At 33.3% G+C, this 72089-nt stretch overlaps 9 protein-coding genes across 9 annotated transcripts; 5 read left to right on the top strand and 4 right to left on the bottom strand.

Moving 5' to 3' along the window:
* Window positions 1-957: 957 nt before the first annotated feature.
* TRIADDRAFT_53489 (uncharacterized protein) lies at window positions 958-3887 on the top strand (the record flags this gene model as incomplete). The annotated part of the gene is made up of 10 exons (XM_002109965.1): window positions 958-1049; window positions 1510-1546; window positions 1712-1766; window positions 2060-2178; window positions 2293-2346; window positions 2446-2449; window positions 2647-2810; window positions 2936-3072; window positions 3417-3534; window positions 3696-3887. The coding sequence occupies 10 exons, from the start codon at window positions 958-960 to the stop codon at window positions 3885-3887; spliced, it is 972 nt and encodes a 323-aa protein (XP_002110001.1).
* Window positions 3888-17030: 13143 nt separating this feature from the next.
* On the top strand, window positions 17031-18061 carry TRIADDRAFT_20966 (uncharacterized protein; the record flags this gene model as incomplete). Its single annotated transcript, XM_002109964.1, has 6 exons — window positions 17031-17075; window positions 17140-17234; window positions 17338-17416; window positions 17510-17611; window positions 17706-17803; window positions 17923-18061. Coding segments are annotated over 6 exons (558 nt in total), but the record flags the coding sequence as incomplete, so codon positions are not given.
* Window positions 18062-21400: 3339 nt separating this feature from the next.
* Window positions 21401-28920, top strand: TRIADDRAFT_20443 (uncharacterized protein; the record flags this gene model as incomplete). The annotated part of the gene is made up of 25 exons (XM_002109963.1): window positions 21401-21460; window positions 23323-23404; window positions 23915-23991; window positions 24934-25012; window positions 25213-25263; window positions 25502-25554; window positions 25657-25734; window positions 25876-25943; window positions 26085-26169; window positions 26340-26380; window positions 26454-26499; window positions 26618-26661; window positions 26736-26794; window positions 26871-26925; window positions 27051-27111; window positions 27182-27247; window positions 27339-27419; window positions 27513-27601; window positions 27665-27714; window positions 27809-27869; window positions 27946-27988; window positions 28077-28181; window positions 28292-28365; window positions 28588-28745; window positions 28853-28920. The coding sequence occupies 25 exons, from the start codon at window positions 21401-21403 to the stop codon at window positions 28918-28920; spliced, it is 1734 nt and encodes a 577-aa protein (XP_002109999.1).
* A 741-nt stretch (window positions 28921-29661) lies between these two features.
* On the bottom strand, window positions 29662-30844 carry TRIADDRAFT_53486 (uncharacterized protein; the record flags this gene model as incomplete). Its single annotated transcript, XM_002109411.1, has 4 exons — window positions 29662-29724; window positions 30030-30206; window positions 30346-30413; window positions 30718-30844. 4 exons carry the CDS (start codon window positions 30842-30844, stop codon window positions 29662-29664), a joined length of 435 nt encoding a protein of 144 aa, XP_002109447.1.
* A 1267-nt stretch (window positions 30845-32111) lies between these two features.
* On the top strand, window positions 32112-34900 carry TRIADDRAFT_53485 (uncharacterized protein; the record flags this gene model as incomplete). Its single annotated transcript, XM_002109962.1, has 13 exons — window positions 32112-32180; window positions 32261-32325; window positions 32584-32775; window positions 32924-33046; window positions 33171-33236; window positions 33364-33400; window positions 33505-33577; window positions 33697-33767; window positions 33859-33979; window positions 34104-34156; window positions 34292-34405; window positions 34568-34621; window positions 34718-34900. The coding sequence occupies 13 exons, from the start codon at window positions 32112-32114 to the stop codon at window positions 34898-34900; spliced, it is 1221 nt and encodes a 406-aa protein (XP_002109998.1).
* A 1068-nt stretch (window positions 34901-35968) lies between these two features.
* TRIADDRAFT_53484 (uncharacterized protein) lies at window positions 35969-41095 on the bottom strand (the record flags this gene model as incomplete). The annotated part of the gene is made up of 21 exons (XM_002109410.1): window positions 35969-36056; window positions 36126-36203; window positions 36352-36542; window positions 36781-36921; window positions 37003-37147; window positions 37226-37338; window positions 37470-37501; window positions 37613-37694; window positions 37861-37912; window positions 37995-38065; window positions 38137-38223; window positions 38311-38449; window positions 38534-38601; window positions 38726-38855; window positions 38958-39152; window positions 39238-39346; window positions 39428-39526; window positions 39636-39839; window positions 39925-40074; window positions 40286-40359; window positions 40932-41095. The coding sequence occupies 21 exons, from the start codon at window positions 41093-41095 to the stop codon at window positions 35969-35971; spliced, it is 2412 nt and encodes an 803-aa protein (XP_002109446.1).
* A 2433-nt stretch (window positions 41096-43528) lies between these two features.
* TRIADDRAFT_53483 (uncharacterized protein) lies at window positions 43529-51730 on the bottom strand (the record flags this gene model as incomplete). The annotated part of the gene is made up of 12 exons (XM_002109409.1): window positions 43529-43856; window positions 44346-44419; window positions 44502-44570; window positions 45208-45314; window positions 45610-45799; window positions 45911-45996; window positions 46141-46366; window positions 46515-46630; window positions 46748-50002; window positions 50101-50312; window positions 50773-50822; window positions 51629-51730. The coding sequence occupies 12 exons, from the start codon at window positions 51728-51730 to the stop codon at window positions 43529-43531; spliced, it is 4815 nt and encodes a 1604-aa protein (XP_002109445.1).
* Window positions 51731-55653: 3923 nt separating this feature from the next.
* TRIADDRAFT_21860 (uncharacterized protein) lies at window positions 55654-59356 on the top strand (the record flags this gene model as incomplete). Its single annotated transcript, XM_002109961.1, has 13 exons — window positions 55654-55863; window positions 56171-56289; window positions 56540-56593; window positions 56930-57095; window positions 57179-57347; window positions 57469-57686; window positions 57750-57847; window positions 58015-58140; window positions 58225-58347; window positions 58451-58586; window positions 58732-58794; window positions 58901-59038; window positions 59153-59356. 13 exons carry the CDS (start codon window positions 55654-55656, stop codon window positions 59354-59356), a joined length of 1824 nt encoding a protein of 607 aa, XP_002109997.1.
* Window positions 59357-61112: 1756 nt separating this feature from the next.
* On the bottom strand, window positions 61113-64733 carry TRIADDRAFT_21707 (uncharacterized protein; the record flags this gene model as incomplete). The annotated part of the gene is made up of 13 exons (XM_002109408.1): window positions 61113-61316; window positions 61402-61539; window positions 61624-61686; window positions 61790-61925; window positions 62042-62164; window positions 62250-62375; window positions 62556-62653; window positions 62732-62940; window positions 63075-63243; window positions 63352-63517; window positions 63801-63854; window positions 64118-64236; window positions 64524-64733. The coding sequence occupies 13 exons, from the start codon at window positions 64731-64733 to the stop codon at window positions 61113-61115; spliced, it is 1815 nt and encodes a 604-aa protein (XP_002109444.1).
* Window positions 64734-72089: the final 7356 nt, after the last annotated feature.

Below are 72089 nucleotides of genomic sequence, written 5' to 3'. Positions count from 1 at the left end.
TCATACAGAACTGTACAGTACAGTACAGTACAGTGTACCTCACCTCACCTAAGCACCTCAACCGACTGTTCTGGTCAGCGATAGAGGACACACGATCTTGTGTTGGTCGTTCATACAGAACTCTGCACTAGTAGTTTACTGTACACTGTACAGTACAGTGCAGTATGTTCATGCTGTCCCACTGCAAGGCTTTTTGCTTTATCGTATAGTCATGGTATTGGTGACAGTACGGTAGTCCAGTAACATCAGTGACGTGGAGAGACGACCAATCACGGTTACCGTCCGACTGTGCTTACGGTACTGTACACTGTACACTGTACACTGTACCCTGTATCGGGCAGGTGCATTCCAAAGTAGGCCCTCCTAGTTTATTGCAAACGCTACTGTACAGTGTACGGTTCCGGTCTTGCGATACAGTCAAATGACCTATCAAGTAGTCAGCCAGCACATTTTGGGCAAAGAGCAGTGGTTGGCAGTCTTGCTCTCTTTCTTTGAAGACATATATGTACGTCAAAATTGGAAAAAAAAAAAAAGAGGTCTCAGGGATCACTCAACACACTACAGTAGAAAGAGAGAGGCCGTTAATAACTGTTCATTAGCAAAAATGTGCAGGCTGACTGGCCGTTTGACCTATGCTATATCAAGTTGCGCACAGTACTGTGTTCATTACCAGTCTTTGGATACAGTCAAATGACCAACCATATGCACTCGGCTCTCTACTGTACTGCTAACTGTGGCCGGATGCAATTCATGGTACTGTACACAGTAACTGCAAAGCCAAATGTCCAGCGAGCACTGCATGGGGTTGGCAGTCCGGTCCGGTCCGTTCCGGTCCGGTCCCGTTGGTATGGTAATTGCTAGGCTTAGGCATTCATTTTCAGTAGTCTTTGCTCAATCATCTCCTGAACAGTCATAATATAGGACTACTGTAGATCTTGCTCAACATCCATGGAAAAAATGGCGTCCAATACCTCCCTGCTTGCAGCTACTGCTGCCTTACAATATGCCAAGAAACAGCTTACGGAATCACTTGGTGACTCGGAATCAGAGTATGGATAAATTGATGTAACAACAACAGTCATTGAAATGACATTCAATTGGTTCTGCTGATAATTCTAATATGTTTACCTACAGTTATATACAGTTATGGGGTCGGTTTCTTATGTCTGCGGATGCATCTTATTCTGCCCAAAATGTTCACTATTAGCACCTACTCTACGTCAATTGAGTGATCGAAAGCAGTCTAAAGCGATAGACTACTACAAAGCCTACGATAGAGCATGCACTGATCAAAATGAAGTCGTATCTCAGTAAATTTAGCTCGTTATTCAATTGAACTTAGCTGGCAATATAATTCACACAAATATCAATGCAATTGCTCTTCATTTCTTTCTTTAAAATGTCAACGTTGCTATTGATCATTGACAGTACTGTAGGTATCGTAGTTGGATGCTAACTTTAATCCGTTGTATTATATTGCCATCATTGTGATCTATTCTTAATTGGCAGGTATTGGAGTAACTTAAAACAGTGGTTTAAAGGAATGGTGAGTAAAATCAATACAATTACCAACAGTGGTCATGATGATATTAGGCATTAGCGTCCTGTTGAATACTGTATGCCTATTGCATAATCATCATCCAAGATTTTGCCTTTAATTACTTTTTGACAATATGATAATCACTTGTACCAATACGTTGTTTATAATTAGATCAAAAAGAGCGAATTTGATATGAAGGCTCGGGAATTACTTGGTGCTAGATGTGGTAAGATGAGAGAAAAATGTACATGATAGCCCCATGCTTTAAACGCATCGATCAAGATGCGTGTCCAGTTTCGCTGCTATTGGCGATAACAGAGAGAGTCAATGCTACCATTTGAAATTAATATTTTTTTTCTGCTAGTACACAAACACAATGAATTTATCCTTGCTATACTTTATAAAAGCCAAATGATTGGAACTGTAAAATGTAGGTTGATCGATAAACAACTTCTCCTATGACGAATTTCAGCAAACGAACAGCACAATTTATTAAGTGCAATCTTATTTTATCGTTAGATTCCAAAGTCTCCTTGCCTAGGCAACGCTCTAGTAGCCAAAATGAAGTCCGTACTGAATGTCCAAAAGAGGAAATCAGTGACACAGAGTCTTTTGATCAAGATACTTTCGTTTCTACGGTAATGATCGAGCAAGCATTGATCGATGAAATTTAACGCACTATATTAGTAAAAAAGTATTTCATAGTTTTCGTAAATGATATAGACCTAATGAGCAAAAAATTTTTTTGCTAGAATCATTTCCAACCTGTTTCTGCCTTACGGGATGCAACTTCCTTGGATCATACTGTAAGTCATTTATACTTATGTCTTCCTCAATACTAAATAACAGACAACTAACTCATATGAATTAACTTCCACTCCTCTTTATTCGGATTACCGATATAGCAAGGTAAAGAGTGAAAAAGTAGTATCTTATTTTGCTGAGGTTGTATCCCTTTTCGCTAATACATACATAAAGTTTGATACTATTATTGAATTAATACTATTGCTGTTATTTTAAATGTGTGTAATATGGTACAAACAAACCTTACCTTTGCAATGATACCAAGTCCATTACCTAATTCAAATAACGATGTATTTTACTAGCGGCAAAGAATAAAGTAAATGAAGGGGATCTCTGGCTATGTAGCAGAACTCATATGCTACCAAATTTAGCAGCTTTGCATTTTAGAATTTCTGTTACTTCATGGGAGAATGGCTTAGATTCGATATCAGATGATATTGCTGAGTGTGTGATGGTAGCACTTGAAGTGAGTTATGCTCTTGTAATGATGGATCAGAATCTAATGATGTTGATCCAGTTCTACGTAACTTATCAATATTATCAAAGTTCATGCATTAACTACGGTCATATTTATTACATACGAATATATAGAACCATTTAAAGAATATCATTTCTGCAAGTTTGTCTCGGCGAACATCTTATTCGCTGACTGATGGCCGCTTTCAATATAACATGGGCTCTAGTAGTGGTAATCCCTTACTACGAAATAATATTGGTAAAATTCCAAGGTTTGTATCAAAAAAATAATATCCGATAAAATTAAACTTAGTCTGAAAGGCGTGTATTGAAACTCTGTTGACGTGATAAAATCCCACTTTTTAGTTATCGCCTGCAGTATATTGGTCTTGTAATGTGTCATCAAATGTCCATTGTTTAGCTTTACTACATTCACTGGCACGTCAGCGATTGAAAAGAAGTTATTTTATTCCAAATTCGCGTCATCTATGCTCTTAATTATGTAGTCGCTATTATTATGAAACTTATTTTATACATTTAATAGTATTGTTATACCTGTATGGTTAGATTACATTTTTGAATTATGATAATGCTAATCTGCTATTTACTTTTTAAGATCGAGTTATAGTACCGTTGCAACCATGGAAGCAGATGTTGCACAATCTCTAGCTTGTAGCAAACCTACAGATATCTTGAAACCATTAACATTACCGGAATTACTAACGACCTTAATTGTAAGTACTATGCAATATACCCAATAGGTAGATTATCTGCTAATGCACATGGCGTGTTTTATATATGTAAATATTTCTGTACAGTTCGCCCGAATTGTATGTAGATAATATCGTGATTACTATTGAAGAAAATTGATGGTATACTTGACATCTCTTTACAGATATCTCCTTTTATAATACCTTCACAAACTGTTTACGCTACAGCCCTTGAAAGATTAATAGCTACTTATACCGAAAAGAGCCAAGAAGAGATTTTTAGTCATGAGGCTTTAATGAGGCAGGAAGATATGCAAGCTCGTAAGAAAAGAAAATTAGAAGCAAAAAATCTTTATGATGATTTCGGCGGCTCCTAGCCTTAACTTTGATCAAGTAAAATATCGAGATGTTAATATTTCTGTAGACTTAAGTAGTGGATGTTAATAATTAAATTATTAATGACAGATACAGTTTGACTGCATAATGGTAAAGGAATTCTTACTGTTAACCTTATATTACAAGAAGTACAATTTAAATGCGAATATAACAAAATTTGCAAATCGATGTACATCATTCAGAATAGATGATTGAAAGTAATTTCTTGATTATTTTCTTATTTTTACATCATGACGAAGTATGACAAAGTTAATCACAACAAAATAAGCACGAAACGTTGTGCGTATTGTTAATTTATATTAGTGATTTGGACTGAGGATGATCTCCAATGTTCAATCCCCTTGGATTAGATATCCAACTGCGAAAAATCTTTATTGTTTTGCTCGTATTAAATAATAAGAGTGTAAATCAGTTAGAGATGGTTAGAAATGTAGATCCATATGTTTTTTTCTGCAGTAATTTCCATTATGCGGATGGTTGTGCTATTAAGTTATGGTATGAAAAGCATTGAAGATAACGGCATCATTCTATGATTTGACATAGTATAGCTTTAAAAATTTTGCAAAACTGTATAAATTTGGATCGTCACCGTTGTGACATTGTACATTAACTCTTGTTCGAATATTTATGTAATCTTATTCATATCGCTAAAACATAAATTGTTAGATAAGTGAGTACTAAAGCTATATTCAAACTACGGCGTGGATTTTTGGTCATGTACAGTTGTATGTTTATCGTTAACGATATAGCTCTTTTGCCAAGATTTTACAAATTCTTATCCTGGAAGTTATACAAATGAAAGCTTTATTGTTAATAAACGACTTTTTTAATAGAAATGCAGATATAGCTGATAGGATTTTATGCTCAAATTTCATAAATTTTATTTGCTAGTACAACCGCATTAATTAATTGTTAGCTTTCTATAGTCTGACAAAAATCTGTATGGCGCTTGCAACAACTGCCTAGTACTAGAGCAATGATTAGCGATAATTCGTAGAATTAGAATCACGACTATGTAAAAGTATTCACCAATAGCCATGAAATACAACCACAATTTTAAGTTAATACGATTCATAGATGATGTATGAAGCGTTAATAAATTAAAATCGTTCATCACGAAGAAACATTGGGTAAATCATTTTAAAATTATGAAATTACTATTATGAACTTAACTTAACATGATGGGATTGTTTTAATTACTAATCTAATATAAAGTACAGAAATGTTATCCGGATGAACCATTCATACATAAGGAATAGTAGCCTCAAATCGAATTATTGATGATTATGTAATACTGTATGATCTAGTTTGAATAATTTCTTCATAAAATAGATCCATTTTAATCATCGCACGAAATTATGAGTCTGTAAGATTTATTGTACTTTACTAAAATCGACAATCTTTACAATCAGGATCGGCATTTTTACTAGTTCATATACAAAGTGAGAATATCAAGTATTTTATACTTTTTTCTAATTACAGATTAACATTAGTTAATGTACAAATATTTAAGTTGTTACATTATGTTACGGCAATGCGTATCTCTTGTTCAGCAAATAAGAGATTTGGATCTATTTTGTTGTACTAATAAGATATTATACCGTGTAATTATTTATATTACTTCGTCTCATGCTATTGTAGCATCGGCTGTAATGATATGCATACGTCTTAAATTATTAATGTTACTTCGTATATGGAAAACAAACATAAATCGGTTAATCCAACCAAATGGGCTGTATGATTGGTATGTTGTTGTTCCGATAACTTACCTCATCATGAATTCATATCAAGTTATTCTAACAATAATAAATCATACGCTGTATAAGCCACGTTCAGGTAGTCTGCACTTAGTACCTTATCTTGATTCCAGTGGCGTATCATTTTTTAACATTCGTGTCTTAATAGTACGAACTGAAGGTAACTATTGGGAGATTAAATTGCAATAATAATTTTTTAAAGTGGTATCTTGAATTGTAGATTGCTACACTAGATTATCTTACATGAGATTTTCCTGTAGCCTTGTTGATGTAGTATTGGATAAAATGTAAAAAGATTGTACAGTAGTCTTACAGCATACCGTTCGACGTGTCAAAGTACAGTTATAAGAAGGTTGTTACAGTTTGGGTTAACATTAATAACAATATTTAGCATTTACAGAAAATAGTGATATCTTAGACCTCATATTTAGTAGCAGGCTACAATAAGTTAAAGGAAGAGAAAGTTAGGTCGCATAGGCATTATTATCAGAGTTTATTTCCTTACGTACGCTTACTTTTTTAAAAGATTGGATAAAAAAGCGCTAGAAAAGGTTATAACTGATCTGAAAGTAATGAACCATTCGGTAAGTTTAACTGTATTGCCGACATACTTGTATACCGTCTCAAATTTGATTTTATGCCTTGGTATTATTAAAAATTAGCTGTATTATTTTTAAAACCTTTACTTTATTTCTAAATAAAATTCACTGGTAATAACTTAGAATTGATGAATCCCGAAATTTTAAGATAGTTGTATGATGAGTAAAAATCCTACTTTAGTTACTTTATACAGTTCATTCAGAGTTAATCCATCATCATGTTAGGATGGTGATGAACAAGTTATCATTTTTTCAAATATTATTTCTGCTTTTTTCTATGACACTCTACCTGCTAGCAATATCTTGAGAAAGCTTAATCGCCCACAGTATTAAGATACAGATATAATTAAGCTAAGACTCTTAACGAGGAAAGAGGAATTAACAGTATACTGTTACAGTTGTAAATTGGGCAAATTCATTATTACAAGTTTGTTATCAAGAAATAAAGATCAATATTTTATTTCTAGCCTATTAATTAATACTTAGAATGGGATTATGGGAAATCCGATCGTATTGTATACTTTAACGAGCATAATATTTTATCTCTCCTGTTTTTGCTGCATTACGATACAATGGTGCAGTAAGAGGAACATAAAGTTAACTTTGCTCTAACCCTTCCAGACTATTTACCATACACATTATCGAACGTCTACTCTCTCAGTTAGTTCAAACTCTATTTCATGCTAGACTAAATAATTACGATATAATACTAATTATCACGTCATTTTTACGGTGAACTGAAAGCGGTAATTTCACAAGGATTTTCATGCGCTAATTTATTCCGGCATTGTTGGTTCCTTTTTCATGTTTCATTGTTACCGTTTATTAAAGCATACGTGAAAAATTGACATTTCATTGAAATCTACAATCACTGCATATTGATAAAAATACATCACCGTGTATAAGAACTTGCCATTCCTCTTTCTCCATTTTACTGACAACTTTTAATAGGCAACAATACAACTTATTACAAGAACTTGCCATTCCTCTTTCTCCATTTTACTGACAACTTTTAATAGGCAACAATACAACTTATTACAAGTCGTATGTTTGTGTGATTATATCGAATCTTTGATTCGTTTACTTGGATTGTATACGCGTACACAGGTATTAATGACCATGATTAGACACAAAGTGTTATAAGGAGATTATTCAAGTTGATACCTTTAGATCTAAAGTCTTCAACAGATGCAAATAATTTTGCAAAACAAGTATAAGGGGGTAGAGGTGTTCTAGGTACAAGTTAACATATAGCTTAAACTGAAGGTCTCCTTTTTCTATTCGGTAGTTCCGACTTTGGCTACTTTATCCATGTTTTTCGGTGAGTGAGTACTTTGTACAAGCAAAAGATGGAATTGAAATTTTAACTTGAGTGCTAGCCAATCCTCAACGAGTGTACGCATTTCATCACTTCTGAATTGTTCTGTGTGCTATCCGATATGGGTCTTAATATGAGGAATAAATTATACCCGTAATTTTGCTTCACTAATATACATATTGAGATTAACTGTAGTTCATGGTGCCATCATCAGGTGTTCAAGTAGTAGCAATGTGAAATAAAATTGACATTTTAGGCACCCTACGCTCGTATGTCGTTGCACATGATAGAAAAAGAGATTCTATACGTTGCACGAAGTGTCGGTCCAACTAGTTTTTACTCCTATATTTGCTAATATGGGCGTATTTTTGGTGGTTCCGTATACGGATAGACAGCTCATGTGTAAAGTAAAAAGTAAAAAGTACACGTATAGTGCGCAAAGAATACTCATTAAATGAATTCACTATTATGCAGTAGTTTTCTAGTTGTTACTCCTACATTTGCTTGTATGGGCGTTTTTTTTTTTGGCGGATTCTACAAAATAATTATGTTGGGTATCAATACTAATTACTGTAATTATACAATAGTTTTCAAGTTATTCTACTCTTCCATTTGCTTGTACTGTTCAGACATATTTTGTTGGAGATACCGTACGGATAGGGATTATACTTAGTACTCCGGTATCTTTAAATTATAATTTTGGGCATCAAGGTTAATCATAATTACTGTACAATTTCATCTGCCATAAATTCATTTTTCAAGCCAAGTAAAAGAGCATAGGAGCAGGAACTATCAGATAACTGTATTAAACAGCTGATAGGTAGTTTATTCACTGAAAGCAAAATAAACTTCTATTGAGCTGGTTGTTAAGGAACTGTCTGAATGGCGATATTGCGCATTCTTTCATAACATATAAATCTATGACTCATGCCTGCTATTGAAGACTGCTTTCTTTGCTAGTAAGAAGATGGTACAAGTGTAGTCATATAATAAATCCCCATCGCAATAGGACCTCAATTTCATAAGACCTTGCGTAATCACTAAAGATGCATAAAAAGTACCACAAAATAAACTGATAAAGCACCGCATGCACTATGGAATTGCATTGCGTCATTCTAATCATCCATCTATCGTTTATGACTTATAATATTGACTTTCTTTAGCTCCTGTATGGTAGGATCCTGTTAAACGCTCTTCATTACTTCAAATGTCGTTGCGAAATATCAATGTTAATATGCCATAGACATACAGCAGATAGAAAGTAGGGTATACGTATTGGTGTTCCTAGTCCTGATAGAGATGGATTCTAGTCAGGATTATTTACTTTCAGTCAGTGCTGCGATAGTGACTAAACTCTACTTTTCACAGCTTTTTAGTTTCAATCTGAAATGAAGAATTCCATGCACTACGAAATAGTAATACATTTAGCGGTTTAATAAATTACGATCAGCTACTTTCGACTTCAAAAGTTGCACAAGCATGTACCTACAAATAGCGCCAGTGCAGCCATCGCTCATAGCTAATAGGGAAAGACAGTCGAGCGAGCACTTAATTACGCTATACGACACACCGTTATGAGAGTATATATATATAGTTCAAGTGAAGTTGTTTTAATACTCGGGCAACTTTTAGTCGAGTAGTCCCTGAGTTTTGAATTGTAAAGGACTGAAATTGCGAGCTAGAAGAGAAATTTGAGTTGAGCAGTTCATTTCTGCAGTGGCAGTATGTACTCGTAGGATCGATCTAGGTGTGCAAACTCCATCGCAACACTTTCTAAAGCTTCGTCGCTAGTGTATTCCATAAACTCGTCCAATTTACATGCCAACTATAGTATATTATCCCATGTTTACGTCGTATACCACATTACCATGGGTCGTCATGTTGACATAATCTTTTCAGTACTTGCTCGACTCAATTTAGAATCGCTTTTAAATCCCTTTTATCATGACCACTATTGTTACGCTAATTCATAATTTCCATAATTGGTTTCCCCCAACTTTAATATTGTTATTATTAACTAAGGCTTGAATTGGAAATGAAGGCTTACCGTAGCTCATGGATTGTAGCTGATTTTGTAGTTGTGTCATCTTAATCATTCCCGACTGGAAAAAAAAGATGCAGAACATCCACACCATTGCATGATCTACCGTAATACGTCATACCCTACTTCAATCTGTTGATTAGAATTCATGATTATCGCGTTTTAAAAAATTTACTTTATGTAAAAAATGTTGTTATCTAAGCCGAATAGTGTATTGATTGATTAGCAAATTTTAATCTGCACTCTCGTTGTAATGTTTCTTACTGGTGAATTATATCATTAAATTAAAGGCGAATTCAGAAGATTTAACAAGGCAACCATTGCTGGAGTCGTCATCCAGGTAATTGCATAATCAATTGACTGTTCGTACGTTAAGGCAAAGAGAGCTGATGACGGAGGAGCGAGCGGCTTGTGCCATGCACGTTAAATGCCTTCCTTCACGTTATCTTTTCTTATAAGTAAGATAAGAAAATAAATTTCTGAGAAAAATGTTATCACTGCATGAATTTCCACCAAGCTGTTCAACTTGAATGTGAAGGATATTACTTGGATGTGTATAGTAAGAATATATCGTGCCGCTGTAATTTGTGCAACCGTTGTGTACAGTAGTGTACTACAATATTGCCATGGCGTAGTGAAAGGAAGTGTTTAGCTTGTCATCATCGTCTCCATCTCGCGATTATGACAGTACTAGTATACAGACCGGATAATACTTCTAATTTTGGAATGAAGAAAAGATGATGTTGCAAAATAATACTACAGCTTACGTCATTGTACCATGGACGTAAGTAGAGTAGAAAGGTAGTCAAGAATAACAACAACTAAACAGAAGTCAATAGAGCATCAAACAGTAGAGACGAGACGTTGATGACTTCTCGACAGCGATGATTGTTCATTAGTGATGTACTGTACAGATAGCCAGCCATTCATGCCTAATTAATTTGTTGATGTTGCAATCATTGGTGAAGTAATGCGACTAAAACGCCTCTGCTAGTTTACATTCTGTTATTCACACCTTGATTCTACTAGACATAGCTGTCAGGCCGTCATCAATGCGGAAAAACGTCGATAGTATTGATTTATTTCGGTCTTGTTCTAATCTTACAATCATATCATTATTAATTAATGTACGAGCAGGGAAGACTCCAAAATGATGCCGAGATTGAAGAGTTTTCTAAGGTCGCCCAATTCCCACAAGCAATTTAATATTAGTGCCAAGAATCAATCGGTTAACGCTACACCTAATGGCCGCAAAGCTAAAGTTTTATCAGAAGCCAAATCGCTCGATAGCTCCAAGCCTAGCGAGATCACGGTAGGTGTACATTGACAATGATACAGCCTTGTAGAAATACTTTTCAATGTTAACCACCTAGCATGAAGTAGATCGATATTCTGTCTTATGGAACGTGCATCCATTTTATCCCGCGTGAAATTGAATAGCCATTTCAATCATGATATCACGCTAATTTATGATTTATTCGATTGGGACCATGCTTCATAAACTCATTTTGAACTGTTAATTAATATACTGTATGTTAGCCATTGCTGTTAAATTAAGTTAACGATGGATAATATGATCAGCTAGTTTATCAATGTTTTATAAATATAGTCGATTTGGATAGCTTTAGGTAAAGCCAATGAAGCTATTGTACGCGTATACTGTACAATCCCTTAATTTATTCTGAAATCGATAATATCCTTGTTTATCTCCACTCCCTACCTACTGTTCCTGACATAGCAGTGACAGGGTTTCAAAAACTTGAATGCTTTAAAATGATGAAATTAATGTACGAAATGAACTTATTCTGCGTTCTCTACTGTGTTCGCATCTAGTTTTATAAGTAGGTAATGGAAAATTGCTTGCGAATTATATCAATAGAATATTAGATCCCTAGTTCTAGTTCTAGCAGCAAGTAGTCGTAAAAGTTGACCGGGAATCAGTTACTATCCATTATCATAATTTTTCTTGGCATAGAAGAAATTGGTATGATGATATACGCATAACATATTAAGTTATTCTCGCATAATACACCTACACTCCTACATTTCTAGCATACGAGTAAAAGCCTCGAAGGCTGTCTTTTACTCCATCTGCCGATTAGATCATCATACACGTACAATGCAGACATCAGTATACAGCCAACCGCTAATTGTATATCGTAATTAAAGTTAACTGAATTTAGAAATAAGACTTGTCGACATTCTTCAGCATCATTATTGTAAAATTGGCAATAATAAATGATGCCTAGGAAAAAATTTCAACACTACTGTTTTACCATATTCTGCTCGTCATAGCTGCGCCATGAAGTAAAATAGACTATTGAATAATTGAACTAATATCATCATTGATAATGAATAAGCAGCCGGTCGATTATAGATCTTAATGGCATTGTTGATTACTTTGGATAACAACTTCATAATACCCTTTTGGATTTGAATGGAATGATTAATGTAATTGCTATTGATCCTAGCTAAGTATAGTTACTTTTCTTACTCGAGTTAAAAATGACCATCACTATCATTTTAGAATAGCGATGTATCTAGACTACAACGTTAATTACAATACAATGAAATAGAATAGCGAATGTAGCCGATAGAATATTTCACCTTAACATCAATTATTCAAAAAAATTAAATTGCCTACGGGATCCTCTATAGTGCTAATGTAGTATTAATTAACCTATCATTTTTTAAGAACTGATCTTGAAGTAATGATAAATTCAATATTTTCGTAGTACGTACACTATTTTTCCCGTCGAAATGGCAATGACCTAGCAATTCATATATGGTCACTATAAATTATTAAAGACCGCCTCATGAAACTTTGGTCTTTTAAAGCAGTTTATTGTTGTGATCATTCATAATTACGGTCATTATTTTTGGCATAGAGAAATTTTTATGAATTGTTACTTTGGTATAAAATCTCTTTATTTCAGCATCTATATTCTGATATCAATGATATGACATATATAGCAAAGAGCTAAGAATAACAAAATTAAGTTAATGAGTAATTCCTAGTGTGCCATATTAGTCTAAAACAAACAGCAGAAATAGAACAAAGAGGTAAGAAAGAAATCACACATGTTATTGACTGTGTAGAGTTTCATCATTAGAATCTAACAGAAGCTGGACTATAATATATATATATATATCGGAGGGAATCGTAGAAAATTATATCGCAACTTGGATAGTAGTACTAGCCTGAATGCCTCTTAATAGTTGAAAGTAGACATTTTAAACAGTAGGAGATCGCTCCAGTGTTGATCCTCTGAAAGTAGGCTATCTTTATTAGCGTTCATTCTATTTATTTAGACTGATTTAAAATGGTAGGTTGTTTCGACATTTCTAAGAAATAGCATTAATAAAAAGCTAGCGGGCAAAAATTTGTTATACTTGATTATATAGTGCTAAATTGTTAATTATGATCGTGAAGGTGGTGTTCCAAAATTGTTCTACTCACTCTTGTAGAGTATCTTTAAATAAATTGACTTATCACTTCTTGACGCCCATTTTAATTCTGTTGGATATAAATATTTTCATTGTATTTTACTTTGAGCTATAGCCAATATTTCATAGATAATAGCCACGCCGTACAATTGAGGTTCTTAATAATTCAGTTCTGTTGAAAAAATCTTATTCATTCGCCTTGTCTTGACTCTCAATGGAATTACCTTTAAACTACTGTTTTGCTGCAATTTTTTTTACTTGTAGAACAACGTTACAATTTATTGTTAAAAAAATCTAAAAATTGATATTAAAAATTGTTATCGTAGGAAATTGTTCAAATACAGGATGCCGTTAAAGATGTGAAGGTAGCTTTGCGTTATATGGAAAGTAAGTTTATAAATCTTTTGGAATATTGTATTTTGTAGCCTCAAGACTGAGTTAATATTATCTTATCAATTAATACTTATAACGTTCCAAACTAGTTACCTATGTTATCAGCTTCTGAATTTACAGTAATTATAACCAAGAGTTGAAAATGACATCAAATACTAGGATCTAAAAACGTGTTTTAACTAGGCTAGTAACTAGTATTGCTTGAACGACAACAGCAACGTAAATTGTTGTATTTTTTCTCATATTGCAGCTGTCTTACAGAAGAAACATCCTGAATTCACTATCGGGACAACATCAACGGTTATCGAGACTATTAATTCTTTAAGTATTGTCATTGGATCTGTAATAGCTAAAGAGAGGTAAAGATGAATTTTATCATCAAATGACCGTAATCCCTGTTTGCTAACAGCTTCTTATTAAATTCATTAGCTTGCTTTCTTACTGATCATTAAAATATTTTTACTTACATGTGGATTGAGCAGCATTTTAACATCCAAGCAACGTGCGGCATATTTATCATTAGCGGCTTTAATGCGCCACGTTGATAAACTTCTTGTCGATGAAAGCAGGGACCAATTTGATGCTGTAAAAGCCAATGCATTAGCTAAAGAATTTTTATCACGAATTCAGGTACATTGATTCCTCACGGTGTATGTTCTCTACAGTAACTTTACATGTGTAACAAAAATTGCTAGTAAAAAAATAATTTACTGTAATGAAATTTTGCAATATTAGTAACTTGACAATTTAAAATTTATAGGAATTAGTGTCATACGCTGAAACAAAAGCGAGAAAAGATTCAGTGATGCAACTTTTTTCAACCGGGGCGAGCAAAATGTAAGCAAATAATATGTATATTGCACATCAAAGAGATAAATTTCTAATTGAAGGAATCTAGAGGAATGAAAATATATGAATGCTAGCAAATATTGTATTAACAATTACTATGTTATGATTAGGAACGGATTGCAGCTTTTAAAGAAGGATAAGGTATTGGATGCTACTGATAGTGATTTAATAATTAACTTTAAATAATTACTTTAATCATACTTACGGTATATTTTATTAAATATCTAAATATTCTGGCAATTTAGCGAAATGGTAAAGGTCCAAACAGTCATGCGGTAGAAAAGGACAATGGAGTCGATGACATCTTTTCTAGCAATTCTTTTAATAACTCAAAGACTGATAGCAATGAAAATTGTAATTCTTTGGAGAACGCTATCTTTAATTTAACAGAGAAATCTACGCCTAAAACTACCGATAATTCCAAAGAGTCTACTCCTTCAAAGTTTCGCTTCAAGTCTCGAAAAAATTGGTTTAAGAAGGCGTTAAGTTTGGATATTCCTGTAACTAGAGAAATTAGGGCAGAATCGTATGATTCGTATTTATCCGTTAATGACCCATTAAACAAGTCTTCATTGCGTATAGAATCAAATGAATCCGTCAATCATGCCAATTCAGATGGTTTGGTTAACAATAAAAAAATTCTAGACGATTCCAGTTCGCCATTTTCAGATAAATCTGATGCACCTTTATCAAGCCATTTGAGCGCAGTTAATACGGATTCTGTGCCAGCTAGATTTCGTAGTAAGAGTGATCATACAACTTATAATCAACGAAATCAGATATCATCAAATACTGAAGGCAGTCATGATAGTGAAAAAAATAAGGAAACTAATAATGATGACGAACTTGACGCTAAGCCAGGTAAGCACAAAAAAGACTTAACTTTATTGCAGGTTACTATATACTCCCATGACATTGAACGATTATAAGAATAGATGGAAATGTGTTGCGTAATGCTATGCTTATTTTGAAATTGTTTTAGTCACCGCTTACATTCAACTCATGGCCACCGAGTATGATGAAGCTGATGCAAAGGCACCGTTAAGTGGTGATGATGAAGATAGTTCCCTTGTAGCCATAGCACTGGAAAAGCATACAAAGTCTCCTTCTACACTACGTCGAAATAAGGTTTCTATCTATGCATTTTAATTTACAAAGTGTAGGGGATTGTAAAATTTATGTATTTGGTTAATAAAATATTGCTTTATTATTCTTATGTAAAGGTATATAGATCAAGGCCTGATCGTGCATCCTTACCTGCTAAGGTAAGTTCCCTTTTGTAATGCAATATGTTCTCTGTTACTTTCTTAATGCTAAGAATAGAAAACAAGGTAATTCCTCTTCTACTTACACAGCGACCTTCAGTGCTTGCTAAAGTATCTGCAGATGGCACAATTGCAGAGGAAGATGAAATTGAAAATACCGATCGAATATCGACAGTTTTTGATAATGTGTAAGATAGATAAAATCAATTAATTTTTTAGTAATTAACATTTATTATTATAGAATGTTATAGTGGGTAAAGATTATTTATAGGATACTATGAAATCGTTACAGCTTGAAAGATATAAGGAAAGCAAAGCCGGCTTCAGTTGTATCGGAAGACGATGTATTGATTTCATTCGATGTATCTTCATATCTTCATTTTGCAACCTTAGATAAGGTAGGTTATTATATATTCTCTTTACCTCTTGCGAATTCCTAAATTGTTACTTAAATTGATTGTCTTAAATATATCGATATCTAGACTTCTTGTCCCTGCAATATTAAAGGAGGATCAGTTAATGCACTTATTGTTTATGCTACCAACACATATAAGACCAGTAAGTTTAGTTGGCTATTGTGATACTAATATCATATATAGATATATAATTTAAATATTGACTCTAGCTTGTATATATTGCTAGACAAGTAATGTTATTAATTCTTTTAGATAAAGCCTTCCTAGAAGCTTTGATCATGACCTACAGGACTTTTATAACGCCGTCTGAAATCATTGAAAAGCTTCTTCTAAGATATCCTAGCGTGTTTGCTTTATCTTCAATCTTATTATAGAATATACGCTAGCTTGTCCTATTATACGAGTATTATGATTTTATTTTTCTTAATTTTGCGTACATTTAAAAAGTTTGATCAAATGAGAGTATACAGTGTCAGCCAGCAGACTCTTGCTTTAATTTTGCGAATTTTGCATACAGGCTGGTAAGGATTTTACACTTATGCTGTATATCATATATTATAAATGTTTCTTTCTACAATATTTGTTGCGTAATATTGTTTAGCTAACTAGTTGATTTGTTATATTGTATTAGTGGTGAATTAAATAGCGGTACAGTCTTTCGTCTCGCCGAGTTAGAATGTAATTTTTTGGAGACTGGTCTATTAAAGGAAACTGTTATGCTACGGGAAGCTTTAGTGCAAGAGGTAGTATATAGCTCTTGTAAAACTAGTACAAGTAAAATATAATTTTAGTTTAGCATGGAGTTTCAATTATTCTACAGTGGTTAAGTACATACCATTCAATATGTATAGTGTAATCGAATGAGAAAGAAGAGAAATAAGCCTTTACGTCCTCCACCGTGCGCAGAAAACGTTCAATCTAGGTAGCCTAATGAGCTGTCATTGTTACTACTCTTACGCTTTACAAATGATATGGATGCTAATGCTACTCTTTTATTAGGTCGTATAAAATATTTGATTTTACGGCTCAAGAACTGGCCGAGCAGATTACTTTAATGGATTTTCAACAATTCAAGAAGATTGAGGTTCGTACAGGTGTGAAATAAATTATGATCAATAACATTAAGTTATGGTGATAAAACTTTGTAGATTCCGGAAATACTTAGATGGGGTAAGAAGCAGTCTGAGAAATTAAATCCAAACTTAACAGCTTTCACTGAGCATTTTAATAATATTTCCTACTGGTAAGTCCATATATGGTCGGTTGTTTATGAAGAGTAATGAAAAGGTTTTATCGATCATTTGATACGGAATTCCTGTGTAAACTTTTATCTTGGATATTTGCAGGATTCGTACATGTATTTTGTTAGAAGAGAGACAGCAAGATCGTGAGAAAATAATGGGCACATGTATTAAAATATTGAAGGTTGGAAGGGTTTATAAATTTCCTTATTAACCAAGTTGTAGATTACTTTACGCAAACTCCAACATTTGGATTTGGTATGCTATCATTTTCTAGTGTTTGCGCCGCATGAATAACTTCAATTCGTACTTGGCAATTTTGTCAGCCCTTGATTGTGCTTCTGTACGGCGTCTCGATTGGCAGAAACAATTTACAACCGTACGAAATTAATGTTACCAAAAAATTGATAGCTATAGCTTAATTATTATGACGGATTTAGTTAAGAGCTTATGTTAAAATGTGTAATTTTTAGGCCATTGAAGAATTATCTAGTCTTATTGATAATACCATGTCTTTTAAAATTTACCGAACGGCATTGGCCGAGGCTAAGCCTCCTTGCATACCGTATCTGTAAGTTTCATTTTATATTTATTTTTAATAATCTTCACTATTCAATGGAGATTTTAGTCATTTACTTTTTGGTGCTGAAACATTTAATTATTTGCAATTATTTCCCATTATCAATATAGGGGTCTTATACTCCAGGATGTAACATTCACTATACTTGGAAATCCAGATAAATTGCCAGATGGTAGCATCAATTTTCAAGGAAGGTGGAAATTGTACACAATTGTCAAAGATATTGAAAATTTTCAAAATTGGTATTAATAACGTATTCTTACATATCTTAATATATTCATTTTATTGATGATGTTTTTATCATATTGTCCTAACGTTTTGACAATTATTTGAATTAATGTAGTCCATACGATATCAATGTCGATGTTACTATTGCCGATTTCTTACGTGGAAGTGTTAATCATTTAACTGATGAGGTAAAGTGTCTATAAAATTCCAACTTTGAGATACTACTTGTACGAAAGTATTGACACTATGTTTTGTAGCTTCATTTTTATGATGGATATTCTTTGATATCTTAAAAATCTATAGTCGTTATATCAATTATCATTGGATATAAAGCCAAAAGAAAGATAACAATTTAACATTGATTGAAAGTGGGGAGAAAAAATTGTCATAATATGTAATGTAATAGTCGTATGTTATTATTTTATAATATGCTTACATTTTATACTGTAACAGTGTATCTAAATGAACAGGCTTTTGCAATGTATGTAAAAAAACATGTCCTGCACTGTATTTGCCAAGCCTATTCATTCATGAAACAGCGTAATATTGTTAATGTCGACTACAAAGATTCATTCTTTCTAGTTTAAGTTGAAATCGCCTGGAATCAATAATACTCGTACAGTATAATAGAAAAACTGAACAGGATTCATGTTGGTGTGCGATGCTATGTGATTCTCCGTAGAATATACTGTATGTAAATTGCAATTTGACCGAAATTTAATGATGCTATTCTAGAATATCTGTTATCTACTTAACACGATTGTTTACGTCTACTGTATATTATGTTATGCTGTACACATAGGAAATGTAGGAGAAAATGATGGTGTGTTAGTTATTAATCACCCATTGATAGCGTTTCAATAATAAAAAAAGCTCTCTTAACTTTATAACGTAGTCCATTTTCTAACGACAATGCAATGAAAATATCAGTATCAATCTTTCTGTGCTAAATTGTGTTTAAATATGCTCTACCGTGATCTATACGGCTGATGGGAATCTTTTCTGAACAAGTCATTTCAGCTCATTTACGTATTGATGATTCTATAGTTGATCGATATCTATGATATGACGATAAGTTGGATAATTAAAATAATTGGCAGTATTCTTTTGACAATGCAGTTTTGACCTAGGCTGTTCCACTCCATTACCAAAGGTTAGGGCTAGCCCATACTGATGATATTATACATGTCGGCGATTTGCACAGTGTTGTCCAGTGTAGATGTATCAACTACTATCCTATTTTTGTGCATTATTATCATTACCATGAGAATATCAAGTCCAGTTGTGATACTACCATGATTCGATCAATCTACTCTCACGATACTATGGAGACAATACACACGGTACTACTTAGTACTACTCATTGCTGGCAGCAAAGTGTCTCCTGGTACCGCAAGTTTTATCCATTCTAGTTCAACGATTAAAATTATCCTATTTTTGTGCATTATTATTACCATGAGAATATCAAGTCCAGTTGTGATACTACCATGATTCGATCAATCTACTCTCACGATACTATGGAGACAATACACACGGTACTACTTAGTACTACTCATTGCTGGCAGCAAAGTGTCTCCTAGTACCGCAAGTTTTATCCATTCTAGTTCAACGATTAAAATTATCCTATTTTTGTGCATTATTATTACCATGAGAATATCAAGTCCAGTTGTGATACTACCATGATTCGATCAATCTACTCTCACGATACTATGGAGACAATACACACGGTACTACTTAGTACTACTCATTGCTGGCAGCAAAGTGTCTCCTAGTACCGCAAGTTTTATCCATTCTAGTTCAACGATTAAAATTATCCTATTTTTGTGCATTATTATTACCATGAGAATATCAAGTCCAGTTGTGATACTACCATGATTCGATCAATCTACTCTCACGATACTATGGAGACAATACACACGGTACTACTTAGTACTACTCATTGCTGGCAGCAAAGTGTCTCCTGGTGTCGTAAGTTCTGTCCATTCTAGTTCAACGATTAAACCTGTTTGATCATACAACTGTTCTTCTCATCGCGATGATAACAAGCAGGTGGATACTATTGGATGAATTTAGAAAGGCAAATTGGATTGTGTGATAGCGGATAAACGGACATGACGAAAGCGCAAATTGGAGTCGTATTCGTACCCGCCCTCCATCGTATTATACTGGACGTCAGTCGGAGTCGTGAGTGACGTTTCACTCCGATCGATCACTGGGTGACAATTTACAACCACGAACTGCTTGTAGTTGGTGCTGATGGTTCTCGCAGTTGTCCAGTGACGATCTGCTTAGACCAGAAGCTTCGCATCATGTTGGGCAAGTCTGTCCCCCCCAAAAAAAGACTACGTAATTTGATTTGATGATTTTACAGTACTTTAGTCATGCCTGCTACAGCGGAATTATCTACAGTACGTACAGTACAGTATAGTACTGTATACTGTACAGTCGGAGAAGGGAGTGACACTGGTCTTAACTGGACTCTACGCTTTTTCCCCATGGGAATGCAGTAATAAAGCACAGTATTGTCACGGACTGAGTACAGTACTGCGTACTGTAGCGTGCATAGTTTTAGTGTGCGCATTCGCAAATCAAGGAATTGCAAGAGTTGATGGTATCTGGACGTTGACACCAGTGTACAGTGACCCACTGGTAGGGTACGTACCCACTTGGATCGTCCGTCCAACTACAGTACTGTACTGGCAAGACCTGTACAGTACTCAGGACAGTACTGGACTGTAGGACTGTACAGTACCCTATAGTAAGTAGCGTAGGTACAGTACTGTAAAATCGTGTGACTTGAACCTTTGTCCAAATCAAGGAGAAAAAAAAAACAACTAGCACAATCCCCAATGAATTTTACCTTTCAAAGTAACTAACATCCATCGATGCTGTTGAAGACGAAAGAGTGTGATCGAAAAAGCTGAACAGCAATTGAGTGTATACTTGTTCAATACCAAAAGCGGATTGCAATTCATTCATTGGCGCTATTGGACTGTGATAAATACGCGTAGTCTCGACCCAGATTCACTTGCAGTGAAGGAAGAAAGAGCTAGAATCAGTCCCGACTTGCACTCTTGTTGACATCATTGACAGGAGTCGTTTCCCTTTGGTTGCTATTCTATTCAAAAATTGCCATACTGTGATTACAGGATGGGCTTGAAAGAAATCGTTTGGCAAAGTAAGTCTAACTCTATTACCAATGGACACAGATAAAAAATAAATGCAGCTGCTACGGGTACAAGTTAACTTGCAGCAGTGCACAACGACTTGAAATGATATCATTCGCCATTCACTGGCGACCGATAGGATTCGTCACTAAATTGTGAATATTTGTATTCTTGGCGGACACGCCCGTTATCCATGATTTTAGGAATTATTGAAGACGTTTTGCGTCCATTAAAGAAACCTCGAGAATGGAAGGTAAGAAAAACCTTAGCAATACAAATGATGCCATGATAAATTGGAAACGTAGAATGTAATCCCCCAAAATGGAACGTCGCCTACTAAGATAACTATCGTTGATCAAATACTGTATGTCTTCATACTGTACAGTACAGTCTATGGTGGCCGCATTAAACAGTATACTGTAAATAGTTTGTCGACGGTATGGACTGCAGCTTAGTCACCAATCAAACCCATAATCAACACTCTTTACTCATCATTTAAACCATCTTTTACGTAACGAAGATGAAAATAACCAACAACGTATAACCCCCTCTCTCTAGACAGTAGAATAAGCTGCTATGACCTTTTCCTTGATCGGCCATTTTGTATTGATAGATAGTCAAATGGAGAAGGGGTGACGATAACTTATGACTCGCCTTTTTGGGGGTAATGACTGTATGATGATGAGGGATCATATTAAATCCGTAGGGTTAAAGAGATCAAGAATGGATCTCATATTCCTTGCACTTGGATATGAGAATGGAAAAGTGAAATAATGAGTACACAAGATGTTGCAATTGCAAATGTTCCTATACTACTATAGTCTTACTTTCATGGACATTTTTGTACCATACACGTACTTTTTTACAAGTTGACATTAAGGTATCAATATTGATTTTCGAACTTGGATGCTATATATTGAATATCAAGATTTCATTCGCTGCCTTTCAACACTCGAACCATCGCTAGTAGTGTATATCGATTTTTCTTAATAATAGCTGTAATTAGTAATTCTTAATCTGTTATTTCTAGTTCTTTTTTTCTTCTAAACTACTATACTGTACTGTAAAAAGATATCGTAACGAATCTGTGACTGATTGCCAATTTCCACCTTTCGATCACACTCTCTGATCACCCAGTACAATTATATACTACAGTACTGTATAAGCACTATTGTCCAAGTGAGATATTACAGTCTTGTACTTCTACAACACTGTAAGTATAAAATGGAATCGTGAATGATCACATTGGTCAACTTCCTCGCACATATTGAAGAAAGTAGTAGAAATTGCAGACTTTATACCCAACTCAATCATAGTTTAACATATTGTAATATAGTATACTTCAATCATTATGTTGGATAGGCAACCTGCAAAATGTTAATTATCCATCGGATTAAACGATCCTCTTACATCTTATTTGGAAGACAGTCTATAAATGATAGAATAATTATAATTGATTTCTATTACGATGATTATACAGTAACCATCATAAAGACATCAAACTGCCAATGTTTATACGTTAAATTTGTACACTCATATCGTTGTTGGACTAATATCCAATTCATAAAATGGTACAGTAGACTAAAATAATAATAGATTAAGAAGATCCACAATAATTTAGATAAAGAACGCGTATGTAGTACAGTTCTTCTGACACACCGTTCCGATAGCACCATTTCAAAAATGAAAGTTAAAAAGTCTCCGTAATTAACAGTAAAAGTACAGTATATCATTTTTATTATTATCATCACTTCCTCCATGAGTAGGACTATTACTATGTACATATTCACTGTTTTGCACGTCACACTGTATACATAGATATGACCTCTATTTTCTTATTTATTGAGATGAATGATGATAGAAAGCTATTTCATATCTTCGATACGTGGATAACATTACAAAATACAACAGTGCCAAATGCCATTTTATATCATTGTCTTTCTTCACAAATTTTTTGTAATAGCCTGATAATTTTGAAATAGTTGATATTACTATTGTCAACGACATTGTCTTTTTCGATCAAAAAATGAGGATTGTCTTATTAATACAGTGCCACTATAAAAATGATAACATTGACTATAATTAATCCGTTCACATCACGATTTTCTATCGTAGGTCTTAATAGTCGATCATCTTGGCACTCGAATCTTGTCAGCTTGTTGTAAAATGCACGAATTAGTCAATGAAGGCATAACTGGTAAAATATTTCTTATCGTACATTGTATAGTAGTGGTAATAATTATGCGTATCTTGAGGTAAAATATTAATTTTACAATCGGTTAAGAGACATATACGTGTGTACCTAGGTAACTTCCATTAAAATGTAATATTATTGTATAATCAGAAGATGTTAAAGATTTACTTTTCTTTAAATTATTTTTTAGTTTAGTTTTTTTTATATTTATTTCAGCCACATTATCGCTTTATAGAACTAATTGTTTCCCAATAGTCTGCAATACCATGATATTGATCTCTCATAATATCTTCATACGTTACAGTCAAGTTTACTATACGCGTATGCTAAATGACATTAAACTGCCGTGTTCTGTGAGATATGTAACAATGATAGCAATATACAGTATAGTACGCTATTAATATTTTAAGCTGTAATGTCATTGTAAGTACAGTATATTGTCAGAATCTCTAGCCAATGCTAGAAATTTTTACTAATTGTTTGTTTCTAATACCTCACTGTGCAAAATACTAGTGGTGGAAAACTTATCTAGAGTTCGTCAACCGTTATCAAAGATGGAATCTATCTATTTAATTACACCAACAGAAGAGGTAAACACATATATATATATATAGATATTAATCCAATATGACGTATTGCAAATAATATTTAAACTACTCCACAGCGATGCAAATCCTTGTATAATCTATTCATAACTGTTGTTTATATCAAACTGACGATGATTGTATCATCATAAATTGAATAGACCTTAACTTACTACGAGACCTAGTAATTCAACACAGGCAATAACATAGATTTTAACGAGCTTTTAAAGAATGTTCGTTGACCTACAATATATTAACTAGAAGATTTTCAATATACAATTTCTTATAACATACGAATATTAGATGACTACAATACATACTTTACAGTAATTTAAAGTAATTACATTACAGTAATACATTTGTAAATGATGGTTATTATCTTACGTGTATATATAATAAGAAATGTTGGAATATTTGTCCTTCTAAAACGAATAATTTGCACTTATGGTAACGTAATCATAATGTGTACTATTGCCTTTGCTTCTGTTTAACGTCATGTTTTTATGTTATAAAGTTAGGCGACAATAGCGTTTTGCATATTTTTTGCGTTCTTGTACAATATAGTCAAAACTATGTCCGAACTGACTAGCTGAAGGCAGTCAGTAATAATAATTGTCATCGTTGATATTACGATCACGATTCTTGACATAATTAAGTAGTATTTGTTTCTTGTAGTGCTACTTTAAAGGCGTTTTTTTTTGCTCTCTATTTCGAAAAGTTCAATATGCTATATTTTCATTACTAAGTACTAAATTGAGCTATTGTTTGTATTCGATCAAAACTATACTATACTTTATTGATTTCAGTGTAATGATAGTGCGAAAATAACTATGAAGGCTAAACATTATTAATTTTAGTATAACTTTCAAATCTAAAGTATTTTTAATTATGTCGTATAATTTTTAATATCTCTCTCAAATAGTCATAACATTACTTCTTAACTTGTAGTCTATCGATAAAATCATCGCGGATTTCAGCGAATCAAGCAAACCTCATTATAAGTGTGCTCACGTTTTTTATACTGAGGGTAAGATTATCCCTATTGGCTATGCTCGTAAGAGCTATTCTTAGCATCGTTTAAGCGTATGTTATTTCATCTCATGATTTGATCATAAAGTATTCTACTGTATAAGCAATTACAGTCATTTTTAAAATTTTGTGCAATAATTGACGTTGTTTCTTGTAATAACGTTAATCACTAATATTATTGCTTTTTGGATTAAATAGCGTGTCCAGATGAATTATTTCAAAAATTTTCCAAGTCACCTGCGGCAAAATGTAAGCCAAGCTGGAAAAGATAAACAATCTAAATAGTAGAGATTAAAAGGATATTGAAAAGCATAAATCTAGAGTGACAGTAAACAAATAATTATGGATATCATGATTATAACTAGATGGCACTGTTAGGGCAATATTCTCATGTGTTACTGTTATGCGCAAGATAGAATATCCATATATTATATATCTCAAAATATGTAACATTAATGTATTTTCGTTTCATGAATTTGTTGGTTAGATGTGAAGACTTTGAAAGAAATCAATATATCATTTTTACCTATTGAATCGCAAGTAGGCAATAGTATTGCTGAGCTAATAAGTTACTATTTATCGATTATATGATTATTGAACATTACTTTATTTGTATTTACCGATAATTACTCTACTAAATAGGTTTTCAGTCTGGACTATCCGGATATTTTACCGAATTTTTACGGTAGTATTGCTCAATCACGAACGAAATGCATGGAGGTAAGTACAGTAGAAGAAAATTGCTGAATGTTTTAAAGTGATCGTTTTCATTATTTGTACTGTAAAATTTTCCTTTTTAAAGCTTGCTCTTTAATTAGGCTACTTCATAGTAATTTTTTTTTAATTTTTGTATAACTAAAGAGAATGGCAGAGCAACTAGCAACTTTGTGTGCTACCCTTGGAGAGTATCCCATAGTTAGATATAATAGGTAAGTAATACTAATTGTGACTAAATAGCAATCAGTGGATTGAAATGCATTATAGTTTGTGATACTGAAGTTTAAGATTGTTTCATATACTTTAATGAAATCGTTATAGAGGACATAATATTTTGAATTGAACTATTTCAGGGACCACGAATCTGTCGCGGAATTTACTCAGATGTTTCAAGGCAAATTAGACGCTTATAAAGCTGATGATCCATCAATGGGCGATGTAATAATTATTTTGTGTATTAGTCGTATTTTTTTATCAAATTGAAATCATAATAAAACAATTGTTTTAAACGTCGAACGATATAGTAGCTTGTATAGGTAGTTGTAGTTTAGCTGTCGTTGTATATCTGGTATTTGGGTATATAATATCGCCTTTCATTTAAATAATAGACTCCTGAAAAGTTGAAATCACAGCTGGTAATCCTTGACAGGTTAGACTGGTAATGCATAAGAAAGCCTATATTCAATATTCAATTTATTGTGTTATTATTATTTGTTAAATAGGGGATTTGATCCAGTATCGCCAATCCTCCATGAATGCTACTTTCAGGTAAGTGTGCATTGCTAGTTTATTGACAATTTACTTTATTTTATAAGGTATTTTATCGACAAGCATAAAATAGAATGTTGCTTCAGGAGTACTGTAACTTTACTTTTATGCATTACAGGCGATGGCTTACGATCTTCTCCCAATCGAAAATGATGTTTATAGGTTGTACATTATTATACGTATTATTATTATGATCTTTGCTCATACAGTCTAATGAAGGGTCGATATTTTTTTAGATACGCAACAAACTCCGGTCCGGCACAAACCGAAATGGAAAAAAAGGCTCTTCTTGACGGTAATACTACTAGCTTTATGTTGATCAGGAATCAGATTTTATTTATGCTATAATTTGTGTTAATTTTCACTTACAGAAAGCAATGAATTATGGGTTAAGCTTCGCCATGAACACATTGCCGTTGTTTCACAGTACGTAGCTAGTTTTTTATACATTGCATTATATTCTATGGTAGATAAAATTTCGTAGTAGTAGTGCTAAACTAGCAAAAATGTTAAATTTGCATACTTTAAAATGTTGTACTTTATGCCCATAGAAATGTAACGACAGAGCTTAAAAAGTTTGCTGATACCAAGAGGATGGCTGGTAAAGATAGGGTAAGTAATTTTTATTTATGATATTATGTCAAGTATATCATCGTAATAAAGATTTTATACCTTTCGTCAGGCTTCTATGAGAGATTTATCACAGATGTTGAAAAAGATGCCACAGTATCAAAAGGAATTAAGTAGAGTATGTCGATGCTATCGTTTTGCCATGCAATGAACTGTAGATTAAAAAAATAATTTCTTAAAAATTTTACTTATAAACCCCTTTTATACAGTACTCCCTCTATTTGCATCTGGCTGAAGACTGTATGAAACGTTTTAAGGAAAAAATCGATAAACTAGTTAGAGTTGAACAAGTAAGTATTTAAGTCATGCGTTTGGATTTTGATATACTCGTATGCAGTTATATTCATTAGGAAAATTGTTTTTACTACAATTTTAAAATAAAGGATTTAGCCACTGGTACTGACGCTGACGGAGAAAGAGTAAAAGATCCTATGAAGAATATAGTACCTATTATGCTTGATCAAGATGTTAGGTAATAAAAGAAATTTTATATTAAGTTGAAGCACCATTTTCTGATCATCTATGCCATTTTTAGCCCATTGGACAAAATAAGGGTTATTTTGCTGCTGACCTTTGCTAAAAATGGTTAGTCGTCCATCCAACTTGCAAATTTTGAGCACAATTGACATTCTATGTAGACATTAACAGTATATTTAAATTTTACTATTTAATCGTTTAGGTCAATCGGAGGAGAATCGAGAAAAATTAATTAAGCACGCAAATATTCCAACTGTTGATCGGTAAAATATTTCTTGATTAGTTTTGCTAGATAGCATGTTATCTTTAATATCTTAACTAATATTCTATACTTTGTAGTGAAATCATAACGAAAATGAGCCGTCTCGGAGTAAAAATCGATGTATGATTGTATTATTTTACTTATCTTTACAGTAGCTGATAGTAAAATAGTAGATGGTGTCTTTTCTAAACTTAGTTATTATTGATAGGACAAAGATCGTTCTAGAAGATCGAAAATTGAGCGACGTGATCGTTCTGGCCAAGTTACTTATCAAAGTTCGCGCTGGATACCACTAATAACAGATGTTATGCAGGTTAATTTGGCTCTCGCCTGTCTGTGTAGTTATTACAAGCTGCTTATCATGAATAAGATATTTAGAATTGATTTAATATTCTATGTGGTTTGTTGCCTTGCTTGCTTTAGGATGCGATTGATGATAAATTAGACACGAAGGCATTTCCTTTCATATCGGGGCAGCAAAGTACTGGAGTTGGTATGTATCGCTATCTCATTGCAATTAAATATCGCTCTAAGTATAGTACTTTAGTATATTACTATGCAATTTTATTTAAAGTCATTCTTAACTTATGTCCTAGGTATGCCATCAGTTAGAAGGTGAAACATAATTCCTGAGAGTGGCCTTAACGTCAATTATTTTTACCTCAAAAGACTTTTATTGTAACTCCTTATTAACATGCGTACTTATGATCTTAATGTAGTGCCCGTCCTAAAAAATATGGTTGGGGAAAGGATAAAAGCGCGGAGAATAGAACTGGTCCGCGATTGATTATCTTTGTTATTGGTGGAATGAGTTATTCAGAGATGAGAGCTGCTTATGAAGTTAGCAAAGCTAAAAAGGATTGGGAAGTGATCATTGGTATGTTCCTGATTTATAAAGTGCTTAAGCCGTTAGAGATGTTGATCTTTCTAATTTTAGCAAAAATTACTTATCATTCTCATTATACCTTATTTATTTATATACAGGTTCAACTCATTTGCTGACGCCGGAACTATTCTTAAATTCGTTAAGGAATCTCGACTCTAATGAATAAGATGAAGAAATGTATCGTATTAATATCGTTCTGTACGTTAGATGATAACAGTTCCATTTGACCATGTTGAAAGTATTTGATAGGTTAAAATATCAGTTGAAAAGTTTTATCTAATTTCTCCTACCTATTTGTAGTTGTTATAGCGTTGACTTAAAATTATTCAGTATATATTACGTATGGGAAGATCTATCCAATTATCACACTAATATACAGACTGCTCAATTTTTACGTAGAACGACATGTTCGTATTAAGAATTATATTATAGCATAGTCTAGAGTATTGCGTTAATACAGAATTATTGATGAACGGATAGGTGTTGTGCGATGTTCACAAAATTGCAGTAACCTGAATTCATGGTAGATCTCAAGCATTGCATCACTGGATCAAAGGATATTTGTTTTTGCAGTATCTTTCAATGATATCAGTTGCTATCAAAATTACTTAAATTAACTTGTAATTGTAGCTATTACACCATCTCGTACACGGCTTGATGAACAATCATCACAATAAAGTTTCAATTTTCAATGTGTGAATTTATTTAAATTACATTGTCAACATTTTTGGTGTTTTTTTAAAGAAAGATGAGTATAGTTTGAAGATTATAATCACAAACGGTACAACGAAGAGGCAACATTGATAATTACAATCGAATTATTGTCCAATCAGTTTACGATATAAAAGCTATGCACAATGAACTCTCGTAGAACGTTCTAGAATTTATAAACGGATGTATCCTGTATTTAAACAGTCTTAAGACTTGTCAATACTCTGACAATTGAGCCTAAGCCTCCAGCAGCAGTAGCCTGTCAAGATAGAAAAGATAATTATTAATGCAATTGATAGGATTTATGATTGAAGTAAAACTAAACATCCGATCAATTTTGGCAATTGTATATCTAATTACAGTACGATATTAATTTATACCATATTCATTAACAACCGAGTAAAATTACTCATTTCTATATCAGTTGATAAGAATATTAGAATCGGTATGAAAGTGGTATCTTCTTGGTAAAGTAACGCTGCGAATAATTCATTTTCATTTTATCTTGTAATACAGTAAGGAAAAGCTAACGAACAAATCGAAATAGTAATAAACTAGCTTAACCTTTTCATGCCATGCTAGTAAGGTAGCACAACTACTATCTTTGGCTTCTGCAAATCCTCGATAGATATATTTAACCAAAGTATCTATTTCTTGTTGCGACAATCCTTGGATGCTCTTTTCTATATCAGAACTTCTGTGTGATGTCAAAACTTTTAGGACAGCAGTAAAAACTTGATCCTACATAAAAATAAAAGATGATGCTATAATCAAATTTCTGTTGAATTGTAATATTTGTATCCTATCCACTACATTCGTATGTTCCATGTACACTATATGGTATCGATAGATTATTTCTAGGACATTTTTTTTAAGATACCTTTACATCTTTCGAATTTGCTAATGGCGGATTTTGGAGAACAGTTTTCAAAGCTTCGGCTTTATTTCCTGTAGGGTGTTATTAAGGCCAACTCAACACATTAAATTTGGCAAATTATGTATATATACATGTTCCATTTTATCCAATACTGCACCAATTAATTATGATAATTTTCTAAATGAGCTGTTAGAAATTGTTGCAAGAGTATTTGTTTACTATACATTAGGTAACTGCTAATACTCCATCATCTTCGCGTACAGTAATAAATCAGGGGAAAATTTCATCATTAAAGGTATTCAGTTTGAAAAGGCCATCGCTACTATAGCGATCTATTATAGTAATTATTGTTGAAAGGATATCTTTGTAGTAAACTAGTGGCAGCTGAGATATCAGGTCCAACAGGAGTGGACGAATCAGCATCAGCATCATTGAAGTTATTTTCGTCTAGGGCATCGACGTCCACTCGCCGAAATTGAGCGCTTAAAGTATTTTTAGACATCTATCGTAGCAAAAGATACAAGTTGGAAAAAGATAAGATAAAGTGTTGAATAAGCTAACAATATACTGTACTCTATCCTGGTATATATCTATACGAGTACAATAATAAAGTATAATTGATAGTCCAGTCCAGTTTATGGTGGAAGAGGACAGTCATACTTCACGACAGTATGGATCTGAAAACGTCTAATCTAGACATGGATGTTAAAAAAGCTAAAGTATCCATCTTTTCTAAGAATCTATGGGAAAATCCATTGTACTGGGTATTGTAATGATGCATCAGTCTAACAAAAAAAGATGTGTACTGGTATAAAAGACAGCAAGCAGCTATTTCTTCACGATTAATTTAGTACTACTGTCGATTTCAAGAAAGGACCGACCAAGAAGTTACGAACGCGACATTTCCACAACATGACTGTTATCATCAACTATATAAAATAACTCCATCATCATTCTTAAAACATCATCAATATGCGTATACTGTATTTAATGCTTTTCAATCGTCGACATGGAAAATAAATGACCTTTTCTTTCGTCTTCTTTGCCCGTAGTACAGTCCTGCGAGCTCGTTTTCGTTTCCACCCCTTTAACCTTAATTAATCTCTAAGAATGCACTGGCAGCGTTTTAATGTGGAAAAAATGAAGTCACTCCTACTGGTACAGTCCGGTCCGGTATGGTCCGGTACGGTACAGTACAGTCGATTCCAGTCCAGGTCTTGAGAGGCTTGCACTGTACAATGTACTGTACACTCACTGTACAATGTACTGTACACGGGTGTAAAATCGGGATGTGATTTCAGGCTAGTGTGCATTACTGCGCAGTCGCTGTACTGTGCTGTATGACCACTCATTTGCCTATCCACTACAGTATCGTACAGTACCTACACTACCGTATAGTACACACTAAAAGAACGGTACAGGTCGGATTGGATTGGATTAATTATACAGCACTGGAATGATCAAGGATTACGCCGAAATTTTTCCGATTTCCAAGTGAAGAAGACGCAACTTGTAAGGCACTACTATACTGTAGTACTTTTTGATAATGTTGCGTACTGTAGACAACAAGAGACAGAATGAATATCCCACGGTCATGGACTACTACTGGTTTTCTTCTACTACAGATCCTTTTACTGCGACGACTCAATAGTCACATGACACCCACACAGGAGCAAAGAACTCTACACTGTACAGTGTACAGTGTAGAGTAGCAGAGACGCTGGCGTGACGTTAGCATTCTACACATAGTTGGAATCGAGGAAATCAACATGAATGCTGTTGTTGCTTTATGCCATTTCTGTGAAGTTCATGGACCTAAAATCATATTTTATACACAGGTAAGCCTATTTATCATTGTAGGAAGTCATCCTTAGATAGATCTCATTTGCGATGTTGAAATTTCATTCATTTTCGTTAGGTATTTCACGATATCGATCGTTATGCAAAGCAACATCAAGCAACAACACCCAATGGCGATAACCAGTAAGTTGGGCTTTTGCGACATACCGCACCATCATAGGCTACGTCTACACTGTACATTATAGATATATATCCAGACGTAGAATTAATGAATGATACAGTACAGTAGAAGAAGCACTTTGGTAGAATAGGTAGCATAAACGAGTAGAAAATAGGACCGTCGTTATTCTTATACCCTTATGCTTGAAAGGTTAAAGTGGAGAACGACAGTCTAGGATTACACCAATGTTGACACATTATTGACATCTTCTCTTCCTCTAGTGATAATGAAAGTAAAGCGTCGAGTAATAGCTCGTCTTCAAAAGTCGATTCCTGTGATGCCTGTGGATCAATACCTGTCGGTCAACGTGGCTTAGTTAGCTTTGATAAAAGCGCTGATATCGTTTATGTTAGTAGACATGATCCTGATAGTCCTGAATTATACACTGCTCTGAGGCATGCTTGTATTCGAAGGTTAGTTCTACTATGACTAAGTGTTAATGAGATATATTATTCTAAGCTCAGCTTTCATGTAGATTATATCACCTTATAAAGTACAATGTACAGCGATAGATACTATTCACTGGATTTTTCTTGAATCTTCTCTTTCATCCTATTTTAGCCTTAGTTGTGAAATCTGCCCTGGTAGAGAAGGACCAGTTATCTTCGGCGATAGTTTCAAAGGCTATGTTTTTAGTTATACATTTTCCTTGAAAGATGTTGAAGCTAGAGGACAGCAAAAATGGTCAGTTTTTCTGTTCAAACATAAATTAAATACATGTTGTACTATAGATATAAAGAGAATGATTGAAGGACTCCATGACCCGATCAACTTTTCTATAACTTGCATATGATTATTGTATTGATAGGTATAGCATTATAATAGTAAGCAAGGATAAAATTTTTTTAATCAATTCCTGGAACTTTTTCACTAGGTAAGTTCATTTAATTCCTGACGACGATTGAAAGACAGTCATAGATATCTGCTCATAACCTTTCTATATATACTAGTTAATGGATAAGCAATATCTTGAATATATTTATTATCGTTACATAATATAGCCACATTCAGAAAGTGACTAGCGATCTACAATCTAAGGTAAGATTATATTTCATTCTATAGAAATTCCTATTATATTTATTTATCGATGACCAAATTAAAAACTTAAATACTTTGTCTTGCTGCAATCTAATATTTTAAAGGCATTAAAAGTTTATGAAAGTGAGAAAAAGCAAGTAAAAAGAAATCCTTATAGAACTATTGCACTCGATTTAGGTAAATTAATTTATTAGTTGATAAATTTCTCTCAGATGTGGATATATTGGTATACTGTAATGTAGATAATAATTCAGGATAGCTTATGAAACGAGATAATACATGTATATTATGCTTAGGCCCACTTTCACGCAAAAGAAGCGGTACCGGTAGAGCTACTCGCTCTCTTACCGATATATTAAAAGATTCGGTAAGTAAACGGAACTATTAGTATTCTAAATAGTACTGAATTGCACACCACAGACCGAACTCATGGAAAGGTAATATTCATCTTACTGTAGGATATCTTTACTCGATTACATTCCTACTTTACGTGGATGCTTAAAGAAGGTGCTCGCCATTTTACAGAAAGATCATTGGAAGGTCCTTCTCTTAATTTTGATAACAATTTCATAGATATAGGTATGCTGACCGTATCATTAATGACAAAAATAATGTAAAGTTTTAATACCCGATATAAAGCTGAACCCTTCGACGTTTGCATTGTACCTGTATTTCAAGTATCAATACTTTATTCTATCGTTAGACAAGAAATACACGATAGATGCACATTTCGATTCAATACTTCAGTTGTCGCAGGTAAATATTGCTAGTAATGTACATGCTGCAGAGTAATAAAATACAGTCTACACTGTTAAAGATGCTTATTATATTTACGGTATTAAGTGTATGATTTATATATGTTTTATTACGCTCTAATTGATTGATATTTAGACTATGAATAGGGAAGATTTTTTAACTTTATGTCAACATGTCATCCTTGGCAATCAAATCATTATCAGATCATCAGTTGACTCTCTGGTTTCTTCTGCCATCGATATTTTACAGGTAAGTTAATTAGAAGCTATAACTGTTATGTTTATATTCGTAGTAACATTTTATTTGTCATATAGCGCCAACGACTTTTATATCCCTATTCATTAAGAGCATACAGAAACAACGTTGTAAACTCTGAAGATTCTAATTACCTATCTTTTACTTTTATATTAGTCTTTATTACCTAGTGATTGTTGTAAAGTAATATATAAGAATACTGAATACCAGGTAATGTGAAAGCCGGTTACTTGAGATATGATGTTAGCTGTAATATCAGAATTTTATCTCAAATTATCTCATAAATGCTGTTAACCTACTGTTTAGGATTCTTGGAAATGTAACTTTCTAGGATTAAACTTATGTACTGAAATCCCCCAACATGTTCTCGCCTCCGATTTATACGCCCTCTTAGATATTATTCCATTGGCTCACCAAGTGGATAACTCTGCTAAATCCGGGTCAATATGTTATTTAAGAATTGCTACATTAATTTGTAATCGATACTAATTGATATTTTACAACTTTCCACTAATAGTGCCGGATTTAATTTGCATACAAATCTTACTCATTGCTCAAAATGGAAAGATAAAGGTGACTTGATACGCGCATAGCGTACTAAAGCATTTTTAAATTTCATATTTTCTGGTATTGTTAGTAAGGAATATCACTATACGAGTATTATCTATATACGTACAGTATAGATTAGTAAATTTACTAATAAAAATTTTTCTTGCATTGAAGCTCCAAATTTGATAATAAAGCTAGGGACATTAATATCTGACACAAATACTTCCCCCGCTGTAATAAATCAATTCCTTTTAGCCGTTAAGCAAGAATACATGAAGTTAGTACAGTTATCATAAAATATTTCAATATTGCGACCACACCGTTCATTAAAAAGCTTTCTTGTTTTAATGTACAATAAATCCAGTAAAGCAAAACTATTCTATAAATTTATCAAGACAGAATATCATACGGAACAAGAAACCAAAAAGTAAACATATATATATAAATATATATATATATATTCATCATTACGTTTAGCAAATTGCAATCCAATTAACGAATTTGTCCTACAGACTTTTACAGATATTAGGTGTAAATGGTCAAGATGTACATGTTTTGAAATTCTGGATTCGAGGATTGAATAGTGATTGTTGTCTGCATTTACGAAACGCTCAACCGAACTCACCAAGATTAATCTATGCGACAAGATAACATTGCTATTAATTGTTCTAAAGTAAACCACTGTAAATTACTTAAGTAATTCAAAGCGAAAATTCTAACTGCCTAAATAAAGCATGAGTAAAGAACTTGATTTCAAACTGATTTTGAAATTATTCCAATTGCTGAAATTTACTGTTTTAGATTCTATCATGTATAAAGATTAAAATAAAGTACGTTTGCTATAAAATGATGCGCGCAAATGCAATTTATTTTTGACATTACGAGTCATGATGGCAATGTTTTAGAATTTTATATCAGACTAAGCAGCTAAATGCAAAATCGCAAATATGCGTTAACCTAAAACAGTAGACACTACTGGAGCTAAAGCAAGTCTTGCATATTCGTCAGTTATTGAGGTCTATTGGGAATAGTAGGCCTACCAGTGGGCTTTCTCGGTACTTGCGGAGCTGGCTTCGGAGATGATGGAGGTGGACGACTAAGTACAATGTTAGAAGAGTTAATTCAGAATCTTACCGAGCCTAACTGTAATGACTAAGAATATTACCTTGGAATTGATGGTGGTAGGCGGGTGGGTTCCAATGGCCTAGATGGTGCATTAGGGCGAGAAGGTGCAGATGGACGCCTAGGAGGTTGAGGTGCAGTACGATGAGAACTAAAATGATCAGGACTATGAAAGCGTGCGTATTCGAAAAGCGGAGCGTAATTAGACAGCAGCAATCAAACAGCCAAAGCAAACATCAAGCAAGCATATAAGCAAGCGGCAAAATTACTTATCAGGCCGTGTAGGCATTGCGTTGCTCATTTCATCTTCCGGTATTGGGGGAGGATCTGGAGTATGGATAGTTTTATTCGTAATATCTGCGATAACAGTAAGAGCTTCTTTACATGCATGATACATGCGAACCATTTGTTCGCGTCTCACTTCTTCCTCCTTGCTTTCTTCCATCAGAGAATCTAAGCCCTATAAATAGGTTCAGAAAATTTATCATTATACGTGTATCGTATTAGCAGAAAAAATCTATCAAAAAATATACTAACTCCACTTGTGGCAGTCAAAGAATAAAGTCCACTCAGTAAATCCGATCCGATAAAAGCGATGGTCTTAAGTCATATTAGAAAAACAAAGTAAAATTCTATGTTACAAAACTATGTCGACGTAAGAGCTGTCAGCCGCTAAACAAAGCAATTACATAGCTTACATTGTTTACAATTAGATGCATAGATATTTTTGGTACGGAATCTTGTATAATTTTTTTTATTATAGACATATAAGAATCAACCAAGTTGCGAATAGTTTCTACTTGTCTTTCAAGTTGCGGATCCAGTGAACCTAAATCAGCCTAAGAGACGTGTGATTTAAATGTTAAGTTAATCTCGGGATATTGAAAATATCAATCACACCCAATCATCTAAATACGAACAGTAGAAGATGATCCACCAGCAGAATCCGCTTCTTGTAATCTTTCCGGATAAACACCTGCACGTAGGAATGAAGCTTTCCAGCTATCAAGATCTTCATCGGAAGAGGCACAGAGATCTAAGGTTTTATGTTCTTTATACAAATTTCTATCATTGGGATAACCAACTGCATCAGTAAAGTTGTAAGACAAAATAGTTAGTTAATACATGTCACAGCATGCGAACCTTTTATCAGGGTTGAATAATGCAAATGAATGAGCTTTTCGGCCCATGAATCCAGCATCTAAATCTCTTATTTTACAGCCTTCTAGATTAAGAAGATACTTTTGATCTTGTTCCTATAAAAAAAGGAAAATTATCAAAATAAAAATCGTTGGCAATATAAAACTACTAATTTTCAAGGTACTCTACTCAAGATTACCATATAGTAACCATAAAATAATAAAAGAAACACAGAAACTTAAGCTACCTGTTCATCCTTATACCAAGCGAGTGTCTCCGCTACATATCAGTTTAAAATTAAGAATACTTTTAGATTACTCCTCTAGGAGAGGATGCTATAGGAAAGCGTGACAAATTCGTCGAACGATATTGCACAAATTAGGCACTAACCACTTAGAACAAACCAGTAATCTTTTGACATTCCCTTCATAAAACCAACACTAGTCAAAGTCAGCCAACCTTTACGAATGACCTTTCAATGGACAAAGAACACGGTTAATTTTGCGTTCATTAAATTAGTTAGGATATTCTAACAACAGTTTCATGTCACATAAATGACTAGAGACTTTATTACTAACTACAGTAAATATACTTTCAAAGTAAAGAACATTAGAAAGTTAAAAAACTAAAGCTACCACCTGGTTGCTGACTCTCTTTTTAGTTGTGCTTGCAACACTCTTAACTTGAGCACTAGAATGAGATCATTAACCAAAATGGCTTAGATTTAGCGACAGAACTTTATAAGGAATAGTTTAAAAAAATAGCAGCTAACTTAGCAGAACCAATAAAATCAGGGTGATTCGTATTAATATATGCCAATTGAAAATCGATTTGAAATACGGCCTGTAAAGAAAACATTATTAAAATACCATGTAATAGTAGATAAGAAATGAAATAATGATCGCATAGCATACGGCATCTTTAGCTTTGACTTCTTGATTGCGAACATGCTCCAATACTATTCGTTCGACTTCGTCTCTCAGCCTTGGAAATCGCGACATCTTATAAAAATAAACAGAATAATTTATTGAATATTCCATTTATAATTATATTGGCTATTATCGAATGTTTGTATATGAAAATAATACCATTTCCGATATTTTGTTAACGCTATTGGATATTTCATTTATCACCATATCTATACATTTAATACTGGGGGATTTTAGGCGTTCAATCTGACGTTTGGTTACACCTTCAAAGGCCATATCAGGAGTAAATAAGCCAGATCTATTGATAAATTTGTTTTTAGTTGAACAGCACAGGTAGGTAGACACGATGCACCCAAAGATATTTATATAAGGAAGGCACTACCTAACACCATGGATATTTCGAATAGCATAAGTTATCTCTCTTCTCAGTTCTTTTTCATCTACTTCGAGCTGTAGTACATACGTATACAACACAAGGATAGAGATTTGAAATCAAGAAACGTATTCAATTGCAGAACCTAATGTTGTTACAATAAATCCTCCCATATTTTTAGCAATAATGACGAATATTTACCTTAACAAGTTCAAAAGGAAATCGTTCATGAAATATTCTATTCACTTTAGCACCGCCCGATAATTCTAGACTGTCTGTAGTGGATCCTTCGATATCTTTTGTAAAATCCTTCTCAAATTGTTGAATCATCCTTAGTATAACGATAAAAAGTAGAATACATTAACTTGGTCACGCAAGCTATAGTAAATTAATTACACTGTATGAGTTAATATCAATTATTTTTTATGCTAACGTTAGCAATGCTTTCGTTTTTCTTTGGGGATCATCACTACTGAAATTTTTAAATTCCGAGACTTCCTTCTCTAAGGCCAAAAATTGCTGTTGCAATTTGCTTCGCAATACTGGCAAAGTATCTCTGATATGATTTGTCAACTGCTGATTTAAGACTTTTTGTAAAAATGAAGTCCCCATTCTATCAGCCATATGCCTATCCAAATTAAACGCATGAAGATTAAAATGGCTGAAGGGCAATATTCCAAAAAATAGCTACATCTCATTTTTTTGAGTATTACATGTAAGAAGGGTGACCAAGGAAGAACTTTCTTTCAGAATCGAGTGCTGTCCTAATGTCTTTTCTACCCTCGATATCTCTTTGACTACGATTGACAACTCCAACATATCCTACCATCAAGAATATTTAGAAGCAGAGAGTATAATGAATCAGTACCAATGTTATAGTTTTATCATTTTCATAGTCCTTACCCCGCCTTAACGGCAATAACTTGTTTTCTAATATATCTCTAGCATCAGTTCCATCATCCATTAAATCTAACTTGGTAATGACTCCGATAGTTCTAAGACCTGTAGCAAAGTTGGAAAGTTCTCGTAATGTGGTACTATTTCAATACAAAAGATATCTAATTCGGGCATAGCTAAAACTTAGAATTGACTTTTAGTAATAGACTAATACCTTGCGGGTCAACTTCTTTGGCAATTTTTAAGGCATCAGAATTAGCTAAATCAGCGTTGGCGGGTGATACAGCTAAAATTAGAGCATTTTCTTTGGTTACAAATTGCATAATCATATCTCTAATTTGTTTTTCAATGTCTGCAGGTTGGTCGCCAACTGGAACTTTAGTCATACCAGGCAAATCCACTAGGGTTAAGTTAAGTACTACAATTGCGAAAGATGAAAATTTAATTGAGTAACTCTATCTTTCTTCCTAATTTGATCTCCTTGGGTGGTTGTATCATCTTACCATGTGGAGAATAGACTCGGAGATTAATAGGAACGGGGGATATTCCTTTATTTTGTCCTGTTCCTCTATCGGTTTCATCTTCAATTTCTTTACGAATTTCGTTAAAGTCAGTAAATTTTCGACCACGACAGTGTAAAAATTCTCCATATTCTACAATAATAAGGGAGTGTAAGATTGTATCGATGAAAATGTTGATTAACAACGCCATGAACATGTCATTCTTCCATATTTAATTAGTTTATGCAAATTCATTCGCTTGAACAAGGTATAACCGACGGAAGAATATGATTGGATTTTGCCAATCCAGATTAAGAAAATAACCCGTTTATGCTGAAGTTAAACAAATAGAGAGTCAACTTACCCATTTTATTATTAACCAGCTGTAAAACCAGTGGCCTTCTCGTAACTATACCAGAACCTCGAGGTAAGAAATCCCTGTGGTAACAAGTGCAATCAATAACATGTCATGAAGTGTAGAATATAGTGAGTGTAACCATTTCAATACCATTACCCCATTGTATGTTTGAATTGAAGTCAAGATGCCATGATTTCTATTGGCATAAGGGTATGCAAAATTATCTATGCATCAAGACTGTACAGCAAATAAGCTAAACTGTCATTCAACTTGCTATGTTACAATTATGATAAGAATTGCCAGCTTAGAAGCTGCTATTTTTTTTTTCATTGAATCTCTTTGCTGTTCCATTTTATTCTACTAAGTGAAATCAACATCAGCAAGTTATTGCAAACCCTTGATTGATGATGTTACAGTAGTTGTGTCGATATGATTAAAGTCTACAATAGCTACTATTCCTTCTTTCAAGCCTAAATTACAACGATTATCAACATGCTATGCATAAACTGTCATGACTTGTGGTATAGAAATAAAGTAACAGTATGATTAATCCATTGAATTCTTGTTCATCCATAAGTAAGAATACCACAATGAATTCAAGGATGATCGTAGAAGAAACAAGGCAGTCATGCAGTGTCCTGTTTTGATTTACCTGCCGACAAAATTTTCTAAAACGGAGCTTTTACCAGCACTTTGTCCACCAACCACAGTAATTTGCGGTAAATCCATAGGTGAATCCAAACCTAACTGGGAGAAAGCATCTTGTAACTTGTTGACCAAAGGGATCAACCTTTCCATTCCTTGATTGCCAGACATGTTGATCTCTTTGGAGAAGATTTTTTCACTGCCAATGAATTTTCTACTGCCAACGTCAATATGAGATTGCCACAATCTTGATCGAGTTGACTTCAGTGATTTGACGCCCAGGGGGTGACGTTTTACCGTGCCGTCGAGCGAGGACTACGATCCTCCACTACAGTGTTTTGACTGTAGTGTACAGTGTACAGTGTACAGTATCGTCCTGGACGTACTGTAGGCAGGTAGCACGCGAGACCAAGCCGACAGGACGGTGAAACGTCAGCCACTCAGGCTTCAGCTGTGCCCTGGTGTCTGTACTCTACATACTGTACACTGTACAGTATGTCATGTTTCAGTTCGACGCTTCTACCAGTTGTATTTTAGGAGAATTACGTAATACCGTCCTGTACCAGTGTTCTGTCCGAGTGTCCGTATGATCACAACACCGAGTTCATAATAATGAACAGTATACTGTACTGAACAGATAGACATTGAAAGTCCACTTGCTGTACAACATATCACAGCTATAAAACATTTTATCTGGCACTTTGAGAGTTTTTCTTGGCTAAAACTAAAATGGAAGAGTCGCTAATTGGATAACATTTTCTTGTAAGCATACTGTATACTACGGTATATTCGTAATGTAGAACTTTGAATAATTCAGGGCTCTTTGTCCATACTCGTACTGTATAATGGAGATACATAAGCACCAGTAATCAACTAATTATATATATAAATAATTATCAATTCAAATGAACGGTGTACGGTACTAAGTTCTCCACATTTGCTGGTACATAATAATATACAAATGGCAAATTTATATCCAATGCTTGAATTTCAGCAACTTTGCAAAATGACATTGTGATAAGGTTGTAGCCCGCTATGCAGTGCTGCAGACAGGAACTGAAATTTGCCCGTTTTATAATCATAAAAAAAAAAATTTTCCTATCAAGTATTATAAGAGAGAATCAAGACAAAATGAGAGAGAGCCAAGACAAATTCAGTTGCGGGCAGGAGGGGAAAATTTTTTGTTGTCTAGTCCCTGGCAAGACTTGCAGGCAGTAAAGGTCAAGAAAACTCAATACGGAGTACGGACCAGAGCCCTAACCGTGATCGCTTTAATATGCTACAAGCGTCATTAACCCTTGATCCGTGAGTCAATATACTTTAGTAAAAGTTATACAACACCCGCGGGGCGCCAGTGCATTCAAAACTCTGACCCTCTGAGCTCTGGTAAAGACGATACAAGCTGTAGCGCTAAATCTCCAGAACTGGCATTCTTTTTTAGCATAAAAATGTAAAGAAGTTATATGCTGATTGGATTTTAGATATTTTGTAGGAATGGCTTAAAAAAGGGAGAGAGACACGTCTCTATTTTTGGAGTTAACCTTGGAAGGAATGTGGGAGGTACGGTATCCTACTGTGTAGCATCGGAATACTCTACCTGGATCATGGAACAAATTATATCGTTTCCTCAATAGTTTTCCTTTCTATTGAATCAACAGTGCAAACACTTGACATATATAGCCGCAAATGCAAGGTTCAAAGACACCAAGTAAAACAATTTACCTTAAAAACCTTACCAATGCTATATTGATTTTGAACCGAACAAACTTTATTCGTATCTTACAATATTGACGTAAACATGCAGTACTGCACGTCATACATGATAATATGCATATGTTAGTACAGTAGGTCAATACTTAGTAGAAATTCAGCAGATCAATAATTCAGCCTTAATTTCAATTACTTTGTAATTACAGAGTAAAATCGACAATACGATTATCACCTTGTAAAATTATACCGTATAATCTTTATCATAAATTTTCGATATACGCGTGTTGTTGCGTCTACTTGCTAGTTAAAGCATCAGCCTTATTGTTGCATATAATATAATTTAATTTAATTTAATTAATGGACGGTAATTTAATGAGTTCCACAAATTCTCTTTTCATCCCATTACCTTTGTTTTTTTATGGGTATAACTCAATCATTATATGGACGTAGTGTATTGGTGGAGTCTGTAGTGGTATAGAAGATTTCGTATAGGATAACATAAGAATAGTAATAGCAACTAGACAGATACTTTTTACCGGTATTTATATGTATGTTACGAACTTGTCTCGCGTTTAATTAAGCGTGGTAATATCATAAGCTTTTGCAGGTAGTGTACATGTACACAAAAATTATCTTTATAAATACAAGTATACGTTTATGGATGCATCTAGCTATCACGTCGATCCATTAGATACACTCACTATAAAATTGTCAGCAACAAATTAGGATATCTAATACACGTATATGATTATGGATACATCTAGCTATCACGTCGATTCATTAGATACATTATAAAATTGGCAGCAACAAATTACTATGTCTGTATTCAATATGAAAATGTCGCGGAGATTTATGAATTAGCTGTTTTCACCTATGTTATTAAACCATGCAGGACTACAATTCGTTCTCTGACATGTGATACATTTGATCAATTGTATAGTCTTTATGATCAACAACGTCCTTCAGCTGCTCATTATAAGCCTGATGACCTCGATGTCGTTGTTGCAAGATTGTCGTGGACGTCATGGCTGGCTTATAATTAATTGGTATTCGTGGACAAGAAGGTGAACTACCGGATTTAACCTTAACCACACCTTCAGCAGGTAATGAGAGATCATTGCTTGCCGCAGCACTGCTGATACCCTGCTTTCCAACTTGCTTTTGATGCCATTCATCAGCATCGATTGCATAATGTGAGAATCCTGTATTCAAGGCATCCATTCTATAGGGGTATAAAAGAAGATCCTCAAAAAAATATTTTATTCACGTATAGGCACAAATATATAATCTGCGTATCGTACACTGCTCTAACACAGACTCTACCCTAGAAATATTAATTTGTTTTTTTTCAATCATAAAGGAATACATTCCGTTTACGCATTGTATATACAGTATATATTGTAGCAGTTACTGTAAATTGTTATGACATCCTTTTATAATAGGTGTATGTTAAACTGCGAAAGTTTAATATCCAGCATCTAGTGGATTGTGGGTGTATTGTGTGAATGTATTGCTAACTAGTATTATGTAAATCATGTCCGCTCACGAGTAATTATACATGTAGCCTGCTTACTTTATTAAACTACAATTGATATGCAAAAGTAGAAATGCTTAGATACATCTTTCTACAACTATGTAACAAATATAGTTAATTCACAATACGTTGTAAGACTTCTAAATGTATTCAAGTTGATAACAGCGGCGTGGTTACCTCTTGGCAAGCTTAACAGTCCCTGAGCTAGTTTTGAACGATGTTCGTGGAGACCAAGTTGAGGTCATCAAAACCTAAGATGATAAAATAGGTCAATTTCCTTGTGCTAGCAAGTTCTTAGAAAATAAATAACAGTCGTAGGTGTTAAAACGATACCCTGTCACTGGATTGATCATTCAAAGGCGGAAGTTTAAAAGATGACAATGATGATGCGTCGCTCATTTCCTAGTAAAATATAAATAATCGGTTACAATTTCCGTTGACTTATCATCAAGTCTAATACAAGAATTTATAAAACTCTTCATAAAGCATTGCTATAGTATATTAGCTTATTTTTTCTCTCCAATTTCATGAACGAGTAAAATATAATAGAGAGAAAATCCATCTCACACTACGCGTTACAAGAGAGTGCCATTGCTCTGTTTGTCGTAGTATATATACACGATCCCATTATGGCAGGCAAACAAGCTTAAATCATTTATACTTTATCTCAAATACTTCTGTAATTAGTGATGATCTACGATTTCATGATATAGTACATTACTTCTAAGCAAATTAATTTGTAAAAAATGAATGTTAGATTATAAACCTAGCTTAATCAAACTTGTTTAAAACCGCGTAAAAATATTGTTCATCAGTAATTGGAAGGTTGTTCAAATAAAATCAGTCTTATCTGAATGTATCATTTTCTGCATTAAATTAATATTAAATATTTTCAGCCTTTAACTTCGGTCAACGTATGAACAATGCTAAAGCTATTGTAGCCTAATAATGCTATAGACGTTTAATTCATCGCTACAAGCATTTAATTCAGCGAATAAAAGAAATAGTTACTCATATTTCACATAAACAATTATATTACCGGCGTCAACGCTGTTGGACGAGATGAAAATTTCTGTTCGTTCAGCATTGACTCTGGAGCTGATTTGGTCCTATTACGCTTAGGTTTAATTGAATTAGATTCCGGAGCTACATTTTTTTTAATTTAAAATAGATAATTAAAATTATGGCATATTAATAACAGTGAAATCATACACATGCCTATGAATTAAATAACATGACACAACTACTTGAATATTACAGTTAGCATATTTTAATTCTTTAAACTACTAGCTGATTCAGGCATAGTATTAATAACAATTATTAATACATGATATCGACCACATATAGACTTTATCAACCATAATAGGAAGATGATAAATACGCTGTCTACAGTATGATTCATTATCGAATGAAATTTTTAGCTTCTGTACTTAAGTCTTACCAAGTAGTGCTAGTAAAAGTTGGCAACAATCTCTCACTTGGGCATTTAAATTTCGATCTGGTATCAATAAAGTTCCTGCTTGATGATATCCTAGGCTTATCAATAGCTGCCGGGACTTAGGGTTAACTTGCCAAACATTATGAACATAGGAATCCGTAATGTCGATGTAGCTTGAATTAGTCGCATGTAACTATCAAGTAAATATTTAATTAAATCATAAGTATATTACTTGGATGTTAATATAAATTGATTTTAGAACAATTTAATTGAACAGGATATCATATAGTTTAGTTATATATACCAGTTTAATCAAATATTTATGCAGTTTATCATCTAACGGCAATAACTTGGAAATTGCAAAGAGGCAGGACGGAAATTTCACTATTCCTTAGGTAAAAATATAGAAAACGATTGAGTCCTTATAAGTAATTTTTCTAACTAGATTATGCGCATCAATAGTTTTCCAAATTGAGAAAAAGTTCTGAAATGATTCAATAACAATGAAGCCTTGAAATACTACTACTAGCTTACCCTTAATAGATCTCAAGGCTAGTTGACATGGCCTTAGGAGACTATCATAGTCCCAATGTGGAAATATAACACAATTATTGTCCAACTGATTTGGATTAGATTGAAAGTTAAAACCAATCAAAGACAATAATTTTCGACATGCTGGTATTTCTGCCATTTCGGTCGATAGCTGCATCGTATCAGGATTTTGCTGTAAATCTTGCACATATGCTACTGCACGGTCAATCTTAAATGAAAACATGGTGAGTTTCAAATAATTATTATCGTGGTCAGAACGAAAAGATATCACAATTGTAAAACACTATTTTAAAGAGGTAAACCTTCTCATACGCTACTGTACTATACAAAATTCGATCTAAATGGAAGTTTCTTACCAGCTGCAACATTTCCTTTACAATCTGAATAAAATCAGGCATTTTATAGCATTTAAATAATTCAGCTAATAACTTCTGTAATTCATTCATCTTCACAGAGGGTACGACATTTATTTCTATAGAATTAAATCAATTGATGAGTTTGTTTGATATATAAAAATTCAAATTATTTTTGCATACTGCCACAAACTTATTCTGCAATTCATAATTGGTAACTACGTGAAATTTATTACCCTCGAATGATTTATCGCGGGGTGATGATGTCTGTTTACTGGTAAGTAATGTTTCCATTCGCATTTTTTGTTCATCAATAGATTTATTCAACATGTGATGTTCTATCTGTTTAATATCTATAGCCATATCTTGTCCCAAGAGCACATAAGATCCCCAGCATACGGGTTCGACCAGTCGATTATCTTCTCGAATGCTATTTAATGCTGATTTTAATGCTAGACTTAATCGTTGATGTTTGTAAAGATGACTGTAAAAATGGAACCAAAAGGCATCAGATGCCAAATCAGGTATCGGCCATAGCGGTACAAGAACAGAACATGCTCCACAAGCCAGTAGCATATTGGGTAAATGATAAGTTAACTGATGTAGAGCATTTTTATCGCTATAGCTATTCTGGCTGCACGAGCTGAGAACGATAATTTTTGCTTTTAATTTTATTTGTTTCAAGTCATCCATTGTCACTAAATAGGAATCTTCTTCCGCTGTATCCGTATTCAATCGATAAGGATTGGGAGTAAATGCTAAACAGTTATAATATAAACAGCCTAATGTTGATAGATGGACAACTGAAGCTTTGGTTAATTCCTGGAGTACCCGTTCCTTGGTTGCCATCGAGCCTACTAAAGGCGTTGTATTCAGTCGTAATCCAATTTGCCTAACTTCGTCTAACGACATTGATAACGGATTGTTTGATTTCCAAACACGTTCATTGCTTGCTAGTTTTTGCTTGAAAACAGGATTACCAGCTACTAAGATGCATTCAGATTGAATGATATTATCGGAAGTTTCCTTTTTATCGCCTTCCTTAAACTGTTGTAATGATAGATCGTATGGGTAAACATGAACCCTTGGTTTTTGATAACTAGTAGCATAGTTATGCATTGAATGCTTCATAGCATTACTATTGGCAATTTGCAGTGTTAGAAGAGACGAGAAAATGCTGACTTTAAATTTTTGATATAAACTTGTACCACAGGCATCACATAATGTATAATACGGCACAAAGGCTAAATGGTTTCCACAAACTATGATTAAATGATCGATACTAGCTAGATTGAGATCATTTTCAATAGGTGAGATAAGTTTAGCATACAGGGTTTTTAGAGCCGATAACACACTACTGCACTGGATACGTTCATATAATTCATGAAGAAATGTTGGATCATCACGGACTGAATGACTTTGACGATAATCAAACAACTTTCGATTTTCCGTATGATAGTATAATCTTTGCAAATCATTTTGATTGAACAGATCTTTATCTTCAAGAACGCTTCTAGCTGAAGGCATTTCAGATTTTCCGGCATTATTAGGAATAATTTTGGAGTCGGAATTTTCTGGTGAGGTGGCACGTTTTTTTCTCAACACTGCAGATCTGCCTATGTTACTAAAATTTTGCATCTGATTACATAGATATCCGATGCCTTTCAATTTAACTTGATGGAATCGAATAATGTCTCGTGTAGGTGATATTAACCACAAGTAGATATATCCATGAACCACTGAATAGTAGAGAAGCATGGAATCGGATGACATACTTTGTGTAGCACTTAAAATTTCCTCTAATGATAATGAGTAATTATCACGTCGTGATCCATGAAATTGATCCCTCAATTTAACAAATTCTACTAAACGAAAGGAATTATACTTCTCAGCATACATTAATGCTTCATCTACTCTATCTAGTTTTATCAATACTTCCTGTATATAACGGTAAGAATTTAATAATTCAATTTCATAACGCGATAAGTCATTTTCAAAATATGAAACAACTTCATATAGAAAAACAATAGACTGTTCGTAATTATTTTGAAGGCAATGCAAATAGGATAGATGATATTTGCTTATCATTTCTTTATCATAATCCAACATTTGCTTTGCTAATCGTAGAGCTTGTTCGGCACTAATTTGCGCTTGTCGATAATGTTTCATGGTATAATAGACTGCAGTCAATTTACAACAAGCTTCGTATTGGATACTATATGTTCTTAGTGAAAGAGTTAATGTCTTATCGTAATAGTTTATAGCCTTTAGTAATTCACCAGACGACTGACAGATATCTCCTAGTTTTAGCAAAGCATCCATTTGTGATGATGAATCGGCAGCTTTCATAGATAAATGTAGCTGTTGCTCGCAGTAAGCTAACGCTAAACTATAATTGCCCATTTTAGAGTACGCTACACCAATACTTCCATATGCGGTACCAAGCATTAGAGTTTTGTTGGCTTTCCTGCTTAAAACAGCTAGAGCTTCATATGCAGCGATAGCAAGTTTATACTCTTGTAATAATAAATAAATAGATCCAAGATTAGCGTGGGCCTCCAACAGCAAAATTTGTAATGAATCGCCACGTTCTCCCTCAGTATCTTTACTCTTATCGTCATCATTTTTTATTGTTGATTCTGTGAGGTCATGGCTCTCGCATTTTTGATTTACTTCGTCCGATGAATGTTTCAATTGACTATTATTAACTTTCTTTTCATGATTTTCACCACTAGATTGAATTGTTATTTCTTTGGTGAGCTTTTGTTTAAGTAGTAAATTAGCGTCATGATTTCCTACTCTAGTATTCAAGACCTTGATGTGCGATGTAGCATATTTTAAAGCTTCTTTATATAATCCAAGAACTTTATACATTACACTTAGCTTTCCTATAACTTCTTCTTCACAATGAAGCCAATGTTCTCCGGTCAACTTATCATTGCTGCCTAAAACTTTAAAGACATATTGAGAGCTACCAGCAAGATTTTCATTCTCAAATTCCACTGTCCAATCTTGAATTGAACTGCTAGTGATGCTGGGCGTATTTGAATCGTTATCATGCGATGCATTAAGCTTGCTAAGTACATATCTACTGATTTCATCCGAATTTTTCTTATTGTCATAATTTTTACTACCTTTCTTTCCAACATACAACGCGCTTTCATAATGTAAAATAGCCATTTTGGTATCATTGATGGCAATATAGGCGCGACTTAAATCAAGGTGACATTTGATTTCAATATCATAGATGCTAAGATCGTTTACAAGTTTTAAGCAAGAATCGTATAAAGGCAAAGCCTTAGAGTAATCAGATTTCTTAAGATGGGTCGAAGCTAGCATATGAACAGCCATAGCATAGCTATACTGATTATACATTGAACCATGCTCAACAATACAGTCAAGGAGGGTTAATGCTATATCTTTGTGATTGCATTCCAGTAAAGCCGACACAATCACTACCAGCCTCCAGAGAATATCTCGTTCAATTGTTGCTATGATTAAAATTGAAAAAGATGTGAGCATATTTGAAGGATTATTCAATAATTTTTATAATTTTATATTAAGAAATAGCATTACTTTAGTTTATTACCATATATATGTAACTTTTGTTCAATACCGCACAAATTTGCTGACAGTTTAGTAATATTGTCGATGTATAAGACTCCGTCATCAAAATCATCATTTAATAGCTTGATATAGTTGTGAAAGTTAGCAATAATACTGTCTTGATTTTCTAATAAATTAAATGATTCCATAATGTGACATAAATGTTGAGATTTGGTACACTTTTCTTGGAGCTTCCTGTAATGAAAATACATAAGCTATTTTGTCATCATGGCACAATTAATTTCTTTTCATTTTATATCGTAATAAACAACGAATCATAGAAAACTTAACTGTAGTCTAATATAAAACTTGACACTTAGAAAGTACTGACTAGAACGATAACTTTACGGCGAATTTAAAAAATTTAAACCTGTAAAATGCGCATGGATAGATTTAAGCGTTGTGTGAAGGATATAACTCAATTGTTATTCTTGTTCACAGTCGGTTGTGATGTATTAATACTTTACTGATATTTATGATTACTACAACGTCTGGATTAAATTAGGTTTTTGATTACAAGTATCTTAAAAATGAATAATAGAGACTATTACTGAAATCAATAACGATATTATAGAATTTGTTAAAGCCTTTGTCGTCTGAAAGAAGCAGATACAATTAGTTACTTAATAAATATCTATAATAAATTAGTATTTACCTTTGATTTTCTAACAGCTGCTGAAAGTACCGGCATAAGTGTATAATTGCCTATTTGAGATTGCCAATCAATGTAGTGATATTTGCATCACTTTTTAATTTACTGAGCAATTGATTACTCTTTGCTAATCGATTAGAGTAAAATAATTATTGTATTATTGTGGCAGTGGAGAAAAGGTGAGTATGGCCAATCTGCTGCAAACCAATCATCGAGTCCAAGTGAACGCTAAACAACCTAACTACCGACTACCGATGTTTGTCGGATCATAACGTAGAGGAAAAGAAGTGAAAGCCTGCATGTACGCATATAAGATATTGAAAAAAATTGCGTACCACTGTCTAATTTGATATACATTTACAATTAAGAACCGAATAACTATCCTTCCTATATGTACGTATTAAAGTGCATCTTATCGACAATAACTCCAACGCAGTACAAATTCATCCAAGTATCCGCTTGATGCAAAAGATTACTGTATCAAGAGTCAATTTAGCCTAGTAGTATGTTTTCGATTTCCAGTATACGAAGTCATGTATATTATTGTGAATTACAGTGATTTTCTACCCTTGAATACTTGTATGGATAATTGAATCGATTTGATAATCATAAGAGCTTGCAGCAATTTCCGTTTAACTTTACGTTATTAGATAGCGTTGAAAGGAAACCATGGTAATTTGGCTTGTGCATGCGCATCGGACATTCAGGTTAATTCTACAGACTGCTAGAAGGAAAGCTGACAAAGCTTCCAATTAATTCATTTTTTCGAAGTTGTTTTTAAAGCCTTTTTTTGACGTCTATTATAAGAGAAATACTATCAGAAAATCGCTCATTGATGTAAAAGTAAATATCAACATACCGTATAACCATGGAAAAGTAAATTACATGCAGTTCCTATACAATAATACACTGAATATCTCTGCTTCAAGCAAGTTTGAATTACTGCTACTATATCGTTCATTCCTTCTACTGTGCTATATCTACTCGTAGTCCGTACCAGTACGGTTTGCGCATACTATAGAATCACGACTAGCATCCGGACAAGTACTTTACGACCTTAATTTTTCTACTTCGTTATTGTAAAAGTGGTCTTAGATTCTTACAAGAGATCTACAACTACTGTAATCTACAGTTATCATGTCCACATTGAATGAATTAATGAATGCAGTAAGATGATTAGTGTTACTGTACGCGTAGATTTACCTACAGTGCTATAGTCAGTTCGCAAACTGCAAAAATAGCAAAACACGTCCATCAGTGAATTCGTCTTTCTTTATAAATCAGAGAAATTATCTTTCTTCATGCAGTAATATTACTAAAAAAAAACCCAGAAAATCTCTATTTCTTGGATGATTTTAATAATAATAGACTAATTCAAATAATCAATACATAGGTAACTTGCAATTACTGAAGTAATTGCCAAACATTTAGAGATACTATTATCATTGAAGTAGTTATTATTGAATTGATAATATTCTGATTATGAAAATTATTATTTATTTTTACAAGCTCTCTGATTATGACATTTACTGCTACACTTAACATTAGCATTAAAACATTGCCATCGGTTAATAATACAAGATGTATGGCATTTTGCAAATTGACTAGGCATTTAGCCAATGGACTGGATTTTATACTTGGATGATAACACATCCTATCCCATTCGTTGCACTATTGTAATTGTAGATGTATTTCAAAATTGATGGAGCAACTTGAGGGAAGTATTGGAGCTTAAGGTGTATAAATAGAATGGGCTACTACAAGTAGACATGCCTTTGACGATTAGTTGGTCACTATCGCCGCTAAGCACATCTGGTTTATTACAAGAATGCCTTAACGATGCCAGATGCAGTTGTCCATGCTATCCCCCTTTGCACTCACAGTACAATAAAGTGAATAAAACTTTTCCAACTGCATTACTCCATCTGCCTCTACAGTGGAAAAAGAAACAAAAAACTGGATAACAATAATGCTCGTATACAGAGCATAGAGTTAGTGTATTTCTTTATAGTTAGTAATCTCTCGTAGGGCAAACTTCTCTATCATCATCACCATATCCCAAGGCTTGGATAGAGTAAAATCACTCCCAATATTCGGTCCATGTATGCCGTTTTCGTACTCTATCACCTCGTGACAAAAATCTATCTTTCACACTTTCACTATATCACGGGCATCGAGTTCATGACTCTATACAGTCTCGCTAAAAATGTTCCAATATGACTGATGAATGAGAGAGTGTTGTACCCTGTTGCAAATGATCTGATTAATTAATTATTATTGATCCCATTTTACTTTATTTGCTAGCCCAAACTCAGATTTCTTCATTTGATGCCATTTCATCATCATTTTTTGTATCTTGGTACACATACCAAGACTACAACTACCGTAAAAGGAATGCTTTTGCTTGCCTTGTCAGTTGTATTTCTTCTCTTTCTAAATTTCTTCCATTACTGTTTGTTTGGGCTGCAGCTCGACAATGGATCACACTATCGTCACTATGGACCATTTAGTGCAACGCTTCTTGTCCAAATGCAATACTAATCCATAGTTCGATTGGGCTGTATGCAACTCGACTTGCACCGATTCAATTTGTTAATAAAATCCAGGAAAGTAAACAAATAGAATCGGCAACAAAAAACGTCCAGATCGCATGGAATCTTTGCCTTTTATTTATTTACTCAAGCTGCATCATATCTAGCGTGCTATACACCTCCACATGTAGAGTACAACAACGCGATATTAACCTGCAAAAACTAATACAAGACTGTGCATAGAGTAGACACGATTCCGAAGCAACATGGAAAGTTGCCTTTTATGTCAATAGACTGCGTATGAATTAAAATTTCCTATTCATCAAGGCAGACACTACCTTCATTTAACCTCCATTTCTCCTTGTATATCAATCAATCAATCGGTAAAAGGATTGGATCATCGCCAGATATTTTCACTTGTTATAGCTATTGCAGTTCAAAATTGCCTAGTGATCACAACGATCTATACAGCACATTTCACTTGAAAGATTATACTCAGCGTGCTTGCAACTGGATACAAGGTAAAGTAAAGCATAAAAATAGCCAGCCTAGCGATCAGATACTCCGATTGTACAGCTGTCTAGGTAGATTCATTTGCGTTATTTACAACTTCAAGTTATATCGTAGATGTGGTCATTTTCTGACTTAATTCATTGATTTAAAAGTGTTGAAAAATCTTGTAAAATCCTTTCGTACAGCAAAAATAGATGAGATATTGACCCTTGGACGAGGCAGTCTCTTGTTAACAGTAGTATGATGCATTGCTAAAAAGTAATTCGCCATGATGGTGAATTTTTCAATTGGATAAAACCTCCAAACTTATCAAGCCTACGTACGTTGATTTTGAACAAGTGTTAATTTTTCTCTGCCTGGATCAACCATAAGGTTAATCAATATGCTTAATATTAAAGTGATAATATATCAATAGTATAGGCGTAGAATCGGTTACCTAAAAAAAAGTAGTAAAGGATCGCTGCCATGCCATGCTCTACATGAACACCAACTTCATTTATTTTATTATTTACAGTACATTTTGAACCATTCTTACAAAATAACTTTAGAATTAAAGTTGCATACCAAATACCTATCTTGAATGTAGTATCCGTATCTGTCGATTACTACCATTCAGTGATAGATCCAATTTAATTTTATGGATACTCTTTAGCCCTTTAGAAAAATTGCAATTTCTGAATAGGATTAATTGCAGATCTAAGCTTTCATCATATCAAATACGGTCATGCTGATGTCGACGTATCATTTTATTCGTCTTCTGGCTGATTTTAATGACTTTTCACTGTAAATCATCCATGTGTTCTGACGTTGATTATACGTTGAATGACTAATAGCATTACATGAGTACATGAATAAGGATAAGTTAGCCTCCTATCGAGTTTAGAGCACTTCGTTTCAACAATAAAATGATAAAAATACAACAATTACTATATAAATTGCCAGCGATGATTTAATATATCCATTGCAATAGCAATGCGGAGCACCTACAGTATAGCTGTCAAGCTATTCCTTCGAACGAAATTATTACAAAAATGTAATATTGGCAGCTTTATTAGACAGTTTTGCTTCTTAGGAGCATTTATATTTTTAATTTGTGATCCAAGGTGGACTCCATAATAAAATTTGAACTGTTGAAGTACTAAGTGTCTCTTGCAGTATACGTACAGGATAGCGCTCTGTAATCGATCCATACTAGTCTTGATCATAGAAAATAATTTAGGATAAAATCGTTTTATTTTACCATTTTTTCAGCCCTATTTCGGTTATAACGTCCATGCAATTGTTTGTATAGTGCAATAACAGCGTACTACTATGGTGGCTATAATTGTTGTCATCATTTATCAACTAATCAATAAAATATGAGATAAATTCATACCTGTTAATACAGCATACTAGCGGATAGAATCGCTGCTGTGAAAAAAACTATAGTACAGTAAACTTATGGATTGCTTTACCTCCGAAAATACAAATACTGTACACTACGAAATCGACGATACCAACTACTTCACTACTCCAAGTTATAGATCGGAAACCAAATTGTAATCTTTAATTCATTTGATCAACTCGCTCCGTCAGCAAATAATTACAAGTAATATTGATATATCGTATTAGCTCTTATTGCGGTGCTCAACATAGAAATTTCTGTCAAGATTTCAAATCACTCAATTAATACGGCTTGTCTTGCCAAATAAAGTGGATAGAAATAATGAAGTTTGCCACTTTAAAGCAGGATTTGAAAGCGTATCACTACTGCATGTACAAATGAAGAATTTAACGTTTAGTACGATATGACATTAAATCGAATACGATTGATATTTTTGCGAAATAGGTCTACAAAATGATGCTAGCACATCAAGAATCTCTTCCCCGTTTACCTGTACCACGACTACAAGAAACGTTAACCAAGTACTTGCGTTCATTAAAAGCTCTAGTAGATGATAATGAATACCAATCAAATGAAAATATTGTTAAGGAATTTGGTCAACCTGGAGGAATAGGAGACAAATTAACAAAGATGATTCAACAGAAAGCAAAAACACACGACAGCTGGGTAAGAATCGTATAGTATGCTATACTGTATTAGATAATACTATACGTTTAAAGCTCGACCATTAAAGAGTAAATGAAATAGACTACCAATGCAATGTGCTTGCAATTATCTACGGTGAAGTGCGATATAGTTAGTATTCAGTTTCTCTTCTGCAATACTAATTAAGTAAAACTTATGTGTGCAAGGAATTGTAGTGGTAAATATAACGACTGAACTGGATGTGATATTTGATGAGGAACTTGACCTTCCATTTCTTTAGTAATTAAAATGCTCTATTCCTCTAATATTTATTCATCTTTTATACCAGTTACACGATTGGTGGATGAAGAGCGAGTACCTGGATCCACGGTATCCCATATGTGTACATACCAGTCCGGCATTTCTGTTTCCGAAACGCTCATTTCGAAAAAAGAGCCAGCAAATTGAGTGAGTAAATGCAATGAAAGTTGATCTAATTAATTATCGCTACTTATCACTGCTCAACCTTACCTAAATATTCCTATCTGATCAAACTTTAAACATAAATTTAACATTGGATGTCATTAGTTTTCATATTATATTATCAATATTTTAAAATATTTTTTTATTTCGCTCAATTTCATGTTTAGTTATATGGATGAATTTACCGTAAACTGCTTGTCTCTGTCATTAATAACGACCTTGATTCGTGTTATAGATTTGCCGCCAAGATGATTATAGCTATAATCGAATTTTACTATAAAATCAAGGGGTTAGTTCCATTTTGTTTAAAGTTTGTGATTACGTTCTATAACATTAGGTCATTGTGCACCACAATAAATATGATTACTTTTATAGAATAACGGAAACTCAATTAAACTAATGGATAACTTATTATTAAGCAGTGAATATCTGATAAAATGCAATCGATAAATCTTAGTTGCCACTTTGATACAATTAAAGTTAATACTTCTTCTCTGCAGAATATACTAATCGATAGATTGCAACTACCATCTTCAAGAAGCTCTTATTCTATGTAGTCTGTATCCATTATTGAAAATGAATATACAATCTTTCTGTTTGCATGATATTTACAATTATACATCAGCGAGGATCTACCTGTGGATAAAAGCGGTAAGCACCCCGTGTGTATGGTGCAGTACACAAAACTTTTCTATTCCTGTCGCATTCCTGGAAAAACTGCCGATAGTATTGCTCAATGTTCTCCAGAACCTGGACAGCCGGAGTTTATCGTTGTAGTACATAACAATCACGTAAATATGATTACTACTTTTCGATATAAGCTTACATCAGTATATCGTATATTTATACCAAATAATTATCTTTCTTTGGATAGTTTTTTGCAGTCGAAGTAGCGAAAAACGATCAAATTTACAGTCGGGAGATGATTGAACAACAGCTTAATTGTGTATTTGAAAAATCATGGAGGCCTGCACCGCCAATTGGTGTACTAACAACATCAGATCGTGATTCATGGTTCAAGTCATATGATCTGTTGATGAAAGGTGAATACTCATACATACGTATAATTAATAAAAATTGCTACTCTAATCGTAGTATGCAATACAATGCCAGGCTGTTGATGGTACCCCAGATAATAAATATCAATTTTGCTGTACTTTACAGATCAGATGAGCGCTGAGTCGATCGAGAAGATTCAAAAATCGATGTTCATGTTATGTTTTGATCAAGATAATTCTGGTTTAAATAATGTACAGTCACATCTCTTCATGGATAATGATGATGGTAGCCGCAATGCTTCATATGGACAAATGCTGCATGGAGGAGGTAGTACAAAGAATACACCCAATCGTTGGTTCGATAAGACCTTACAGGCAAGTATTGTCATTAATTTAAATTAACTTAAGAGCATATTCAATATTAAACTATTCAATGTTAATTTACAGTTTATTATAAACTCTAATGGTGACAATGGCTTAATTTATGAACATTCGGAATGCGATGGAACACCAGTTATGAATTTAGTCGATTACATTCTATCTCGGTGGTAAATATACGTAGAGTTTCAATAAAAGATAATCTATCATCATTTAACTGTTGAACAATTGATGACAATTAAGAAGTCATATTGAGATCTCTATTTATTCAAGTTTCTAATTACCTATATTCCTAACTCCTTTAATACTGCAAACTTTCTATTTTCCATTCTAGTGACAATATAACTGAAAATGAGTACAAAGACACCAGTAGTAATACTGTTGCTGTAAAAGACTTAAATTTCAATGTAGATAATGATACTATAACGGCTATCAAGGATTCTATTCTGAAGATTGATAAGTATGTTATATCTAAGCAATGTATAGCTGGATATGAAAGATAACGAGCTCATAAATTATCTGCTTTACTATTATTTTCATCTAGACTGATTACCAGCTTGAATTTACGATCACTCAATTTTAAAGATTATGGTAAAAATTTCATAAAATCGCAATCTCTGAGTCCTGATAGTTTTTTTCAAACGGCAATGCAAATAGCATTCTACAGGTAAGAAAGGGATCACCCAAAATTGCGATCTATTATAGGAAATAGTATGAACAAAGTATTGTATAAAGGAATAATTTATCTTTAATATTACGCCATGTATTAGGATTCATAGTAGGATGGCTTCCACGTATGAAAGTGGGTCAACTAGACTATATCTTCTTGGTCGAACTGAAACTATACGTTCTGCTTCACTTGAAGCTAAGGCGTTTGCAGAAGCAGCCTTTTCTGATGATATTGAGGTATTTCCTACTTTATTATTTTGCATATGTTGCAAATGCAACTGTGAATATAACAAAGTCGATTCACTGTATATTGTGCTGTAGTTGTACGGTTCTGTTAAATAAAAATGCTATTACCTTAAAACTTGAAACTACATCTTATTAGGTCTCTGTAAAGCGTGACTTATTAAAACAAGCAATTGTGGCACACAAAAAACTTGCGTCAGAGGTATACGAACAAAAAACTGTGACTGCTTATGTTATATTGACTCTTTTTATCAGCAGTTAGATTTAACTAGCATGCATAACCTTGTTGCCCTTTTCTGCAATTGCAGGCCAATGTAGCCCAGGGTTGGGATAGACACTTTCTGGGAATGAAAATGGCAGCGGAAGAAAATCTATCTGAAATGCCAAAATTGTTTACAAGCTCAGGATTCGTTAAGAGTTTCTTCATTGAGTTGTCCACAAGCCAGGTTATTAGTAAAATACGATAATGGCGGTAACTAAAGCATAAATACGTAAGATTTTAGTCGAATAATAGTTAGGTTATATGTTTGATTAATTGTGTTCGCGTTATCTATTATCAGGTACCTTTTAAGCATCCAATTTGTATGAGCTTTGGACCAGTAAACTCCGACTGTTACGGTATTGGATATAATTTACTTCCTGACAATATCTTATTCATTTGTACAACTTTTAACGATTCCACAGCAACAAATCTCCTGGACTTTGCAGAAGCTTTGCAATTAAGTCTAGCAGAAATGAAGAAAATTCTGACCCAAGAAACTTAATTTCAACACGATTTTGTATTTTGCATTTCCAGTATCAAATTATTAACTTTTTTCATTAACCTGCGCGAAGGTGATTTGAAGACGATTTCGAATGCATAGATTTTCTTAGGCCTTAACCAATAATAGGGCAATGAATTTAATTAATTAATTTCACCGAAAATGGTAACGATTACGTATAATTTCGAAAACTTTAATTTATTGTTGATAATAATGTTGAATGGAAGATATAATTTTATTGTTTTTTGCTGTCAACTTCATTCATATTGATGTAATTGCCAACATGTTAAAATGATGAAAATCAAAAATTCAATACACTTGTAGCTAGTTATCAAAATTTTCTTGCAATAGTATACACAGTACTATAGCAAAGTGCTGTACTCAAAAGCCAATGTTTTGTGCTTGAATAGTTTTTGTGATATAAGATTTTTCGACATAAGGTCAAAACTAGTTTCTATTTTGACACTTAGAGCGAAATAATTCCAAGTTCATATTTTACTATTTTACCGCTTTGTTTAGCCTTATAATCAATTTAGATGATATTTAGCTAACGCAAGCTATAATGGTACAATCTTTACGAAAGTGATTCACTGCTACACATCATTAATGAATTAATTTGCAAGCATCTCTTATCTCTTATGAAATATAGACTCATAAGCATAAATCTCGAGTGGTCTCTTTCACTATTTACTGCGTTTCAGTTAAAATAAAGAAAGCTACTCAAGTAGCTGCCTTGTTCATCGAGTCTCATTACTCGCTTCTGATAACAATAGAAATTTTTAAATCAAAATTGATATTTTGTACATTCTGTAGTACATCGACTTTGGTATCATTTTAGTTTATATAGCCTTACTGCTAAATTTTGGTTCAAAGAACGTTAAGCAGTGAATGTTTTGTTGCCCATAATTTATTGCATGCATCAAAATTGTATTTCTTAGATATGTACTAGTAAAACACTGGAATGAACATGAGTAATACCGATATAAGGGTATTGCATATTGCCTAGTATGTAAGACAGTCACTAAAGTTGCGTAAAAATCTATTTATCTAATTAAAGAAATAAATCTCCAAATTAAAAGACTGGAAGCAATTTTTAATCGTATGAATCACTACACTACGAGATTTCGAGAAAAAAGTTCGATTTGAGCACATGCCATTTCAGTATAATACAGTAAATAGTAAATTGCATAACCCATTAATTAATATGCAACTTCGGGATGTGATTTATAGAGAAAGTGATAGTTTATTCATTAACTTGATGAATTACAGACCACGCACTAATTATAGCTTCCTCGGTTTAGCCTGATAGCTTTAAAACTAAATTTATCATAAATTAGTAAAATCTACTCAAATAGTATTCAAATAGCCCGTAATTACGGTACTTAAAATACAAAGTCAACATTACAAGCAAATTTCGATAACAACTTATTAATGTATTGAATTTTTTAATTTTCACTAGCTTAACACAATGGAAATTACATCAACATGAATGAAGTTAACTGCATAAAGCATAAAAACTATATCTTCAGTCGACATTATTTATTAGTAATAAATTAAACGTTAGAAATTATACGTAATCTTTACCATTTTCGATAAAATTAATTAATTAATTGAATTAAAAATCCAGTTATTGATAAAACCACTTATAACGCTACAAATCCGAGATTGCTTACTAAATTATTTTCACGTATAGACTAACGAAACTAACAATGATCCGATACTGCACCGTAAAATGTAATTCGTAAATCTTTTTTTTTAATTATTTTTCTTGGATCAAAATTGTCTTCATTTCTGCTAGACTTAATTGCAAAACTTCCACAAAGTCCAAGAGATTTGTTGCTGTGGAATCATTAAAAGATGTACAAACAAATAGGATATTGCCGGGAAATAAGTTGTATCCAACGTTATAGCAATCTAGGTTCACGGGAGCAGCACTCGAACATACTTGATGCTTAAAAGGTATCTAATAATAAATAACATGAACCTTGTCAATAAAAATTTCTTACCATTTAGTTAATCGCGCTATCGAATTAATTTTAAATAATTACCTGGCTTGTCGATAATTCAACATAAGAACTCCTAATGAATCCTGAACTTGTAAACAACTTCGGCATTTTAGATAGGTTTTCTTTGGCTGCCATCTGCATTCCTAAAAAGTGTCTATCCCAACCCTGCCCCTGATTAGCCTGCAATTGCAAAAAATATCATACATCATATTGCCGACATGGGCAATTTAAAAATAATTTAAGGGCAATATGTATTCATTTTACTTTTGATTTGAATTTTTCGTGTACCATAACTGCTTGCTTTAACAAGTTACGTTTTACTGATATCTAATAAGGTGCAGTATTTCATTTAAAAGGTTAACAATATTGATTTTAATTAACAGAGTGGCATACTAAAGTAAAACAACTTAACAAGCTATGATCTAGTTACTTCGACATTATTAGAAAAAGCTACTTCAGCAAAAGCCTTAGCTTCCAGTGTACTAGGGCGTATAGTTTCAGTTCGACCAAGAAGATATAGCCTAGTTGATACAATTTGGTGTGCACAGGCTATCCGATTATGAATTCTAATGCACATTGGAAAGCATTAATATTATATTACAGATGAAGTATTCCTTTATACGATACTTTGCTATTGCTAATTTCTATAATGGATTGTAATTTAGGCAGATGAAAGTCTCACCTGAAGAATGCTATTTGCATTGCTATTTGAAAGAAACTATCAGGACTCAAAGATTGCGATGTTATAAAGTTTTCGCCAAAATCTTTAAAATTAATTGATCGCAAATTCAAGTTGGTAATCAGTCTAAATAAAGTAGTAGTAAAGCATATAATTCATGAGCTCTTAAACTTTCCATATTCAGCGATACATCTCTACAAATACAACGTACTTATCAATCTTCAGAATAGAACCCTTGATAGGCCCGATGATATTACTGCTTATATTGAAATTTAAATCTTTTACAGCGACATTATTACTACCGGTGTCTTTATATTCATTTTTAGTCATATTATCACTAGAATATAAAGCAATAAGACTCAGTACTTATTATTAAATAACATACACATTGTTTATTATAACCGTAATCAAATACGAAAATCTTAAAAAGGCTTTTTAATTATATCAATTCTTCAATAAATAATTAAATGGTGATTGATTATCATTTACTGAATATCTTGCATATTCTATTTACCACCGAGAAAGCATGTAATCGACCAAATTCAGGACTGGCGCTCCATCGCATTCCGAATGTTCATAAATTAAACCATTATCGCCATTAGAGTTTATTATAAACTATAAATTAATATTGAATAGTTTAATACCAAAATACGGGCGAATTTAATTCTATTTAACTTTAAAGAAAATACTTACCTGCAGGGTCTTATCGAACCAACGATTGGCTGAATTTTTTGTACTACCCCCTCCATGCAGCATTTGTCCATATGAAGCATTGCGGCTACCATCTCCATCATCCAAGAAGAGATGCGATCGTACAGTATTTAAACCAGAATTATTTTGATCGAAACATAACATAAACATCGATTTTTGAATCTTCTTAATTGACTGAGCATTTGTCTGATCTATGGAATAAGTATAATTAACATTTAGAATACATCTATAGAGTGGCATTATAGAAGTCGAGCATCAGGATTACATCGTATATTACTATGACAGTAGCAGTTTTTATTAGTTATACGTATGTCTGTGTTTCCACCTTTCATCAATAGCTCATAAGACTTGAACCATGAATCTCGATCTGATGTTGTTAGCACACCAATAGGCTGTACAGGCCTCGATGATTTTTGAAATACATAACTAAGCTGTTGTTCAATCGTCTCTCGACTGTAGATTTGATCGTTTTTCGCTACCTCGATCGCAAAAAACTATCCAAAAGAATTATAAATATTGCTATACATTATATGATAAAGAGTAATAATCTGTAGTAACCTTTGGCATAAGTCATAGTATTACTATTTGTAGCTTGTACTTACGTGATTATTATGTGCTATAGCGATAAAGTCTGGCTGCCCGCATTCTGGAGAATATTGAGCAATACTATCGACAGTTTTTCCCGGAATGCGACAGGAATAGAATATTTTATTGTACTGCATCATACATGCTGGCTGATTACTAATTTTATCCACAGGTAGATCCCCGCTAGTAATTAAATATAATTATCGTACAAACATAGTTATTAAACTCAGTTTCAGTTGAGTGATACTATATAGCGTATGCTGATTCTATCATGACAGCTGCTAGGATTCGTCTAATGTAACTTATCAAATATTTACTTTTTACTAATAACTATTTTAGTCGTTGATTTAATCGAGAGTGCTGCAATACTTCTCAAATATGGCGGCATCTCTTTTTATGGAATCTCAATAATTACTTAGTCCTATCCAAGCTCGATCACAAGTTCTAAGCAAAAAATTGAACTAACCTTTTGATTTTGTAATAAAATTCGACGATACTTATGATCAACTTAGCGGCAAATCTGTATAAGAAGAAATCAAGGCTATCATTTGGAATAAAAGCAAGTAATTTTATGTATATCGATCTTCGTTATTCACGAAAATCCAATGAAGTACAAGACTCATACTAGTGTCATATTAAGAAGTTATAGCTACTGATGCAATATTTAAAGTCCGATTCGATACTGTATGAATATTAATTACACTATAAATAAAATGAAGAATATATGTATTTAGTCAAGGCTAGTTACGTATGGGTTGTATTTATTTTAATACATTTACTTACTTAATTTGCTGGCCCCTATCTCGAAATGAGCGTTTCGGGAATAAAAATGCTGGACTATTGTTCAGACAAACAGAACTCCGTTGATTCAAATAAACACTATGCTCCCACCAATCGTACAACTTTAATAAAATAAAAATAAATATTTGAGGGATACAGCATTGAGTATCATGAAAGTAGCTGATCAATGGTTTAATAGATATAGCATACTACTCAGTTATTACATTACTCTAATTATTCGGTTATAGGCTTAACATTTTACTTAAATTGCTAGAGAAGGAAAGCTGAGTGTTATGTTTTGGGGGTAATGTAAACAACAACAACAATGTTTAGTTCACGCTATGCTTTATTGACAGTTTTAAACCATAACTACATGTGTTTTTCACACGATATATTGTACGATGTTTACCCAATTGTCATGTGTTTTTGCTTTTTCTTGAATTATTCTTGTTAATTTCTCTCCTACACCTCCAGCTCGGCCAAATTCTTGAACGATTCGTTTGTTTGATTCGTATTCATTATCATCTATCAGTGTCTGTAATGAACGTAAATATCTCGCCAATGTTTCGTGAAGCTGTGGTACAGGTAAATGAGGAAGAGATTGTTGACATGATAACATACTGGGAGCTTGTTCTGTAAATGTATCGATCTTCCTACACATAAACTTTATGTTACGTGTTAATCTTTGACTGCAGAGTAATAAGTAATCTTTCCACAGTAATCCAACTTATTTAACTTAATTCGATCGAAGCAATGTATATAATCATAAAGCGTTGAACTAACAAGAGTTATTCTTATTAATCTTATAGATGGAGCATTACAGGTTGTCGTAATGAAATGATAATGTTACTACTGTATGTTGTTGTACAGTGCTGTACAGTATACATACGAGCATTTACCGACACCAGTATTGATAGCGTGATCTTATACTTGTATTTCAACATTTAAGATTTTGTTACTTTTTCTTAATGTAAATCTATGACTAATGTAGACGTTAGCCATTATAAATCCCATACCCTGCTGATATATTTGTGTAGAATAAAATAATAAAACCCTATACCACACCAGTATATTATTCAGTTTATCCCGGTGAAGGTTCTATTTTTCTATTCTTTGGCATCGCTGCATTATAAATTGTTTACAATGCAGCTGTGGCAACGGATACAGAAAGGGAATCCCTGTCGTGATAAACTGTATAATTTTTAATGTACTGATACAATATACATGTACCCTTACATACAGCAATATCAGCGTGATACGGAGTCTATGATCGCTAACGACTATATTATATATTATTTGTAGTCTCATACTGAAAAACAATATAAACTATAAAGCAATATCTGAAAATTAAAATAAATTGCAGGCTACTTACTTCTCATAGATTTCTCAACGTGTAAAATAGTAATATCTATCCGTATAGTAAAATACAATTTTACTATAATTATTAATTCAAGATAGCAATAGTACTAAGGTGCGATTAGCTTATTGACTAGCTAAAGGTTATGCAAGCGATAAAACATTCATTTCACTGAAAAGGGTAAAGATCCCATAGAATGTGTAGCACTATTTATTCGTATGTTATTGATAATTATTGTAATGCCCAGTGGAAGTTATCTTTTTGTCGTATGCGATTAGTTTTATTTATTAAAATAATCTAAATTTACTTATAATGAACATCTTGATTCTTTGAGCTACTATAAATGCGGATGTTATCATGATGACATGAATGTAAAACAGATTACTGCACTGCATGATTCCATTATACCATTATTTTCGTATTTGGATTGTAAAATTTTATATGGCGTAAACTTCTTTCAACAGAAGTCTTAAATTATCCTTTATTTTTGATGCATACAGATAAAGTTAAATGATTTAAAAAGTTATGTTCAAATTTTTTTAGTGGGTTATGTGGTTTTCCATGAGTTTATAGGCATTTCGTTGGGACACACCATCACGGTAAATTCATAAATCACTAATTAATCAGTTAAACCAGTTTCCTAGCGTCTAAAGAGAAGAGTACGATATAGTTTATTGCCTATGATAAATTATAAAATTACGAGTAATTAATCCAAATGTTCTTTTCTACGGTTGCTGGATTCTACTTAAAAGTAAACAGCTCGATTGCCTACGCAGTTTATCTCATCTTCATATGATCCTAAGAGCAGAAGGAGTCTTCAAAGTTAGTAAATACTCGTATACCTGTATAGGAAAATTTAAGATATATAACATGTAAGAATAATTCTTCTACCTACAAGTAAACTCATTTATGATCGAATGAATATCATGATATGAATAATTGTATTACTATCTAGTTCTTAGGTATAATAAATTTACATAGTTTATAATGCTACTGCAGTACGATACTTTATGCTTGCTGTGCAGTACAGTATATTGAACCTGTTTCCTCAGTTTCATTTCATATAGCTTATAATAGATTGTTTGTGAGTAGCCGGTAGGTTGGAAAGAAAAATATAAATGATCTCCACAAAAAGGAATACAACAATTAATGGGTATTTGCTAAATAACGTATAGATTGTAGTAATTGTAAGTTAGAATCTTTTTAGATTTATTGCTTTTTGACATTGTCGCAATATACGTCTATTATTCGTATTTCTTATGCCAAGTGTATATAGCTACAAGGCAATAAGCATTCTAAATATATTTTGCCTAACCGGAAGCTTGATAAGTAAGATGAATTTGGTATCAATATTAGAAACGGAATCGTTTGCTAAATTTTAAGAGTTCTATCTAATAGGTCTAGGGATATTCTATTTCTATGAAAATGTATAGCACTTTTTTGAAAAACATTTCCTATCTGTTGAACACTCAATACGCAAGATAGATCTGGCTTCAACACGAGTATCTACAAGAAACTAAAGCGTCTGTGAATTTATAAGCATTCTATCTAATTTGATCTAATATTTTAAGTGATTTTGAAGCATTTACGATGGCGTAAGCTTTAATACTTAGTATACGAGGTTACTGTCGATTTTCATTACTGTTATTATAGTATTGTACAATTAATGGATTGTCAAATTACCGATATCCTATTTTGATCAATGTATTAAAGCACTACTCCTACCTATTTGTAGATTAATGTCAGTATAAACTGGGATAGTGTCTTAGGTAGTTAATTAAAGATATGATTAGTGCATGAGGGTAAGATATCGTAGTTGTTAGTGGTATGACTTAATTCAGAGCTAGCTGAATTGAAGCTATGCGTTAAATTTAGAATCCTGTTTTGTTAGAGTAGGAATATGTATAGTATGACAGATTATCACGTGCTGAATTGAAGAAATTATTCCATGACGTTCATACTTACATAAATAGAACATGTACCTGACCGATTTGAAGAGATGATAATCATAAGATATAAATTGAATTATTAGTAACATATGAACATGGCCATTTCATCATTCAGTAATAATTAATATTTTAATTAGGTTAACATGGTAGCATTTATTTAGCCTTACATCATCAATTTGGCAACAATGGATGGGCTACAAGATTCTGAGAAGGTATCACAAAAAATTGAATCTGGTTCCTTTTATTACCTGTAACAAATTATTATGAAATTAATTTCGTCATAATCAAGAAATCTTGGCTAATCTGTTGATATGCGTAATCGATTTTTTTATATATCATAAATAATTTGCTTTTCAAATAGCACTTTTTCTACAATAAAAGTCACATCATTAACCGAGCACTGTACAGTAATTGGTCAAAAGACACATATGTGAAACACTGTGTTAAGTCTAATTTCAGGGTTAGGGTATTAGAAGTTATCACTCAGTAGTGTGGAAGAAGCTTTAAATACTTTGATTATGATGTTTCTACAGCTATTTACTCCACTGTGGTTAAGGATAATTCTAACTTTCCCTATGGTACCCTATATCCATGTATAAATATTTATGAGATACTGTGATATATTTAAAGAAGAGCTGTACCAGTATTGTACAGAAATTTTATATCTACTATTCGTGCGGTTTTAAAATGTACGAATATTATCGTTATCGAAATAAGCTGAAACCTTTAATAAAATTGCAATACGGCTAAAAAAGTATGATAATTTTTATTAAGGCAAAAATTAAGCGGAACTCTTATTGCGTAACGGTTCGTTGCTAACGTAAGTAGGTAAATACTTTATTTACGATTGAGTATAAATAGATTCTATGATTAGAATTGTTAATCATATGTTTTGTCTATTTTATGCTATTTATTTGTAAAAAATAATCCCTGTACATACGTCGTATAATTAGGTATTTTTAAAAAAGGCTAAAATTAGAGAATAATGGGTTGCACTTATCCGTAACTGCAATATAGTCTGTCATGGTTTATGAACATCTGGAGTGGGATAAATTACCGGTAATGCAAGATGGATCTTAAATATGAAAAAAAGTCTCGTGTATTAGGATTAAATAGTTAGGATTAAGATTAATAAGGGAAATCAATGATAAATTGCAACTGTTTTCATGTCTAAGATCTATTTCATACCGGCTTGCATTAGTACCGGTATCATATTAAATTGGAGATTAAAATAAAAAAATGAATGAGAGACTCATCGAATTGTAAGGGCAAATCTGTTGCTAAAACGAATTATCCTTAATTAATCTAGTGATAGAAATATAATCAGAGGAATATTCGATGTATCTGTCGTATTCGCTGGAATGCTTTGGAGCCCTTGACATTTAATTCAATTTAGAATGAGTTAGCGGGTGGTCGAATTGAGAATCTTTAATATCACTAAAAGGACAATGCATTCATTAGTGGCATCTATTTAGGACCGATCGAGGTATTTTTATTATAAATTGAGATACTATTTAAGCCTAATCCCTTTCTCTTCAGAGTTTGAAAAATTTCGTCGCGCCATCTTAGGTGAAGGAGTGAAGAATTTGATATCTGAAGCACAAAAAATTAAACTTTCTAACGTTCTTTCGATCAAGATGACATCGATGAAATTGATAACGATCAGTTTAACGATCGCTCTTGTCTGCCATTTCATGGCACCAGTTGAAATGTAATTATATTTGTCATTTTATCTTTTCGATGAAAGTATTCAATTACATTTTTTTAAATCCGAGTTCGAGAATTTAATACCGATAGACTTGTTCTAAATTTAAAATTTAATCAGGAATAAAATGATAATTTTGACTTTGTCACTATCTTTTTATCTAGGGGTATCTTGAGGTAGGTTATTAGCAATCATATTCAGCAAATACGCACGTATAACCGACATTATTATAATAATTATATTGATGGAATGGTGAATCTTACTTTTGTGCTATTTTCCGCAATGTGACTTTGGCGGATGGTTCAACTCTTTGAAATCGTATGAAAAAGTAAGTCAATTTTTTGGACATTATTCACTGGAAACTCGTTGTAATAGTTAATAAAATTTAATAATATTTCATACAATTTCGACTTAGTAATGAATAAATCCATGCAATGATTTTCCATCCAATTTTAATGATACGAAAGCAAACGATCGTAAGTTATCTATCTTGATATATGAGAATATTTGTCTCCATTTTGTGCGCGTATAGGGTGCACACTTTGCCGTTATATTGTATATTAATCAAATGACCGTTTCTTTCCTTCTATCTGTGTCATTTAGGGGAAACCGAAGGTAATTTAAAGCATCATGATAACTTATCCGAAGAATTGTATAGCATTATTTTTACTGCTTGCTTTAAATGAATAGTAGTTTAGTCTTTTAGAGCACAACGGTTATCATATTAGCGGCACCATAAAAAAGCGTCTTAGCCTATTCTACTGTAACCTTGGGACGGCAGGACTTATTCTAGTTTCTTTTCTTACGATATGGACTACAGACTTTGTAGTCGTTGTCGAATACGGTGCGACAACAGGATAATTTTAGCAGAAGGATAGCATTGAATGTTTTTATTTTTTCTATCCATTAAAATGGATACAATTCCAGTTCGTCATTGAATGCATAAAGCGCCATCATAGAAAAGTTATTGGGATTCTACAGTATATATCGGATAGACGGCGCAAATACGTTTGTATGGAATTTCGCTTTTCTACTTTGTAATTTCTATAGTTTCTATACTAAGTATTCTTCCCTGTGGATTGTCAATTCCGGTATGATCCCGCGTTTTTTCTCGTCGCGTCATGCCTTGAGTGACAGAGTTGACACGTTGACACCACTTGCTTTGAAACAATTACGGTCTTAGAAGTCAATCCAATGATGTCGTGACTCGTGCATGACACTTCGCTACCACACGTCTATTCCGTGGGTCAAGTCTAGCTAACACGTGCTCACTACTCACGAACAGTTTACTTTGTACAGTACCATACATAAGCAAGCCAATTGAAAGCCAATTGACCTCAGTCAGTTCTAGCGGCAATTCAATATGGCGAAAAATTCACTAATTAAATAATTAATGAATAATTCCGTACCGTATTGCTATCTTGCTCAATATCCTTGGCTACATTATACTTCATGTAAGATAATCACTCGACAAGCAAATATTCATAACTGATATTTTGCATATTTCATTTTACTCTTTGAAATTGACGTGCTCATGCTATATTACACAGTAGGCCTTCAAAAACTGTCTTTGAAATGCAGTCTACACGTTACTTACTAGAACTCAAGCTGAAATGAATTCATTGTAGAATTTATAAGTAATATTGTATCGCAATAGCTTTCAAAAATTTATCTATGGTCATTCGTATTGCTATCTTGCTCAATATCCTTGACTACATTATACTTCATGTAAGATAATCACTCGACAAGCAAATATTCATAACTGATTTTGCATATTTCATTTTACTCTTTGAAATTGACGTGCTCATGCTATATTACACAGTAGGCCTTCAAAAACTGTCTTTGAAATGCAGTCTACACGTTATTTACTAGAACTCAAGCTGAAATGAATTCATTATAGAATTTATAAGCAATATTGTATAGCAATAGCTTTCAAAAATTTATCTATGGTCATTCGTCTATATGTTCAAAATGAATAACTTGTCTATCTTTCTTTGCCACTTTTTGTAGTCATTGGCTCGACATTGACGCAGAGTAAGTCAGTAATTTAATAGCGTTAATAGCGTATATGATATTAATCAGCAGAAATCTTCTCAAAGAGGGTAATGGCGGAACACTATCATGATCATTAAAATTGCTTTTCTTTCTTTGATTTAGCTCCGAATTGGATGAGTAAGCTGTCCAATGATTCTATTTGCTTCACTAGAAGTTATCCGTGATTATTCTGGACTACTAATACTTTTTTCATTTCTTCCAAAAATGTACTGTAACATGGGTGCATAGAATTGAAGATACGTAAGTTATTCATGGCTATAGTTAAAACTAAATGTTAGCTTACAACAAAGTAAACTTTCAAAATTGAATAGTAAAAACTACTGCTGATTATCGAATGAAGATTGAGCGTCTTGAAAATGTGATAGTGCTATTGGTAAGATGTAAAAGTAAAATACATCATCTTTTTTGCTTCTTTTTTAGGGCAAATGCAACGTAAGTGATCGTCCATAGCCATCGAATTTCAGGGACTAATCTTATCCTTTATTGTAGACTGTATAGTAGAAAAAACTCTGATTATTCCTGTTTAGTTCCTACCATCGTCTAGTAGAATGATTCCAATATTATCCGTAGTTTAAAACCGCGTATTAATAATACTAACTCCTTCTTAATTAAGGGAAGTAGTATCACCAGCACTTATATAATTATTGGTAAATCGCAGTATAAAATACAGTAATAACGTATACAATACTGTCCACGCAAATGATCAGGACCAAGGCCCTCTAGAACGATGTAGTTCTAAAAGTTTATGATAGGACACACGACGATAAAATTACTTTATGTAATTTTACGATTCGCGTATGCCGTCGACGTAATAGCAAGACTATTTCTTACTCCGTCCCGCGTATACAACTAATTTTAATGCCGACTTGCTACTACTAATATTTTTGACCTGCTGCTAAGCTTTCATGT

Source organism: Trichoplax adhaerens, genomic scaffold (genome assembly GCF_000150275.1).
Source record: "Trichoplax adhaerens TRIADscaffold_2 genomic scaffold, whole genome shotgun sequence".
In the NCBI taxonomy this organism is placed as follows: Eukaryota; Metazoa; Placozoa; class Uniplacotomia; order Trichoplacea; family Trichoplacidae; genus Trichoplax; species Trichoplax adhaerens.
The sequence above is the reverse complement of the archived record's forward strand: the minus strand, read 5'-3'. Positions and strand labels throughout refer to the sequence as shown.